This window comes from Lampetra planeri, chromosome 76 (assembly GCF_965212315.1).
Source record: "Lampetra planeri chromosome 76, kcLamPlan1.2.h2, whole genome shotgun sequence".
Lineage (NCBI taxonomy): Eukaryota > Metazoa > Chordata > Hyperoartia > Petromyzontiformes > Petromyzontidae > Lampetra > Lampetra planeri.
The window spans coordinates 173659-245747 of NC_136181.1; the positions used below are offsets into that span (position 1 = coordinate 173659).

Here is a 72089-nt window from a genome sequence, read left to right on the forward strand (position 1 = left end):
CGTAAACAGGGGGTCGTCTGCACTGCTGCCGTGGCCTCAGCTCCAGGCCCGGTGGTCGCCGAGCCCCAAGTCGTCTGCCCACGGGAGGAGGCGTTCACCGCTGGACGACTGGGGGACTGGAGGTCGGGGGCTTGTTCGCCTCTGCGATCGGCCCGCAAGCTGGAGCAACCGAGACCTCCGACGTCCCTCATCACGTGTTACAACTGCGGCCTCCGGGGCCACGTGGCGTCCGGGTGCCGCGCTCCACATCAGCGCACCATGGGACCTCGGCTGGACGACGACCAAGGCCCCAAGTCGTCCCTACTACCCCCGACAAGTCGCGGCACTTCAATGCTCGGCCTACATGCACGACACACATGGGCCGTCGCTTTGCGGCGGAGGAGGGGCGATTAGGGGTCAGGGATTCGGTTCGGAGAGGGGGGTTCGTGCGGGACCGGGGGGACATTAAATGGTCTGAGTTGGGTCACAGAATAGTGGCTGCGTCGGCCGGTTCATCGGTCGTTACGGGATTCATAGACGGGGTCGAGGTCAGGGTGTTAGTGGACACGGGGGCGTCGGCGACTATAATTTCCGACCTCATTTACAACATTCTCCCCGTCCAATGTCGACCTCTGCTTCCGGTGGACGTGCCATTTTACGCGGCAAATGGGGGCTCGTTGGGCATTGTCGGGCAGATTCGGGCGACCATTTGTATAGGGGATATTAAATTGTCGGGACCTGTTTTCGTCTCCTCTTCCTTAGCGGTTCCTTGGCTGTTGGGCACTGATTTTTTGGCTAAAATGCCCATTAAAATTCTCATCGATCAACGTTGCATTGAGTTACCATCGGGTCTCCGTATTTCATTTTTGACGAATCCTACGGAAATACGGACGGCGTGCGCTACGATACAAGCGCTGGCGACACAGACCGTGCACGTGCCCCTGGGTTCGCAGATGTTGATTCCCCTCCGGTTGCGGAAGCCATTGGGTGGGGAGACCTCGGAACAGGGCGTGCTTTTGGGTCCATCAAATAGGGCTGTCGGAGGTCTGGATTTGTCGGTGGCTCACACGTTGGTTCGGGCTGACAAGGACCCGTTCGTTATGGTTCTAAACGCTGGTTCGTGGCCGGCCGTTATTCAGCAGGGCACTGTGCTTGCTCACGCGGCACGGGTCCCTGTGGAAGAGCGCCTTGTTGCGCATGTTGATCCCATCCCGGCGCAGGAAATTCGATCGGGGGAGGACCTTGAATGGGTCGATTCGCTGTGTGCGGACTCAAAGGATTTGTCAAGGGTACAATTGGGTGCGCTGCGTGCTTTGCTGATTGAATTCTCGGATGTGTTCAGTAAGCACAAATATGACATTGGGTGCACGGACCTGTTGCACCACCATATTGAAACAGGCAATGCGGCACTGGTCAGGCAGAATCCCTTCCGGCTGAGTCCTGCTGAGAAGGAACACGTTCAGTCGGCCGTCAACGATATGCTGGCGGCCGACATCATTTCGCCTTCATCCAGTCCTTGGGGAGCACCTATCGTGCTGGTTAAAAAGTAAGACGGGTCCTTGCGGTTTTGTGTAGATTTCCGTCGCCTGAATAAAATCTCTGTGGCTGACGCGTATCCGCTCCCCAGAATGGACGAGTCCCTGGACGCATTGTCTGGTGCGCGATATTTTTCTACTCTTGATTTATTATCGGGATTCTGGCAGCTGCCACTCGACGACGAGTCTAAACCTAAGACAGCATATCGGACCCCAGGGGGCCTGTTCCAGTTTAACCGGTTGCCCATGGGACGGGTCTGCAATGGGATACTTGCTTAATTTACCTAGACGATGTCATTGTTTTCAGTAAAACGTTTGAGGAACACCTCCAGCGGCTGAGAGGGGTGTTCTTGCGGATGCGATCGGCTAAATTGAAGTTTAAACCGGCCAAATGCCACCTTCTTCGAAAGTCCGTGAGATACTTGGGCCACATTGTCGATTCTTCGGGGATCTCTACCGATCCCGCGAAGACGAACTGTGTCAGTTCATGGCCAACGCCCACGTCGGTTTCTGACGTACGCAGTTTCATTGGTTTTGCTTCCTACTACCACCGATTCGTTGAGCATTTCGCCACCATTGCAAAACCCTTGCACGCTCTAACGGCAAAAGGAGTCAAGTTTCGATGGGGGGCCGGAGGAGGAGGCCGCGTTCTGCTCCCTCGGGGACGCCTTGGTGGGTGCCCCGCCCTTACGTTACCCTGACTTTACAAGTCCCTTCTTGCTAGATACGGATGCTAGTAACACGGGCATTGGGGGGGTGCTCTCACAGGTCGTTGGGGGAGTCGAACGGGTGGTCGCCTATGGTAGCAGGGTTTTGTCGCCGGCGGAACTGCGCTACTGCGTCACCCGTCGCGAGTTGCTGGCTATTGTTTTTTTTGTACAACAATTTAGACCGTATCTCTATGGCCGTCATTTTACGGTCCGGACGGACCACTTGGCGCTTCAGTATTCATTGAGGGTCGCCCAACCCTCGGGCCAATTGTCACGGTGGTTGGAAGTCCTCCAGGACTATCAATTTACGACCACTTACCGTAAGGGGTTGCGCCACACTAACGTGGATGCCCTGTCGCGATTGTCGCCTTGTCCCAAATGTGCGTGCTTAATGGGGTCGGCGCGCTGTAAACCGCCAGGTGCTGTAAGCAGGGGTGCGTTGGCCGCGACCGCGAATGTGCCGATGGGTGACATTCCCGCTACCCCTGAGGGAGGGGACTCGCTGCTCTCACTGTCTCTGATTGGGTGGGGCCGTCTCCAAATGGCTGACAGCTCCCTGCTAGCGTTGCGTCGCAGGGCGGGGGGTCCCGAGGAGGGTCGGAAGCGAACTGGCTCCTGGCTGCTCAAGCAGGGCCTGCTAATGAGATGGGACAATTTGTCCCGACGGCACGCACTCGTTGTGCCTTCCGCTATGCGGGGAAAAGTTGTCCTGGCCGCACACGAACGCCTCTTGCATTTGGGAGTAAACAAAACGCTTGCTCTGCTTCAGCGTGACTATTATTGGCCGGGGATGGGGAGCGATGTGGTAAATATACTGAAGGGGTGTGTAGACTGCGCCAGACGGAAACCACCGCCCGTGGCGTCAAATCCACCGCTGCAGTCTATTCAGGTCTCGCGCACTAACGAGCTCGTTGCGCTCGATATTTTGGGGCCTTTTCCAGTCACGCCTAGGGGTAACAAGTACCTGTTGGTTGGTGTGGAATACTTTACCCGGTGGCCTATGGCGTGGCCACTCGCCAACCAGTCGGCGGCAGCTGTGATGGACGCCTTTGTCCAGGGCTACGTCCTGGACAAGGGGGCTCCTGAACGCTTGCTGACCGACCAGGGAAAGAATTTTTCGAGTAAATTGCTGCAGGAGGTGTGCGACCTTTTGGGTACTAAGAAGGTGCGTACCTCCCCGTACCACCCACAGACTGACGGGATGGTGGAGCGACTCCACAGGACTTTGACTTCTATGCTGTGCCAGCAGGTGTGCGAGGCACATGTTGACTGGGACTTGCAGGTCCCGGGGGTCCTCGCCGCGTATAGAATGGCCCCCCATGCAGCTACGGGATTTTCCCCATTTTATCTGATGTATGGTCGGGAGGCCGACCCGCCCATGGAAACTCAGCTGGGACTTTCCGCGCCACGAACAAATTCCAAATTGGCCGAACATTATTAAATTTAACATTGCTAAGCTGGCCGAGGCGCGGGAGGCCGCACGGCTTAATTCGAGGTCTCGGAAAATCGCCAACGAGCGCTTGCGTGCACGAAAGGTGTCCGTGCACGATTGGAAACCGGGCGATAGGGCCTGGCTGCACTGCCCTCAGGCACCTTTGGCTACGTCGCCTAAATTGTTGAGGCCATGGCGGGGACCCGTGGAGGTCGTGCGGGTTGCACGCCCCCAGTGTGTTCAGATAAAATGGGGAAAGCGCCGTTGGTACGTTCACCCCTCCCGGCTGAAACCGTTCTCGCCTCCATATGGCCTCCCTTTGTGTCGTAAGGACCGAGCATGTGACGTGACCGACGACCCGAGGAGGGAAATGTCTCCGCCTGATCCGCTCCCAGGTGTCTCGGAACTGACAGCTGCCGACCACCGGCGGCCGGATCCCCGCGACACAGCCGGTCCTTCCAGGCCCGAACCGTGCCTTCCGGGGCTGCCGGAGCCACCAGACGGTCGTCAGCGTCCCGTCCCGTACGATGGACCGGCCAGGCGGACTCGCGCTAAGTCGCGCAACTTTTCCTAACCAAATAAATGAGGGGCCGATGCGGCCGGAGCATCTCGTCACTGCGTTCCCCATCCGCTCGACTGCTCTATCACCCCGTTTGAGGAGCGAGCGGAGGGGGGATCGATAGTTACGGAGACACTGGACACGGTTTTTTCTCGGAATTACTTTTATTGTATTGTTCGTCGGTTTGTACATAGGTTGTTGTCTGGTGTTGTATGTTGTTGTTGACTTTTTATTGTATTGTTCGTCGGTTTGTACATAGGTTATTGTCTGGTGTTGTGTCGTTGTGTTGTTTGTTGTTGTGTTACGGGGCACACTGGGGGGTGGGGATTTTGTTGTTGTTATTGTTGTTGTTGTGTTGTTTAGCAGCCGGATCGGCTGCGAGCTATGTGGGAGGGGGTGATGTAGTGGTGATACGCGCTGGGGTAAGGATCGTGTGGCAGCGCGTGGTGATTGGCTGTGTGTGTTGGTGACGCGCGCTGACGGTGAAGGATCATAGGTCAGCGCGGGGTCATGGGTTATGAGGCGGTGATTGGCTGGGTATCGGTGACGCGCGCTGACAGCGAAGGGATCGTGTGGCAGCGCGTGGTGATTGGTCAACTAAGGGGGGTGCTCACGTCGCGGTCCGCATACGCTCCGTCTCCCGGGAGCGGAGGCTATATAAGGCGGTGCGCGCAGGCGCGCGGGGAGTTGGTGACCAGTGAAGACAGAAGACGGAGGAGGAAGAGATAGGGCCCTGAGACACCTAGTCCCGCTGTCCTTGTGAGGACCGGGGCCCTGTGTGGCTCAGAGGCGGGACCTTGGGACCCGGGGCCGGACGTCCATGTGAGGGCCAGGCCACGGGACCCAGAGGTCGTGACCCACGCCCAAGCTGGGGTGGGTCTGTAGGTTCCACGGACGCTACGGGGCTGGAGTGCCGTGAGCGTGTAGCGTGAGCTGTAGTGACCACACGTGTTGAGGGGAACGTGTAGCGTGAGTTGTAGTGACCACACGTGTCGAGTGGAACGTGTAGCGTGAGAAATAGTGACCACACGTGTTATTGTGGAAAGACAAGTGTTAATAAAGTGTGCTACCCGTCAAGTGGTTTCCCGCCGTCATTCAGAATACTTCACGTGACACTGTAACAATACTGAAAATAAAATAAAACATCAAGTAAAATAACATAAATATATTTTCACTAACCTTCAGTCTTGATACTAGCTTGCAGTTTGAAGGGGGGCAACGAGTCACCACGCACCCACGCTCCCACGCACCCACGCTCCCACGCACCCACGCTCCTCCGTGTAGCCTTAACAGCCAGTTGGGGCAAGTGCTGCTAGCGAGCAGCGCCTATGAAAGGCCGGCCCTAGTGAGGATATTTACGCTTGGCACCAGGTCCTCATTTGAGGCTGAGTCGACCTAGGAGAGGCCCTAGGTAAGTGGGGTCGGCCGTGAGCGGGAATCGAACTCGGGACGCCGGGTTCGGAGCGCAACGCACTACCGGCTACACCACAATGCTCCCCACACACTCTCTTTCACACATACACACACGTGTCCGTGCCTGTGAGCACACACATACGTCTCTCCAATCACTGATGTCATCTCATCGATGACATCAAGTTCCATCAATATGCTTCTGATACGCAAGTGTATTCAACAGTGAAGTTAGATATCGAAAGCCTCAATAACCTCTTAGATTGCACGCGAGCAGTGCACATGTGGTTAATACAAAACGAAATGTTGCTTAATGCAAAACATTCGCAGGTTCTGCGGGTTGGCATTTAGGCTCAGGCGAAATATTTTTTGAAAGACTAGGTGTGGCTGTCGCAGTCGCCAGGATTCAATTTTCTACTAATCTAAACAGCCACATACTCGATACAGAATGTCGTTTGACCTCCACGTACGAAATATATCCGGGTCCTGCAAGTTTAATTTTGGGGCTTTACGACACATTCGACCACCATTGAGTCATGGCATAGCCAACACAGTGGCGTGCATTATAGTAACGAAAAAAAATCGATAATTGCAACTCGCTACTATATGAGACGTCTGGCAAAAACATTATAAAGCTGCAGCGTATACAACATTCGTTGGTACGTGTCGTGATGGATAATTCAAGATCGAACCATGTCCGTCCAGTGCTCACTAAACTGCATTGACTTTCGGTTCCCAAACAAATACATTATAAAGTCGCATTCATTACACACAAAATGCTTGCCACAACTGAACCACAATACCTTGATGATCTCGTCAAGGATCATAAACCATCACGTGTACTCCGGTCATCCTTGCATGCAGTGGCTTTTGTCTGGCTATCGAATAAAGACGGTCACTGCATCACGCGCTTTAAGGTGCACTTCTTCGGCCATCTGGAATGCTCTTCCTTCTAACATTCTGAAGCAACTGGAACTATGCAATTTTCCATCAAGATTGGAAACGAATTTCTTTAGAACCGATTTCTGCTTAGTTTGGTGTCCTTCCCCCGAACCTCTGATGAGCATGGCTAGCTATGCACGGTGCTATATAAGTTTAACAATTCACAACTATAGACACAACAGCCTATTGATAATTATCTACATCTCCTGCCTTAAAGTTAATCCTCAAAGCTAAAATGTCGATGCCCTAGCGACGCACATGTTGGTGAGGCGAACTTTGGTGGGGGACTTGCGTCCTGGGGCGGCCGGCGGTGACGCTGGCACCCGTCTCTCCTCCACCTGTATCGTGAAGGACACAGTTGACTTTCTCTTGGCGGTTAGTAGGTTTTATACGGTTGGCCATCCACTTTGCCATTAATGCCCGCAATATAACTCATCATTGCAAACTCTATATCACCTATAATTTGACCACCCTTGACATTCGAAAACACCCACTGGGCACTCTTCATCATCAAAGTAAAAATAAATGTACTTTCACGATGCTGCCCCATATTCCTGGAATGACTTTGCTTCTTAGCTTATCATCCACTCCCCTCCCTCCACAGTTTCAAATCACTCCTAGCTCAGTATTTACAGTTCCGCTAACAAAAGGCATACATTAACAGTGTACACCTTGCTCATTATTTGCATATATTATTTACACAAACATACGTTCACAAAATGAAAGGGTGAAAAAGGTTGCTCAAGTTTGAAAGACAGTTAAAATCATAATGAGTTAAAGGAAGCTGGTGTGAGCAAAGTTTTCAGTCATTCACAATATGCTGTCATACAGTCGAATACGCACATCAGTGTATCTACAAAGAGTATTTGTCTCTAGTCAAACATTATACATTCAAATGAAGATACGTGCAAAGGTAAACGTTTTTTTTTTTATTAAGTCGTTTTATGCTTATACACCGACTCAAAAGGGTTTTACGATGAAATGTAACAATTAAATTAAATCAAATGTACAAAGCAAGTAATCACATACCCAAAAGAATATTGAAAAATTAGCAACTTATGCATACTTCTGTACGAGAGTTTACGATAAAATACACCTGACAGGAAATTACTATATTCTGAGAGACAGGATGCAAGGCACTTGCATGTTTAAGATTCTATGAAAGTCACAATGAAATGCTAACAAAAACGGGAAAATCAGGTTATTTGAGAATGCACACGTTGTGTCACAGCGGTCAGGGTAGAACATGTTGACACATGATTACAAGGAGGAATGTATTGTGAAGGCAAGACTGGAGGGGTGGAATCTTTTTGCGCAATATTAACAAAACAGCTTTGAAAAACTAAAATGGCATTGTCCATTATAAGCATGGCAAATTTCATGAACCAGGAACGAGACGACACGCACACATTGATCCATCCATTCCTTACTCCTTTTGCAAATGATGACAAAATAGGAAACAGTGTGCATGTATGATGTGAGTGCTGGCATCCATTAGAAACATTGAATAAAAGTAGGACTTATCTTTTTCAACACGTACACCAAGCTCTCAAAATTTATGAATATTCAGACTACACAATTCGTAAAGCTATCACCCCGACCGTTGGGAAAGAACCATCTGAGGACCCAATCAAAACCATCACCTTGCCATACATAGCAGGGGTCACCAAAAATATTTCCAAAATCATGAGCAAACACAAGATCCAGGTTCGATTGAACACAGTACATACAATTCGTGATCTGATCCCATCTGTGAAGGATGTGATCCCTGACATGCAATACCCTGGCGTCTGCAAACTAAGCAGTGTCTGTGGCAGTAGTTACATTGGGGAAACTAAGCGACATGTCTCGGAACGTGTCCGTGAACATAAGGTAGATCTGAAACACGGTCGGACCAATACCTCGGCCGTGGCTGATCATTGTGTAATAAACGACTTCCACGACAAGTTGAGACTTGCGTCCTTTCTTTATTAGTTATGACTGCTCGGCTTTGCACTCCCTTCCAGATGGTCTCTCTCTCTCTTTCACGCCGCATGCACGCTCACTGCTCCTCCATCCCCACGCAGCTTTCCTCGCTCTCGCCTCCCCCGCACACCGTTGGTTGACGGCGTGCCGGGAGTCGGGAGAACTTCAGCCCTCGAGGCTGCCACGTAGTCGGTGGCTGGACGAGATGGCAGAGATGCAGTCCGGACCCAGGCTTCCACACCGAACCCTGAGTCCACCTCTTGCCTCTCCTTATATCCTTCTCGGCGGAGCGAAACCCCGCCTCTAACCATGCCCCCCTCAGAACCTTCTCGATGGTTTCCGCATACACCCATGAGCTCCGCCCATGAACTTTGGCCCAGATCGAACCCTGATTGGCTATCACCGATGCAGCAATGCCTATGCAGCCCTCTGTCACCCGTCGGTGTGCTCTTTCATTACATAACCCCCCCCCCCCCCCCCCCCCGGGAGAAAAATACTAGCCGTCCCGGCTAGGAAGACGGTAAAACCAGATAATGGGAGAGCATTACCGAAGAATCTGACGAGCATAAGAACAACAACAGAATGCAACGAACGCAACCCAAGAACGGGCGTGAATTAGAGGAATTAACGCTAACGGCTGGACTTGGAACGGGTCCGCGACGCCGCACCGTCCCTAACATCGACGTGCGGCCTCGCTGGCTCTGACGCAGTGAGAGGTGGAAATGCCGACGGTGCAGCGGTGCATGCGGCCGATGTAGGGCCTGCTCGAGCGGAGTTGTCAGCAGCAGAAGTCCTCAGGCCCTGGGCGGCTGTGGGCGGCAACACAGAGTCCTTCGGGAGATCAACCGGCAACTGGGTTGGCACGTTGGACACATCAGACCCTGGCATGCCAATCTTTGGAGATGAGGAACCGACGCGTGGGGAAAAGAATAGTTTCAACCGGGACGTGTGGACGAACCAACGACGGGATCCCGCCCGGATGCGCACACACTGAGGATGCCGAATTTTCAATAACTCCACAGGCCCCTGCCACGGCCTGTGCAATTTGGGAGAGGTGCTCACAGGCACCTGAGGGCAATGAAGCCAGACCCAATCACCCACAGACCACGGTATTTCGCGGCCAGACCATCACGTGCAACGCTCGTTATGAGATTGAGTCTTGGCTGTGCTAATTCGCGCTGCCTCCCGCACCTCAGTAATGCGGCGTATAGAGTCGCAAACGTGTTTGGGGAGCGTTTGTTTGGGCCCTTTCATGGCCGTCCCCAATTGCGCCCTAATGGGCGGCACATTCTCCCGCCCATACATAAGAAAAAATGTCGAGTATCCGGTGGAAGCGTGTGGGGCCATCCGATAGGCGGAGGGCACGCCCGGGCATATTCAAGTCCCAATCGGTCAGCGATTTCGGCCGTCATGCCAGGCCAAAAGTAATCCCTTTGCAGCGTGAGCAGGGTTTTCTGCACGCACAGGTGCAACAACTTCTCAGCATGCAACACTCAAACCAATTCGTGCCGGAGTGCAACGGGAACTACCACACACCACCGGCCAACCAGATCCTCCCTCCACATCAAAAGGCCGTCCTGCAACGCCACTCGTCCTGCATCATCTGCCGCAGAGGAGTCCAACGCGCAATCAGCATGACGCCACAAGGAAACCAAGGAGTCATCCAGCAATTGCTCGCGCACCCATACAGAGCGCGGAAGATGCAAGACGCCGTCAGCCAGCCCTGGACTGACATGCACCACGGAATCAACCACCGTGGACATGACAGGACGAGGAGATGGAGGGAACCGTGTACACCGATTGGTGCCCGACGAACACGCACATAGGGAACTGTGTGACAATTTAGATAGTGCGTCCGGATTATGATGCCGAGAGCCCTTATGGTAAATGACATTGAAGGAGAACTCCTGTAAGGTCTCAAGCCAGCGGGACAGCTGACCAGATGGTTGCTCAATTTTCAAGGAGTATTGGAGAGCTGCATGGTCAGTATGCACGACGAATTTCCTGCCATACAGGTAAGGCCGATATTGACGCACAAAGTGGACGATTGCCAACAGTTCCCTTCTCGTCACACAGTAGTGGCTCTCAGCCGGCGACAGGACAAGTTGTTGCCATACGCAACAACTTTTTCTAAACCATCCTTAGAACGGGACAAGACGGCGCCAATTCCCTGTATCGCCGGCATCGGTGTCCAATATAAACGGCAATGAAAAATCAGGGTAATCGAGCATCGGTGCAGCCGCCAGGTGATCCTGAAGGGCCACGAACGCAGCCTCCTCCTCAGGTCCCCATTTAAATTTCTGATTTTTTGCAGTGAGCACATGCAGAGGTGTAGCGATCGAAGCAAAATGTGGAACCAACCCACAGCTGGAGCTGGAGCCGGAGCTGCAGGAGGGGTCGTGGGACGAGGCCGACTCCGGCAATTCCTGGCAAAGTGGCTCAAGTGGCCACAGTTGAAGCATGTGTAGTGACATAAGAAGGGAGGGGCTGCTGGGGGCTCTGGGTTCCCAGGTGGGTCCAGACGCTTAAGCCTCTGGGCGCCAGGCGTTGAGTTCCCAGGGGGTCCAGACGCTTAATCCCCTTGGCGCCGCCAAAGGGGGGGGCTGTGTGTGCTCTGTGGGATATCTGGGGGCGCACACGGCCCCACCCCTCGTTGTACCAGGCATAAAAGGAGAGCTCCCTGGACGATCGGGGCCCAGTTGTAACTCAAGACCCAAGACCCACGACCAGCCATCTGAAGACCCGGGGATGCTGTGAGAGCCAGCGCTGGGACTCTGGAACTCCCGACTCTACGACCTTGTGAGGGCGAGTTCCGGAGCGTAGCCAGAGTAGAGTATCTAGGCTGTGTAGCTAGGCTGTGTACCTAGGCTGTAACAGAGTATCAGGACTGTTGGACTGTTGGAGTGTTGTATTGTAATAAAGAAGTTACCTCTACAAGTGTCTCCGGAACCTGTTACACATGTAACAGCAGCCCACCGAGCAGCCCCCTCTTCACCCCCGCGCGAACCGTGACTCAGCCCCCCGTTGCGGGTCCCAACGAGGAACGGCGGCTGCCAGTTCCCTGTCACCCGCGTCGTCTGGGATGGGGATGACCTTCAATGGCGACCATCCCTTAGGCTCACCGTCACAAGCCAGGTCTCCCGTCCAAGCAGCCATCTGGACCCAAAGCTGTAAGTTGTCTTGCACGTTGAGGCATTTGGCAGCCCACTGGGACGTCAGCGGCTCATGGCCACCCACAGCAGCGAAACCCCCATATCATTTGCCAACTCCAGTATCTTACCTAAGATGAGAGGATCGAGCGTTTCAGGCTTGGCATCGGGATAAGCAGCCACCGCTAGCGCCAGCAAGGCACCGCGGTAGGCAAGGGGAGATTCGTTACTCCCATGCTTACAATGCATGAATTTCCACTGGGTATCCGAAGGCGGCTCTTAAACCTCAGCCATCTCGGCATACACGTCCTTCAAGGACTTCTTCTTGTCCGGAGGAATCGAGTGGAAGACCGCCAGTGTCTGGTAATCGAGCACGGTAGGCAAAGCACCCAAGGCCTCCTCTTCCGTCCATCGCACCAAACGGAATGCCGACTCAAACCGCCATGTGAAAGTGCTCCAGTCGCCGCCCACCGCGACGGATTCCTTTATGTGAGGAAGATGGTGGCTACGCCCCACTCCGCCGCCTTTGGCAGCGGCAACTCCGCATGGTGGCTCGCCACACGGCTGCACAGAAATGGCGGGCTCCAACCGCATCCCAACAGCCACACCTAAATGGCAGCCTCCTGCCGCGTGGCGTCCATCACGTGCGTAATGGCAGACAATCCTCCTGCGGCAGCAATGGCGGGGGGACCCTCCAAGATCCCTTGAAGAGGCCTCTGCTCGTTGCCCCTCGGCGACACATCCTGTGGCCGATCCGTCCCCGCAGACGACGCGACCAGCGTGACCAGCTGGAGATAAACAGTGCGGAGCGAGTCCAGCTGCTCCGCAACGCGCTGCCAGCCGTCGTCCGCATGCGGAGACGAGGATGGCGCCCCCGCGCCGTCTGTTTCTGGCACAATGACTGCACCCGCCGTGGTTCCAGTAAACGGGTCCACGGCACCCGGGGTCAGCAGGTCCTGGGTGACTGAGTTGTCGTCGTCGGAAGACACCACAGGTGGGTTTTTATTCTTGAGATGTTTGGACATCTTCGCCCACTGTAGTCCAGTTGTAATAAACGACTTCCACGACAAGTTGAGACTAGCGTTCTTTCTTTATTAGTTAATACTGCTCAGCTCCGCACTCCCTTCCAGATGGTCTATCTCTCTCTTTCACGCCGCATGCACGCGCTCACTGCTCTTCTGTCCCCGCGCGGCTTCCCTCGCTCTCACCTCCCCCGCACACCACTGGTTGACCATGCCGGGAGTGGGGGGGAGCTTCGGCCCTCGAGGCTGCCACGTGGTCGGTGGCTGAACGAGATGGCGGAGATGCAGTCCGGACCCAGGCTTTCACACCGAACCCCGAGTCCACCTCTTGCCTCTCCTTATATCCTTCTCGGCGGAGCGTGGTTGGAGTCCCGCCTCTGACCACGCCCCCCTCAGAATTTTCTCGATGGTTCCCTCATACACCCATGAGCTCTGCCCATGAACTTTGGCCCAGATCGAACCCGCAGCTTTGATTGGCTATCACCGATGCGGCAATGCCTATGCAGCCTTCTGTCACCCGTCGGTGTGCTCTCTCATTACAATTGTTTTAATGCGGTGGGCTCACACGAACTTGATTTCTCCAAGACGAAGGTACTTTGCAAACCAACTGGCGATCAACAAGATTTGTTCATGAAGCCATCCATATTTATAGACACAATTTCAACCGAGACGATGGGTACAAGCTGAGCAATCATTGGAAGGACGTTATTAACCAGTTTAAGTCATATCTGGCTGTGATGATTCCACCTTACCTTCCGATGTTGTTATTTTCGGCTCTGATTTTGCATTAACAGTTTAATTTCTCACACTAACACAGCCACCTCGTGCGCTGATGCGGCAGCGGCTCTGCGATCCTACATTAACATGCTAATTTCTCACATTAACATCACTAGCCCTGCTAACTTTGTTTATGACCCTTGGGCTACACTCATTATAAACCTTTAAAACAGTCTGCCTCAGCAGCTTTACTCTTATTTCCTCCTGATGACGATCGCTTGTGTTGTGATCGAACCGTAGTTTTTTGTTATTTTCTTTCAACCTATCTACGTGACTTTACCGAAAGACCCAAAGAATATTGCTATATTATCAAGTAAGGCCCACTGAGCTATATAGCTATGTTTCAGATGCGACCTGGCCACAAATGATAGCTCAAGTAAGTGGTTTATTACGTAGAAATTTATAGCAGCCACATAATCGAAGAGAATATTTCTAAATGTGGAGGGAAAGATCCGGAGGACACGGAGAAAATCCACCTTACCACGGGGAAAACATGCAAACTTCAAATATACAGACGTCAGGGTCAGGATCGAACCTACGACCAGACGAGGTAGTGAACATCTCACCACCGTGATGTAAAACTAGATTCCGGCATGCTAGTAATGCCTTTGCTATGAATGCCCCTTCATAAATCATCTTTAAAAATTACCTGGCCTCACTCCTGAAATAAATTCACGTGATTGTGTGCGTGCATGCGGTCTCACATAACCCGGTGTCACCCCTTCGCCCATAAGTCATTGTGACTTTAAAAATTCTGAAATGGACAGGTGCCTTGATGGCATTCGTTAGGAATGCAGTCAACAGTGTTTAGGGACCACACCTCTGATCTTGCCCGCCTCAAACTGTCAGACACTGTATTTTCAAGATGTTATCATTTAAACATTCACTCAAAAACCCACATTTTTAAAGTTGTAAATGACACTACATATATTTCTCACTTCAATGGCCTATAGACTAATGATTAAGGTGTTTGTTGTTTGTTCAGATAGCCCTTGTAAAGGCAATTTACAAATTGTCATTATTCTAGAATTATTTAGAGTTTTGAGATGATGGATTTGTGTAAACTTTAGTAGATGCAGTTGCAGTAGATCAGTCCAAATGTGATGACAACATGTGGGAGGGTCTTAATTTACATATCTGGTCAGGAATATTGGTGGAGATACAGGGCCCTGAAGAATTGAGATATGTGGGAAAAGTTTGTTCGAGGTTAATTATAATATGAAGATTTTGTACACTCTCTAGCAGTGCATTGTAAGACGTGAGCATTTTCACACTTGATCTCGAGTTTTGACTGAGTGTGATCTTTTTGGAGAAGTGGATTAGTTCAGTTTAACGTTTAACTTGAAAATGTCCGTACAAATCCAGTTGGTGCACTACAGGGCATACGTCTCTCTGTTCACCGATGTCATCTCATCGATGACATCAAGTTCCATCAATATGCTTATGATACGCAAGTGTATATCGCAGTGAAGTCAAAATTAGATATGGAGAGCCTCAATGACCTCAAAAATTGCACGCGAAGAGTGCACCTGTGGTTTATATCAAATCTAAATGTTTTGTATAAACCACAAAATCACAGATTCTGCTGGTTGGCATTTAGGCTCAGGCGAAACATTTTTGGGAGGACTAGGTGTGGCTGTTGCAGACGCCAGGTTTCCGTTTTCTTCTCATCTAAAGAGCCGTGGCACCATACTCGATATAGAATGTCGTTTTATCTTCACATACGAATATATTCTGGTCCTGCTATTTCCATTCCACGGATTTACGACACATTCGACCACTATTAAGTCATGCCATAGCCAACACGGTGTGTGTGTATTATTGTACCGACAAAAATCGATCATTGCAACTCGCTACTTTACGAGACGTCTGGCAAAAACATTATAAAGCTGCAGTGTGTACAAAATTTGATGGTACGTGTCGTGATGGGTCGTGCAAGATCGAACCATGTCCGTCCAGTGCCCACCGAGCTGCATTGGCTTTCGGTTGCCAAACTAATACATTATGAAGTCGCACTCATTACACACAAAATGCTCGCCAAAAATGAACGAGAATATTTTGCTGTTCTTGTGAAGCATTGTAAACCATCGCGTGTACTCTGGTCATCCTTGAAGTGGCTTTTGGCTGGCAATCGAATAAAGTCGGTCACTGCATTATGCACTTTCAGGTGCACTTCTTCGGCTATCTGGAATCCTTTCCCTCCAACATTAGCAAACTACTGGAGCTATGCAATTTTACATCGAGATTGTTTATTAATATCTTTAGAACGTATTTATGTTTAGTTTTTTATCCTTCCCCTGAACCTCTGATGAGCATGGTTGGCTACGTACGGTGCTAAATAAGTTTAACAATTTACAACTATAGGTACAACAGCCCATTGATAATCTACATCTTTTGCCTTAAAGTTAATCTTCAAAGCTAAAATGTCGGTGCCCTAGCGACGCACATGTTGGTAAGGCGAACTGTGGTGGTGCACTTGCGTCCTGGGGCGGCCGTGGTGCTGCTGGCACCCGTCCCTCCCCACCTCCATCGCGTAGGACACGGATGACTTTCTTTTGGCGGAACGACCCGTGCGCCAGGCATGGGTGAAGGTGGTTCGCAATGGTTTTTTTTGGGTTAGCCCTTCACTATAGAACTCATCATTGCAAACTCTATATCACCTACAATTTTACCACCACATCCGAAAACACCGCCACTGGTCTGTCTTCATCATGTAAGTAAAAGTAAATGTCCTTTCACGATGCTGCCCCATATTCCTGGAATTATTTTGCTTCTCAGCTTAGGATCGACTCCCTCCCCTCCCTCCATCCTTTCAAATCACTCCTAGCTCAAAAATGCACACTTCCGCTAATAAAATGCATACGTTAACAATATACACCTTGCTGATAATTTGCATATATATTTTACACAAACATACGTTCACAAAATGAAAGAGTGAACAAAAGTTGCTCAAGTTTGCAAGACAGTTAAATTATGTTGAGTTAAAGGAAGCTAGTGTGAGGAAAGTTTTCAGTCATTCACAATATGCTATCATGCAGCCGAATACGCACAGCAGAGAAACTGCAATGACTATTTTTCTCTAGTCAAACATTATACATCAAAATACAGATACGTGTGTAGTATCAACGATTTGGAGACAGAGTTCATAGGAGGCACCTTTTTTACTAAACATCTTCCATGGTCTCGTCCACACACTCTGCACAGTAGCTTAGCCTAGCCTGTAAATAACACTAGCCGTCTCACACTTATGGCGCTGACTGAGATAGTCAACCACTATCTTTTGTAGCGTAATATCTAGCGGAGACGGCAGCGACGACGGTGACGAGATGGCAGCAACGACGAGACGAGTCCACGCCCATTACCGGCAGCCTTGAGCTCCCTCTCTCAGCTCTTATTATGCTATTCACGCGGCCTGGCTCCGCTCTGACTGCACCTCCCTTCTCGAACCCATTAGCAGGTTCCAGGGGCCTCCAGATGGGGTCCTCCGTGACTCTTGCCCTAGTTCCTCTGCTCTGCCAACACACCCTCACCGGCGTGTGTATTCTGTCCACCACAGTTGCCGCTGCTGTCCACCAGCCGGCGCTATTACACTACACGTATAAACATATACGCTTTTTCAGTTTGAAATTATATATTTTTATGTTTATCCACCTACTCAAAAGGGTTTTACGATAAAATGTAACAATTTATATTAAATCAAATGTACAAATGCAAGTAATCACATACACAAATAAAACAACTTCAAAATGAGCAACTTTTGCATACTTCTGTACGAGAGTGTATTATAAAATACACCTGTCAGGCAAGGACTACATCATGTGAGACACTTGATGCAAGGCACTGGGCATATTTAATATTATATGGAAGTGACAAATAGAACAAAAACGTGAAAATCAGGTTATTCGAGAGTGCATGCACACATTGTTTCACAGCGATCAGGGTAGAACATGTTGACCCATGATTACAAAGAGGAATGTATTGTGAAGGCAAGACTGGAGTTGTGGAATCCCACTCGTACTAGGGGAGGAGGTACCACGAGACCCGGAGGTCATCCAACCAGGCATGAGCCGCAACCAGCCTCGTCACGCCAGCCGCCGCCGCCGCTCCCGCCAAAGCCACCAGGGCTAAACACCCAATGGGGAAAGCAGGTGGCAGGACTGGTGCGCGGGCTGGGGCCCGTTGAGAAATTCGTGGCCGAGGGAGGTGATTGGGAGGCATTCATCCGCCGATTCGAGGCTGCCTTCCACGCTCTCGAATGGGTGGATGAAGAGGCACTACGAGCGTTGCCATCCATTCTAGACGACGATGCGCTCGCCTCTTACACCTCCCTTCCCACGCACAGCAAGACCACGCTACAGGCGGCCTACGAGGCTTTGGGGGAGATCTACTGCCCAGCTCAGGGCGCCTTTAGACGGTTCCAGGACCGCCAGCAGGGGTCTAGAGAGTCCAGTCCCCTTTAGCTTACAGTGGTGAGCTGGTCGTGTTGGCGAGGAGGGCTTTCCCTCGCCTGGCTGACGAGGTACTCGAGAACCTCGTGGTCGAGCACCTCATCGCCTACGTTTGCTGCGCAGGCGATGTAATGCCAGTGGTGATGCTGGAAGAATGTACCTCGCTGTGGGCTACCCGAATCCTACAAGCCCATGAACAGGTCATGGGCCGGGCACTACCTATGGGCCAGGTGGGTGGTGCGGCGGGGGGAAGCAGCCGGGCTGTTACCGTGGAGCTACCGGGACCATCAACGCCAATCGCCGAACCTGCACCGTCGCCGCAGGCTGCCTACGTGGCAGCTGAGAACGAACCTCCAGCATCTGAGCCGGAGCCATCACTGTGGGAGGTTTACGCGGCCATCCGAGGGCTAGCCTACGAAACGCACCATTGCGGTCGAGAGGGGCATGTGACGAGGGGAGCCAGAGACAGCAAACTCCACCTGGAACCTGCTGCGGCCAAACACCGACAGGAACCAGGCGATTGACGCTGTCCCGTCCGGGCTCCATCGTCCTGGTCGGGGGCTAGGGATCGCGACGGGGCCGGGGACCGCGGTGGGGCCAGGGCCGGGGACCGCGGCAGGGCCGGGGCCGGGGATTGTGATGAGGCTGGGGACTGCGACAGGGCTCGGTACCGCGACGGGGCTGGGGACCGCGATGGGGACAGGGGCCGCGACGGGGAAGGGAATCGAGTCACGGGCGGACGTGACATTGTGGACCGAAGTGTAATCTCGGTCGGAAGTGGCGTCGCAGTCGAGGGTGATGTCACGGCCGGAAGTGGCCTTGCTGCAGGAAGTGACGGTCACGAACGGGGATGGAGTCACGGCCGGGGGTGACATCATGGCCGGGAGTGACGTCGCTGCGCGGGGTGATGTCGCTATTTACCTGCAAAACCAGCGAGTTGCCAGGGGCAACAGCCCTGGGGGTGAGGCAACACATGCAACAGCCGGTGCGCCGTGGAGCAGTCTCGCGCACTGCCTCACCCTCGCAATGCGGCGGAGTGAGACAGGACCGTAAGGGCCACATCATAAAATGGGCCCCATGCCACCACGACAAAGGAAGGGGAGGGGGGAGGGGAAGGTCTCACGGGAAGGCCCACCCCCAATCCTGCCCCACACCACAAGGCGGGCCCATCCCACGTCACAAAGGGGGGGCACTTCGCACCACACGGGGAGCCCAGCCCGCACCCCAGTGGGGATCCCACCCCACGTAACAAGGGTGTATTCACCCTGCTGCGATACACCCCAAAGGAGGGAACCCCATCTTCGGCCCGTTCACATCCATTCTCCATCACCTCGCCATATACCGCAGGATAGTGAGCCGCCGCCTGGTCAGTGGCCGGACACAATGGAGGAAGCTGGCAAGGTGGATAAAAGCGGCCACGTCGGGAACCTCGATCCCGGTCGGTGCAATAGCGGGAGTGTCGGCACACATCTTGGTTGACATGGGGGCATCGGCCACGATTATCTCGAGCACCATGGCGTTATTGTCTTCAGACGATCATTCGATGAACACATTGGCCGATTGTGTCAGATATTCCTGCGGTTCCTGAACGTGAACCTGAAGCTCAAGCCGTCGAAGTGCTACCTTATGTAGTCGTCGGTACGCTACCTGGGCCACGTCGTCAGTCAGTCTGGAGTGGCTACAGATCCGGAAAGACGGCCTGCGTGAGGGCCTGGGCTGTTCCCACGACGGTTCCAGAGGTACGCAGGTTTGTGGGATTCGTGTCCTACTACCGCCGGAGTGTATCCAACTTTGCAACCATTGTGAAGCCCTTGCACGTGTTGACAGCCAAGAACCAGAGGTTTTATTGGGAACCTCTTGAGGAGGAGGCATTCCAGCAGCTGCGCTCGCGTCTGACAGATGCACCACCATTGGCCGTTCCGGATTTTGGCCTCCCCTTTATTCTAGACACAGACGTTAGTGATGTGGGCATTGGCAGCGTCTTGTCACAAATCCAGCAGGGTCGGGAGGTGGTTATCGCCTATGGCAGTCGCGTGCTGTCATCAGCGGAGCAGCGCTATTGCGTCACATGTAGGGAGCTCTTGGCGGTTGTCCACTTCGTGCAGCAATTTCAACCCTACCTGTATGGTCGCAAATTTACAGTCCGCACTGACCACGCGGCCTTGCAGTATTCGCTCCGCATCGACCAGCCTTCGGGCCAGCTGGCCAGGTGGATAGAGTGCCTGCAAGAATACAGGTACCAAGTGGTACATCACAAGGGGACAAGACACGCCAACGCAGACGCATTGTCCCGGCTGGCGCCTCAGGGCCATTGTGCATGCAACACAGGCATGGCACGCTGCAAGGAGGCGAGGCCAGAGGGAACGGTCATCGCTCCCGTACACACGGCAGAGGGCGCACAGGGTGAGATCCAGCTGACTGATCAATACCTGGGGCTAACCTTGGAAGATTGGAGACGTCTATAGCAGGAGGAGGCCCCGCTGCGAGAGCTACGTGCCTCAGCGGAGGCAGGGAGGAGGAGTACGTCATATGGAAGGACTCCTCATGTGATGGGACCTGGCAGGACGCCAGCGATGCCTGGTGGTTTCAGAGTCACGCGTCGACAATTGGTCATGGACATGCACTGCCGCCAGCTGCTACATCTGGCGGGGTGGAAGACACTGTCCACATTACAGGGTCAATACTTCTGGCCAGGCATGACCGCTAATGTGCACCTGCGTCGAATGCACGCGGCGGAAGCCACCACCCCTGGTAACCCGGGCGCCCCTGCAGCCCATCACGGTGACCAGGGTCAACGAATTGGTCGTGTTGGACATCCTGGGACCACTGCCGGTCACGCCACGGGGAAATAGATACCTGTTGGTTGGAGTCGAGTACCGCACGAGGTGGCCGATGGCGTGGGCCCTCCCAGGCCAAATGGCACAGACCATTGCCGATGCTTTCGTTGGGGGCTATGTTCTTGATAAGGGGGCACCGGAGCGGTTGCTCACGAATCAAGGCAGGCCGTCTGCTCTATCCTGGGCACTAAAAATGTCTGAACATCTCCGTATCATCCCCAGACCGATGGGATGGTGGAGCGGCTTAACTGCACCATAGCAGCCATGCTGTCCCAAGTGGTGGACGAAAACCACTCCAACTGGGACCTCCACATCCCATCGGTCTTAGCGGCGTACAGGGTGGCCCTGCACGCAGCGACGGGGTTCTAGCCGTTTTTCCTGATGTAGGGACGAGATCCCGTCTGCCTATTGAGGTGCAGCTGACGGACATTCCCGCGAGAGCCGACGTGTGGTCAAAGGCACTAAAGGCCTCCCTCATTTACTTAAGGGAGGCCCGCCAAGCAGCCGAGGCTGCATCGTCCACCAGCCAAGGGAGCAATGTATGGCACCTGAGGACAGTGACAGCCAAGCCCTTTAAAGTCGGGGACCAGGCATAGCTACACTGTCCTCAGATGCCGGTCGGCCTCTCACCGAAACTGCGCCGACCCTGGAAAGGGCCGGTTAAGGTCGTTAAAGCACTCCGATCTCAGTGCGTCCAGGTCCAACTGGGTAAGCGACGATGGTTTGTGCACCCCACCCGCCTTAAGCCATACGTCTCTCCACCTCCATCACCGACATCGTCACCACCATCGTCACAGCCATCATCATCACCCCTACCCAGGCCAAGGTCGCCGGCCACCACTCGCCGACCTGCATGGGGTTCGGTGCCCTGTGTTCCCTTGTCACCTACAGCGCCCCATGTGAGGCCTGACAGAGAGGTGGCATGACCGGGGGTCGCAGGGGCTGGAGAGTCGGCAGCACCGGACAAGGCGACACCGACACCACCGAACTGGGGACTGCGACGAGAGGGCCTCCGGCGAAGGGAGCCGCCGCAGTCATCTGCGGCCTGTGGATGTCCAGGCTGTTACGGGGCTCTGGCTGGAGACCGTTTAATTTATGTTGTTGTTGTGTTATATTAAATTATATGGTTGCGGGGGGGGGGGTTAAGGCCTGTCATCACTCTAAGTGGGGGGGTGGGGGTGGTCATGGGGAGACTGAAATGACCGAGGGGGTAAGCAGAACCGATGACTTTTTTTCTCGGGGGGTGGGGGGGGGTGATGAAAGGGATGTCAGGGGAAGGATTCCCACCAAAAGTAAGGGGGAGTGGGACGGTGACAGTGGGAGGGGGAGGAGCAGGTGAGGAGATATGAGAGAACGGGCGGGAAAAAGGGGGAGAATTGGCGGAAACCGGGTCGAGAAGGCTGGGGACGAGTATGACAACGATCCTCAGCGTAGCTTTAAACAGGCTGTTGGGGCAAGTGCTGTTCGCGAGCAGTGCCCTGTGAAGGCCGGCACGGCACACGAGGGGGGTGGGGTGACAAGCACCACGCCCGGCCACCTTGGTTTCCCTAGTAGCGATATTTTTCGCAATGCACCAGGTAGTCATTTGAGGCTAAATCGACCTAGGGGAGGCCAAGAACCTGTTCAGATACTAGTCACTGGTGTCGGCCGTGAGCAGGAATCGAACTGGGGACGCCGGGTTTGTAGCGCAGCGCGCTAACCACTACACCACACCGCTCACCACACACATATAATAGACATGTCCGTGCGTGCGTGCACACAACGCAAGGCCCACTCATTACACCTCGACGAGGATCGCTCCTCTGAACAAAATCGCTCCACGGTTCAGTTTGCAATTGCGAGTTCGCGTTTTAAGTCAATGTAATTTTTTTTTATGTCATGAAAACTGAATTGGAAGTACGGGCATTTGTAAGTCGAGCGATCGTAAGGCGAGGACTGCCTCTATATGACTATTTTACCATCGATAAATGACCGTTTTCTATTGAGAAATTCTATTTAACCTCACATCGTACTCATAATACACACTGTGCATTTAACAACGACACGAGTATGTTTTGTTGAAGTTTTACAAAAGTAGCCTAATCATTGTAAATCTAAACCGAATATAACAAGAATATATATACCGTTCTTCCACGCTTTCAAGAAGCTTAACACAAACGTCAGAAGATTCACCGTGCATGATTGTTTCTCCCTCGTCAATTACTATATTCTGAGAGACACTAGATGCAAGGCACTGTCATATTTAAGATTCTATGAAAGTCACAATTAAATGCTAACAAAAACGGGAAAATCTGGTTATTTGAGAATGCACGCACACATTATTAGCGGTCAGGGTAGAACATGTTGACACATGATTACAAGGAGGAATGTATTGTGAAGGCAAGACTGGAGGGGTGGAATCTTTTTACGCAATATTAACAAAACAGCTTTGAAAAACTAAAATGGCATTGTCCATTATAAGCATGGCAAATTTCATGAACCAGGAACGAGACGACACGCACACATTGATCCATCCATTCCTTACTCCTTTTGCAAATGATGACAAAATAGAAAACTAGTGTGCATGTATGGTGTGAGTGGTGGCATCCATTTGCATCATCTTAACAAAAACAACATTGAACAAAAGTAGGACTGATCTTTTGCAATATTTTAAATCGAGGGTTCAGGAAAATTTGAAAATAAATACCCATGATTGCCTCTCCCTCGTCATCCTAAATCTCCACACAATATCTATATCATTGGTTCTTTCGGTAAAGTGACGTAGAAATAAAATAAAATAAATAATAGAATACGACGTTTCGATTGAAACATAAGCAATCGTCATCAGGTAAGAATTAATTTTACTAAGTTTGTTTTCTCAAACTTCCTATTTCTCTCTCTAAATTTTGCCAAGCTTGTTTGTCTATAGGTCCATTTTCTCTCCTCCGGCCGCCACGGGGAAGATTTCCACACAACTCTCTCATTGACATGCTCATTTCTCTACCCCCTCTCTCTCTGCTCCCCCTCTCTATTTAAGGCCTCTGTGTGTCTATTTGTGTGTCTCTCTCTGTGTGTCTCTGTGTGTGTCTCTCTCTGCTTGTGTGTCTGTCTATGTGTCTCCGTGTCTGTGTTTTGTCTCTTTCTCAAATTTTGCAATCTTTGGAAGAACGTAATCAACCAGGTAGGGTGTTGACTGTTGTGTTAGCCGACTCTCTGTGTTGTATTGCATTATGTTTCTAAGTTTACTAGGTTAGTTTTCTCATTCATTCTTACCTGATGACGATTGCTTGTGTTGCAATCAAAAACGTCGTTCTATTATTGAATTTATTTTCTTTCTACGTGACTTTACTGAAAGAACCAAAGAGTAATTCCAGCAGTCACGAAAGCTGCAAGTCAAGTTTGAATATCTATATCGACTCTGACTTTGGGGTTTGGCTGCCTTGCTTTCTTCAATTATGGTAGGATGCTTCCCAAGAAGGAAAAGCTCACATAAATGTAGATTTGAGGCAACAAACATCAGAAATGTTGGGTGTTATCATCACGTCGAGACCAGTATATAGTTTGACTGCTTACAAATACCGCTTGATGATTAATCTTGACCTGGAAAATAAACGGTCGATGGCCTAAAATATATGTTTTATTTATATGTGGAGATAGAATGGAGTTCTGCTTTAATGTCTTTTTTCCCATGATGTTCCACAGAAATGCGTAATAAGTTCGTGTATGATTTCACTTTACATGCAATGAGAGCCTTATTATAATCTGGAAAATAACATAATGGCTGGCTCCTCGAGAGACTCCTTCATACGATATGCTCACTGCCTAAGTAATATACAATGATTATACAATGATTACCAACCTAAAGCGCTTAAGCTCAAAATATTTATTTCATATCCATAATACACTTTGTGTCTCTCGCACACAAGCATACACGCATTCGTCATGAGCAAGCTACTGGGTGGAGTCTGGGAAGCTCCACCTTTTTGTGAATCTGATTATAAAGCCGGCTTGAATCCAAAGAGCAGAAGAGACAGAGCGAATGACATGCGCCCTACGGCTCTCCATCACCTGGACATTGTGAGTATTAGATAATAGGCTGAAACTATTGAACTCAGTTGTAGGTAAATGGTATGTACAGTGTACATGCATATGTTATAAGGTATATTGTATAGACTGTGTGTGGTTAATATAGGATGGATATTGTAAATACGATTATATGTTAACAGGCTATGTTTAAAAAATAATACCATATTAAACTGCATGTTAATGTCTAATGAGTTAGCAATGTTAAATATGTTGAAAAAACATATTTCACTAACCTTGCAGTCGGTAGGGGGGGGGGGGGAAATGAGTCACCACAATTACACGCAACCACACTATACAATCGGACTGCAAGCAAACATACTAGAATAGTAAAATATTCAATGTTATTACAGCTAAGGCAACAAAATAGTGTAGAATTATGTTTTGAAATGTATGTCAGACATGAATCTTGTCTCAATACTCGCACTTACACTAGACCTGTTGTTGGTGTATAATACATTAACCCTGTCGAACTGTCTGCGACACCCTTCATTTATCAAACGCACTATATATTAATATACCAATCATAGTGCATATGACCTTCTATGACATTGTTCAGAGATATGGTCATTAACGAAAAATATAGAATAAAAACGCAGGGATATACAAGAACAATGGAGACATGTATGCTTGTAATTATATTGAACACATGGATAATAGAACGTATACGGGTTAAATATATAATTCAAACTGTTACGAAAAGAAGTGGTATTGGGTGCAGTAAATGTAACTTTAATGAATAATGGTCGATGGTCAACAATAACGAAGGAGTGTCCGCTAAGGAAAGAAATGAGTCCGATAGGCCACCTACTGGGGAGATAGAGCAAATAAATCAGCTGCATTGCAAAATCATGAAAGTAACGTGGGTTTTGTAAGGTATCCACCCAGTATTGATTATGACTAAATTAAATGATGAGTTGCAAAAACATAGGAACCGAAATATCAAATAAACAACAATAAACTTTTTTTTCATCATAATCAGCCACGGTTAATCCACTGCTGTCACCACCAGGCATTTGCACATGAACCGATTTCATTGCTGCATCTCTACGGTCGAAGACAACGCAGATGTATTCCATTCCTTGGCTGTTACTCCGTTATTATTCTTGACCATCATTCATCATTCCGTATTGTGATGTGTCATGCTCAAGCCCACTTACTTTTCGTACTATATACATTTTTTATCATGAATATTCCCTAATTCGTATGCTCCTCATTTTATCTCTCAATGCAATTCTAAGCATTCGTATGTCCATGCTTCTTTGCACACTTTTTAAATATTTCGTTACAGTTTTTTACGTGTCAATGTGAAACATTTATACCATGATCAGGCAACGAAAACACCAAAATACATATCTATTCAATACCTTTACACCAGATCCGGGTCCTTCCCCTCCAATGTGATAATGGATGTTGTTATTGTGGTGAGTTATGTGGAGTTTAGGTTATTCATGGTTATTGGAATAATGATATTTATTGTTGTTGAGTCATATCACCTCCATCTAGCGTAGTTTGCTATGTACGGTGCAAAAGAAGTTCAACATACATACAGGAAATAGGGTACGCTGAGCAAAGAGCAGAGTTGAGCATCTGGTTCTGAAGGCCGAGTCCTTACTTTGGTTATTCCCATTGCATTATTTGTTTTGTGCATGAGTAAAAGCATCACCGATTTTTCTGCATGTGGTACGGTGAAAATAAGAAGCAGAACACAATTTAGAATAACAATATTTTAAGCTCTGAAGTGTATTTACAGACCCTATAGTTTCAGAGAGATCACTGCAAGGGAGCGAGACACAGTATATCTCTTCGTGTAAAACCTTTTCGAATTGTTCTTCTCCTTTCATATGACTGATGTAGAGGCAGAGCAACAACGGCAATTTCACATTCAGGTGGTGCAGCTAGGTTACCGCGTCAGGAACAGTGGAGTGTATCGCTGTAATGTCTCCTTCGAATTTGTGGGTGGGTTATTGCTTCGTTATATGTTGTATGGTCTGTTCTGGATGACCGCAATAGTACACTGGATAATTTTAAATGTTCCATTTGTGCATCAGGTATCTGCATCTGCCGTGGTTTGTGCGAATGCGAATTAGCAAGGACCATGAGCTTGGTGGAAGCTCAAACCGAGGGATCTTCTGCATTGGGCCTTTCACAAAGTGTTTGTTAGGGTTAGTGAGTTCTTTTGAACACTATTCAGCTCTACAAGCTTAATCGGGGTTGAATTTGCATTGTTTAAGGTTAAGCGTATGGGTCCATAAGAGCTTTCGTGATATCAAGTGATGATGAGGAGTGTTTTTGAGGTCCTGGTGAATGGTAAGGTGACTATCTTAATTTGGGAGCTTTCGTGACTGCAGGAATTATTCTTTGGTTCTTTTCGGTTAAGTCACGTCTAAAAATAAAATAATAAATCAAAATAAAACAACACATTACGACGTTTCGATTGCAACACAAGCAATCATCATCAGGCATAAAATAAATAGCAACAAAAATCTAACTAGAAAACTATAGACCGACATACAAGCAGACAGACATCACAACGGCACACATAGAGAGGAGTATACAGGCACACGAAAATTAAATAACCTAGTAAAATATTGAAATGTGATGTAATACAACACAGAGAGTCGGTTAACACACAATTAACGCATGGCCTGGTTGACTACGTGTTTCAAAATTTGCTAAGTTAGAATTTTAAGTGTGAGCAACAAATATTTAACTAGAAAACTATAGACAGACATACAAGCAGACAGACATCACAACGGCACACAGAGAGAGGACACAAATCGGCTGTGTGAGCAACAAAAATCTAACTAGAAAACTATAGACAGACATACAAGCAGACAGACATCACAACGGCACACAGAGAGAGGACACAAATCGGCACAAAGAGATGGTCGTTTCTGTGACGGTCCCTTAAATATAGAGAGGAGGGGGAGGGGACGGGGGGAGGGAGAGGGCGGGGAGATCAATGGGTGCACGCCAACGTACTCCTATTGTAAGTGAGATGATAGACGCGGCACGGGAGGAAAACCTGAAAATTAGGACAAACGCGGCACGGGAGGCAAGCCTGAAAATTAGGAGACAAGCACACGAAAATTAAATAACCTAGTAAATTATCGAAATGTGATGTAATACAACACAGAAAGTCGGTTAACACACAATTAACGCATAGCCTGGTTTATTACGTGTTTCAAAATTTGCTAAGTTAGAATTTTAAGTGTGAAATTTCAAGGAGAGGACACAGGCAGAGAGAACAAATAGCCAGAAAGAAAAAAGGATAAGTTTAAAACTTCCCCGTAGAAGTGGTTCAATCTTAATTTGGGAGCTTTCGTGACTGCAGGAATTATTCTTTGGTTCTTTTCGGTTAAGTCACGTCTAAAAATAAAATAATAAATCAAAATAAAACAACACATTACGACGTTTCGATTACAACACAAGCAATCATCATCAGGCATAAAAGAAATAGCAACAAAAATCTAACTAGAAAACTATAGACCGACATACAAGCAGACAGACATCACAACGGCACACATAGAGAGGAGTATACAGGCACACGAAAATTAAATAACCTAGTAAAATATTGAAATGTGATGTAATACAACACAGAGAGTCGGTTAACACACAATTAACGCATGGCCTGGTTGACTACGTGTTTCAAAATTTGCTAAGTTAGAATTTTAAGTGTGAGCAACAAATATCTAACTAGAAAACTATAGACAGACATACAAGCAGACAGACATCACAACGGCACACAGAGAGAGGACACAAATCGGCTGTGTGAGCAACAAAAATCTAACTAGAAAACTATAGACAGACATACAAGCAGACAGACATCACAACGGCACACAGAGAGAGGACACAAATCGGCACAAAGAGATGGTCGTTTCTGTGACGGTCCCTTAAATATAGAGAGGAGGGGGAGGGGACGGGGGGGAGGGAGAGGGCGGGGAGATTAATTTTCGTGTGCTTGTCTCCTAATTTTCAGGCTTGCCTCCCGTGCCGCGTTTGTCCTAATTTTCAGGTTTGCCTCCCGTGCCGCGTCTATCATCTCACTTACAATAGGAGTACGTTGGCGTGCACCCATTGATCTCCCCGCCCTCTCCCTCCCCCCGTCCCCTCCCCCTCCTCTCTATATTTAAGGGACCGTCACAGAAACGACCATCTCTTTGTGCCGATTTGTGTCCTCTCTCTGTGTGCCGTTGTGATGTCTGTCTGCTTGTATGTCTGTCTATAGTTTTCTAGTTAGATTTTTGTTGCTCACACAGCCGATTTGTGTCCTCTCTCTGTGTGCCGTTGTGATGGCTGTCTGCTTGTATGTCTGTCTATAGTTTTCTAGTTAGATATTTGTTGCTCACACTTAAAATTCTAACTTAGCAAATTTTGAAACACGTGAAGTATTGGAAAATGACGGCAGGAAACTCCTTGACGGGAACACACTTCTTTTATTAAATCTTGACTTGTAACAATACAACGCGTGGCCTCTCTTCTTCACAATGCGGTCACCATACAACGGTACAACTCGTGACCTCTTCTTCTTCACCCTACGCTTCTCTTGACTCTCTTAGATTCTGTGCTGCTGGCTCTCTGTGCCTCGTGTAGACTCCGCGCCTCGGCTACACTCTTCTCTCGCCTCGTGTAGACTCTGCGCCTCTGCTACACTCTCCACTCGCCTCGTGTAGACTTTGCATCTCTCTCTCTGGCTACACCGTATGCATACTCGGCTCGTGTAGACCTTCCTCTCTCTCTGGCTACACCGTATGCATACTCGGCTCGTGTAGACCTTTCTCTCTCTCTGGCTACACACTATACATCACTCAGCTCGTGCAGACCGTTCTCTCTCTCTGGCTACACACTATACATTACTCAGCTCGTGTAGACCGTTCTCTCTCTCTGGCTACACACTATACATTACTCAGCTCGTGTAGACCGTTCTCTCTTTCTGGCTACACACTATACAGTACTCAGCTCGTGTAGACCGTTCTCTCTCTCTGGCTACACACTTATACCTTACTCTCCTCTACTCTCCATTACTCTCCTCTCCGGGCTCTATCTCTGCACCTTCGTCTTCATTCTTAGATGGTTCCACTTCTGCCCCCTGCTCCTCTGTGCATCACCTTATATACCTCTTCTTCCCGGGAGACGGAGCGGATGCGGACCTCAACGTCGGCACCGCTCCTCAGTTACCCAATCCCCACGCGCTATCTCTACGATCCGGTTCCGCTCAGCGCGTGTTTCCACTCCCCGACCAATCACACCGCGCTGCTACCCGATCACTCCCTCTGGGCGCGTCACCGGCACACAGCCAATCAGCAGCACTACCCCCACCCGCGCACTGACGCCTGCTCCTCCCCGCCAGCGCGCGTCACCACACACACACCCGTACATACGCGCTGGCACACGACGTATACACCCAGCGCGTATCACCACTACATCACCCCCTCCCACATAGCTCGCAGCCGGCCCGGCTGCTAACAACAACCAACCGCGACGATAAAACGACAACCAACAAAAAAAAACCGTAACCCCCCGAGTGTGCCCCGTAACATAACAACAACAACAACAAGAATAACTATGTACAGATTGACAATGAACACGAAAAGTCAACAATAACACGATACGAGCAAATTCCAAAAAACGAACGCGCCCCACGTCCCTGCGACTACACGCAGTGACGAGGCGCTCCAACTGCCCCGACTCCTCACGAGGCAGGTCATGCAAAGTAGCATGACCTGGCGCGAGTCCGTCTGGCTGGTCCGTCGTATGGGGCGGGACACTGACGACCGTCCGGCGGTTCCGGCTGCTCCAGACGGCGCGGAACGGGCCTGAAAGGGCCGGCCCCGCCGCGGAGATCCGGCCGCCGGTGATCGGCAGCTGTCAGTTCCGAGACACCTGGGAGCAGATCAGGCGAAAATACGTGTGGATCAGGCAGAGACATTTCCCCCTCTGGGTCGCCGGTCACGTCACACGCCCGGCCATCACGACACAAGGGGAGGCCATATGGAGGCGAGAACGGTTTCAGTCGGGAGGGGTGAACGTACCAACGGCGCTTTCCCCACTTTATCTGAACGCACTGGGGCCGTGCAACGCGCACAACCTCCACGGGTCCCCTCCACGGTCTCAACAATTTAGGCGACGTAGCCAAGGGTGCCTGAGGGCAATGCAGCCAGGCCCTGTCACCTGGTTTCCATTCGTGCATGGACACCTTCCGTGCCCGCAACCGTTCATTAGCAATTTGGCGAGCCCGCGAATTAAGCCGTGCGGCCTCCCTCGCCTCTGTCAGCTTGTGAATATTAAACTTAATATGTTCTGCCAAATTAGAATTAGTTCGTGGAGCGGACAGGCCAAGTTGCGTTTCCATTGGCGGGTCAGCTTCCCGACCGTACATCAAATAGAATGGGGAAAACCCCGTAGCTGCATGGGGGGCCATTCTATACGCGGCAAGGACTCCCGGGACCTGCAGGTCCCAATCTACATGTGCCTCGCACACCTGCTGGCACAGCATGGAAGTCAAAGTTTTGTGGAGTCTCTCCACCATCCCGTCTGTCTGCGGGTGGTACGGGGAGGTACGCACCTTCTTGGTACCCAACAGATCGCACACCTCTTGCAACAATTTACTCGAAAAATTTTTACCTTGGTCGGTCAGCAGGCGTTCGGGAGCCCCCTTGTCCAGGACATAGCCCTGGACGAAGGCATCCGTCACAGCCGCTGCCGACTGGTTAGCGAGAGGCCACGCCATAGGCCATCGGGTAAAGTATTCGACCCCCACTAACAAATATTTATTCCCTCTCGGCGTGACTGGGAAGGGCCCCAAAATATCGAGTGCAACGAGCTCGTTGGTACGCGAGACCTGAATAGATTGCAGCGGTGGATTGGCTGCCACGGGCGGTGGTTTACGCCTGGCGCACTCAACGCACCCCTTCAGAATATGTACCACATCACTTCCCATTCCCGGCCAGTAATAGTCACGCTGAAGCAGGGCAAGCGTCTTGTTAACTCCCAAGTGCAAGAGGCGTTCGTGTGCCGCCAAGACAACCCTCCCCCTCACAGCGGAAGGCACCACGAGTGCGTTCCGCCGGGACAAACTGTCCCATCTCAATAACACGCCCTGCTCAAGTACATAGGAGCCGGTACGCTCCTGGTCCCCCTCGGGACCCCCAACCTTGCGGCACAATGCTAGCAGCGAGCTGTCCGCCATCTGGAGGCGGCCCCATTCGCTGAGCGACAGCGAGAGCAGCGAGTCCCGACCCTGAGAGGCAGTGGAATCATCCACGATCGGTGCGCCCGCTGTCGCAGCCAGTGCCCCCATCTCCCCCGCAAGCGTCGGTTTACAGCGCGCCGATCCCGACAAACACGCGCATTCATCACAAGGCAACAACCGCGACAAGCAATCGGCATTTGTGTGTCGCAACCCCTTACGGTACGTAGTCGTAAACTGATAGTCCTGGAGGACTTCCAACCAACGCGACAACTGGCCCGAGGGCTGGGCGACCCTCAATGAATACTGTAGCGCCGCGTGGTCCGTTCGGACTGTAAAGTGACGACCATAGAGATATGGCCTAAACTGCTGCACAAAAAAAACAATGGCAAGCAGCTCGCGACGGGTGACACAGTAGCGCTGCTCCGCCGGAGACAACACCCTACTACCGTAGGCGACAACTCTTTCGACACCCCCAACGACTTGGGATAGCACCCCCCCAATGCCCGTGTTGCTAGCATCCGTGTCCAGCAAAAAGGGACTGGCAAAATCGGGATAACACAAGGGTGGGGCACCCACCAAGGCGTCCCGGAGGGAGCGAAACGCGGCCTCCTCCTCCGGTCCCCATTTGAACTTCACTCCCTTCGCCGTTAGAGCGTGCAAGGGTTTTGCAATAGTGGCGAAGTGCTCAACGAACCGCCGATAATAAGAAGCAAACCCGATGAAACTACGCACGTCGGAAACGGACGTAGGTGTCGGCCACGAACCGACACAATCCGTCTTCGCGGGATCGGTGGAGATCCCCGAAGAATCGACAATGTGACCCAAGTATCTAACCGACCTACGAAGGAGGTGACATTTGGCCGGTTTAAATTTCAACTTAGCCGATCGCATTCGCAAGAACACCCCTCTCAATCGCCGGAGGTGTTCTTCAAACGTTTTACTGAAAACAATGACATCGTCCATATAAATCAAGCATGTATCCCACTGCAAGCCCGACAAAACCAGCTCCATAAGTCGCTGAAACGTCGCTGGAGAGGAGTGAAGTCCCATGGGTAACCGGTTAAACTGGAACAGCCCCCCTGGAGTCCGAAATGCTGTCTTAGGTTTCGACTCTTCGTCGAGCGGCAACTGCCAAAACCCCGATAACAAATCAAGAGTCGAAAAATATCGCGCACCAGACAATGCATCGAGGGACTCATCCATCCTGGGGAGCGGATACGCGTCAGCCACAGAGATCTTATTCAGGCGACGGAAATCAACGCAGAATCGCAGGGACCCGTCCTGCTTCTTAACCAGCACAATAGGCGCTCCCCACGGGCTAGAGGAGGGCGAAATAATATCGGCTTCTAGCATATCGTTAACAGCCGACTGAACATGTTCCTTCTCCACGGGACTCAGTCGGAAGGGATTTAGCCTGACCGGCGCCGCATCGCCCGTTTCAATGTGATGGTGCAACAAATCCGTGCACCCAATGTCATACTTATGTTTACTGAATACATCAGAGAATTCAATGAGCAACTCGCGCAGCGCACCCAACTGCGCCGCCGACAAATCGTCCGAGGCGGCACATAGCGAATGGACCCACTCAAGGTCTTCCCTTGGCTCAACGTTCCGCGCGGGGCTCGAGCCCACCTGCGCAACCAACCCATCATCCACAGGGACCTGCGCCGCGTGAGCCAGCACGGTGCCCTGCGGAATGACAGCTGGTCGCGACCCCGCGTTCAAAACCATCACAAACGGATCCCTGTCAGCCCGCACCAAAGTGTGAGCCACCGATAAATCAAGACCCCCGACAGCCTTGTTAGAAGGACCCAAAAGCATACTTTGTCCCGAAGCCTCCCTCACCCATGGTTTCCGCAACCGGAGGGGAATCAACATCTGTGAACCCGGGGGCACTTGCACTGTCTGCGTCGCCACCGCTTGTATCGTAGCGCACGCCGTCCGAATGTCAGTAGGGCCCGTCAAAAATGAAATCCGGCGACCCGATGGCAGTTCAATGCATCGTTGATCGATAAGAATTTTAATAGGCATTTTAGCCAAAAAATCAGTGCCCAAAAGACACGGAACTGCCAAAGAAGACGAAACGAAAACGGGTCCCGACAATTTGATATCTCCAATGCAAATGGACGCCCTAACCTGACCGATAATGCCCAACGATCCCCCATTAGCGGCGTAAAATGGCACATCCACTGGAAGCAGCGGACGACATTGGACTGGAAGAATATTATAAATGAGGTCCGATATAATAGTTGCCGATGCCCCCGAGTCCACTAACACCCTAATCTCAACCCCATCAATAGATCCCGTAACAACGGACGAACCCGCCGAAGCAGCCACAATTCTATGCCCCAATTCCGCCCATTCAATGTCTCCCTGGTCCCGGCCGAACCCCCCTCGCCGAACCGAATCCCCGAACCTTAACCGGCCCTCCTCCGCCGCAACGCGGCGTCCCATGTGTGCCGAATAAACAGGCCGAGCGTGTGAGGTGCCGCGACTTGCCGGGGATTGTAGAGATGACTTGGGCTCTCGGTCGTCGTCCAGCCGAGCTCCCATGGCGCGCTGCCGCGGAGCGCGGCACCCGGACGCCACGTGGCCCCGGAGGCCGCAGTTATAGCACGTGACGAGGGTCGGAGTAGATCTTGGTTGCTCCGACTTTCGGCCCGATCGCAGAGGCGACCGGGCCCCCGGCCTCCAGTCCCCTGGTCGTCCCGTGGCGAACGCCTCCTCTCGTGGGCTGACGACTTGGGGTTCGGCGACCACCAAACCCGGGGCTGCGACGACAGCAGCGTTGCAACCAACGCCTTGCTTCCGTTGTAGGGCCTCGTGCGCTTGAATACTCGTGGCGACTCTCAAAGAAGAAATATCAATCTCGTCAGCTGTGTTGATAGGGACCCCCAGGTCCTGCGCCAACTTGAGCAGCTGCTCCAAAACCATCGCGTCTTGGCCCTCCTCGTCCATCCGAGGGAACGCAGCATCAGCAAGAGCCAGCAACGCCGTGCGATAGGCCAGCGCGGTCTCCGTGGCCGCTTTCCGTCTTGCGTAGAACTGATGGCGGCACGTAGAGGGAGGTCCGTAGACCCTGGCCAACAAACCCAGCGCATCCTTCAGCGTGGAGCGGTCCGACTTCCGTGCAGCCCTGAAGGCCGCGAGCGCATCGTCGTCCAGCATGGCGGGCAATGCCCGCAGCGCCGTAGCATCTGACCACGCTGACATCTCTTGATGCGCCAAAAACCTTCGCTGAAATTGGCCCCAGTCTCCGCCTTCCGCCTTGAAGGCTGACAACGTGGGCAGGCGCTGCTGAAAAATGAAGTCATCCGCCTCGTGGTTCCTCTCCGCCTCTCCGCCGGTGTGTAAGATGGCGGCTCCAGCAGCAGACGTAAAATGGCGGACCCCCTCGCGCGCTGATGACGTCGATGCGCGCGCTTGGGAACCCACCAGCACGTGGCGCTCGCCGTTCCCGCCAAAAGTAGGCCCAGGCGCAATGGCGGGAATCCCCCATTCGTTTTGGCGGGAATCTGCGGGGCGACCTTGTAAAATGTCCCCCACCGTCCCCGCTCCTCCCGACGAGCTGATCTCCGCCAAGATGGACGCGGCGGCGAGCAGCAGCTCCGCCAGTCGGGAGTGCGCCTCACGAAGCCCGGCGTCGGTCCCCGGTCGCTCGGCCGGCGCCGTCGACGGATCCTGTAGCGTGGGCAAGTCCTCCTCCTCACCCCCCGCCACCAGCGGCCCCGAGTCGTCCAGGTTTTCCTCGCGGTCAATCCCGTGGGTCCTACGGGTCTTCCTTGTCTCCATGCTTGGAAGCCCGTTTCAGGGAGAGGGCGGGGAGATTAATTTTCGTGTGCTTGTCTCCTAATTTTCAGGCTTGCCTCCCGTGCCGCGTTTGTCCTAATTTTCAGGTTTGCCTCCCGTGCCGCGTCTATCATCTCACTTACAATAGGAGTACGTTGGCGTGCACCCATTGATCTCCCCGCCCTCTCCCTCCCCCCGTCCCCTCCCCCTCCTCTCTATATTTAAGGGACCGTCACAGAAACGACCATCTCTTTGTGCCGATTTGTGTCCTCTCTCTGTGTGCCGTTGTGATGTCTGTCTGCTTGTATGTCTGTCTATAGTTTTCTAGTTAGATTTTTGTTGCTCACACAGCCGATTTGTGTCCTCTCTCTGTGTGCCGTTGTGATGTCTGTCTGCTTGTATGTCTGTCTATAGTTTTCTAGTTAGATATTTGTTGCTCACACTTAAAATTCTAACTTAGCAAATTTTGAAACACGTGAAGTATTGGAAAATGACGGCAGGAAACTCCTTGACGGGAACACACTTCTTTTATTAAATCTTGACTTGTAACAATACAACGCGTGGCCTCTCTTCTTCACAATGCGGTCACCATACAACGGTACAACTCGTGACCTCTTCTTCTTCACCCTACGCTTCTCTTGACTCTCTTAGATTCTGTGCTGCTGGCTCTCTGTGCCTCGTGTAGACTCCGCGCCTCGGCTACACTCTTCTCTCGCCTCGTGTAGACTCTGCGCCTCTGCTACACTCTCCACTCGCCTCGTGTAGACTTTGCATCTCTCTCTCTGGCTACACCGTATGCATACTCGGCTCGTGTAGACCTTCCTCTCTCTCTGGCTACACCGTATGCATACTCGGCTCGTGTAGACCTTTCTCTCTCTCTGGCTACACACTATACATCACTCAGCTCGTGCAGACCGTTCTCTCTCTCTGGCTACACACTATACATTACTCAGCTCGTGTAGACCGTTCTCTCTCTCTGGCTACACACTATACATTACTCAGCTCGTGTAGACCGTTCTCTCTCTCTGGCTACACACTATACAGTACTCAGCTCGTGTAGACCGTTCTCTCTCTCTGGCTACACACTTATACCTTACTCTCCTCTACTCTCCATTACTCTCCTCTCCGGGCTCTATCTCTGCACCTTCGTCTTCATTCTTAGATGGTTCCACTTCTGCCCCCTGCTCCTCTGTGCATCACCTTATATACCTCTTCTTCCCGGGAGACGGAGCGGATGCGGACCTCAACGTCGGCACCGCTCCTCAGTTACCCAATCCCCACGCGCTATCTCTATGATCCGGTTCCGCTCAGCGCGTGTTTCCACTCCCCGACCAATCACACCGCGCTGCTACCCGATCACTCCCTCTGGGCGCGTCACCGGCACACAGCCAATCAGCAGCACTACCCCCACCCGCGCACTGACGCCTGCTCCTCCCCGTCAGCGCGCGTCACCACACACACACCCGTACATACGCGCTGGCACACGACGTATACACCCAGCGCGTATCACCACTACACACGTAGTCAACCAGGCCATGCGTTGTGTGTTAACCGACTCTCTGTGTTGTATTACATCACATTTCAATATTTTACTAGGTTATTTAATTTTCGTGTGCCTGTATACTCCTCTCTATGTGTGCCGTTGTGATGTCTGTCTGCTTGTATGTCGGTCTATAGTTTTCTAGTTAGATTTTTGTTGCTATTTCTTTTATGCCTGATGATGATTGCTTGTGTTGCAATCGAAACGTCGTAATGTGTTGTTTTATTTTGATTTATTATTTTATTTTTAGACGTGACTTAACCGAAAAAAACCAAAGGGTAAGGTGACTGTTTTCCTCTTTTGCAAGACTTCCCTGAGGTTTGCAGTGCTGTGGTGGATAGGTGGGGGAGAGATGTGCGACAGCCCGTCCAACCAGGATATGGGGGTCGACTTAAGGGTTCTAGTCATACACCGCATTTCAGTGTTCAGTTGGACATTGACATGTCGAATGTGACTACTTCTGGTCCATACCAGTACACAGTATTCAGCTACAGAGTACACAGAGGCTTTCGATGATTCTAGGTTTGAAGACGGAAGCTTGTGTTGCCTCCGAAACGTCGTGATTTAATTTATTTGTTTTCTTTTTTAACCTACGTATGCCTTCGTTGATGTCTGTAGTACTGGAGCTGATGCTCCCCAGCTTGCGCGTGCCAGTTTCTGGACCAGGTTTATCATTGTTATTGGTCTTAACAGCTACTTTTTTCAGGTGGTCAAGGAATGTTAGCGTAAGGACTAACTTCAATCCAAGATAGGTTGGAGTGGGGTCGTGTCACACAGTGTTGCCACAGAAGGTCACTTTCAGAGTGGGATTGGTGCTGCTATTATCAAGATGAAATGCAGTGACTTTTTTTTGGTGAGAATTGGGCTTGAGCCTCTATTTCTGGAAATATTTTCCCATGGTGATTAGGTCATTGTTCAGAGTGGATTTGATGTTTTTGAAAGTGACTGCTTGAGTTTTGGAACTTGGTTGGCAGCGTGTCACTGGTGTAGACATTGAAGAGCTTTGGCGCGACTAGTTAATCTTGTGGCAATACATTTGTGAAGAACCAGGATGAGATGACTTTGTCGCCCATATAGACACGCAGTGAGCTATTAATCAGCATCATCCATATTAGGAGGATTGTTTGAGTAAAGGAATGGTCCTTGTGAGCTTCAACATCAAGTCCTTAGTCTCGATTGTGTCGTAGGCCGATGGCAAGTCCACAAATCCCGCTTGTTCTTCAGGCATCACTGACTTAACGAGGGGGCTGATCTTTCGGAGGATGATGCGTTCCAGAAATGTATGGGTCGTGCACAGGAGCAATATTAACCTATAGCTTGAAGGGTCATCGGTTGGCAATTCCCGGTTTCGCTATTGCAGTGAAGATTGCCTCCTACTATGCTTGTGGGATGTGTCCAGTTTTCATGGATTTAATGTACAGGTTTGCCAGCCATTGGAATCCTCTAAGGCCTAAGTGATAGAGGAATTCTGGGGGGGGGGGGGGTACCATCTCTGCCAGTAGCCTAGCCTTTCTTTATTTCAGCCAAACGCCCCGCTCAATTCCTCTGTGCTGATGGTAGTGGAGTCTTGTGAAGAAATGGAGGCCATTGTCGAGTGTATTTGACGAGGGATCTCTCGCTTGGTGTTTTTGCTGAGCAGTAGTTTTTTGTTCTCCGCTAATTTAGAGGATATAGAGTTAGGCAGGACTCCTGCAGTCTGTTATTTTGTTGGGTTAGCAGCACCCAGACGTCGTAGTAGGGCCCAGGCACCGTGGCTGGAGGGTTTGAAGTCCAGGCTTTCAGTTTAAAGACTCTAGCAAGGCCATTTGTACCTGTGGGCTGCCCTTTCCACCCTGTGGACTAGTTGTACTGTCAGAGCAGGTCCTGGGTCTCTTTTATCCAGCAGGGAGTGTATTCTCTCCAGAAGCCTCGGAGGATGCTCTTCTTGGCAGCTGCAGTAAGGGGGCCAACACAACGGTGATAACATTCTAGTGTCACTGGAATTCGACTCACCACTCTTTCTACAGCCTCCATATAGTGGTCCCAGTCAGTTTTGACCATGTTCCCCCTTGGTAATCGTTTCGACATAATTTCGGAGATTTTGATGCCAATGTGGGTGATTATGGGTCTATGTTGACTTTTTGGGACGCTTGGGAGTATTTTATGAGATGTGTGAAGTGTGCTCCCAGTTTGATCTTTGGAAATTTCTGGTGAGGTCCGTGCTATAGTCGTATTGCAAATGAGCAGAATAAAAAATTGCTTGCTGCTTGGGATCGAAAACCAGGTGAAGATCTCCTTCGGATATCTGGTCGGTGAGGTCTTCACCATCAGCCTCATCTGCTACCATACATTACATTGTATGGTAGCTGTTATTGCCACCAACGTATATGGCTGCGATTGGTACACTTGGGAGAGCTGGCTTTGGCCATTTTGAATTAGGAGCTGTGTTCACGTTGGTGATTTTCAGCTCCCCTATCTTGATGCTGGTGCTGTAGATGGCTTCTTTTTCAGTTAGTGAGAAGGCATAGAACTCTGTGATGGTGTTCTTCACATATATGACCAAGCCATATTTCGTGTGGTAATGGCTTGTCGTGAGGTTGTATCTATGTATTATGTAGTGCCTGGCATGTAGAGCATCTAAGACGTGGGTTTCTTGGAGCCTCAGGACATCAATGTTATGGGTTGTCATTATGATCGCGAGATACAGTCTGTTTCTCCTATAACACTTTTTTCATAATGCGAATGGGATGTAATGCAATTGAGTGAACAAAACTAGGTCAAACAAATAGGAATAAGCAGTAGTATGGCTGCCTCGGCATAGCATCACACAAGGTGAGATGTTGCTGGATGCTTCGAGAAGCTACCCACATGCCTCCATTTTGTTTAGCCTGCATATGCATCTCACATGTTATCAAAAGCTGTGCTTTTCCCTAAATTATATATTATTTATTATAACACAATTTTACCATAGGAATGCAACTACCACATTATAGGATAAAATACTATTTTCACATCACGAAGAGAGTCAGTCAATATTCAGTTGGAAGATCCTTGTCCCAGGGACTATCTGGTGCTTTGTTTGGCCCTGAAGAGGGCCGTTGGCATGGCTTTTTTGTTGCTCTAGAGACCAGGAGATCGAAGATCGATGTTTGGTCACTGCATTAATGATATTCGTCGTGATTTCTGAATTAACAGAGTGTGCCACATGAAGGCTGCACTCTTCCTCTCAATTGATATATTCGTGTTACTTTCTTTTTGCAATCTCAGAACAGTAAATCAACTTTATAAACTATTTTGATAATGTATACGTATATTTAGGGCTTATATTCAACGCCTACATCAGTTGCAACTGAACAATTGTCTCCAGTAGCTTGTGGTATTATATATTTACTATTAATTTATGTTTTCTAGAATCCAATGGATTGTATGTGGTCAACGATAGAAACGCTTATCTAACACCATCTTGCTCTAATGATCGGCTTGGCTTCTAAATTGACTCTCATTTGGAGGCAGCTGTGTACTGCGATTGTCTCCTTTGTCTCCATTGTTCACCTCAAAAATGCGCCATCTGCCTTGTTCCCAACGTTCTCTCCCTCTTCAGTTTTCCATTTCCTCAAGAATTGTTCATCAACTCTGCATAGATGTTCATATTAACGTATACTTAGATGCTGTATACATGTATATGTTGTTGTAATAACCCTTAGATGAAACTCTGTAAGTCAGTAAACCCTTGCATAGTTCATTATTATCTGAAAATGTAGTTGCTTTGTAGAGTATGGTGAAAATTATTAATCGTGTATTTGGTTTGTTTATGTTTTCAAGCTGGACATAATGCAACTCCACCTCACCCTCACACTTGTCCGTCTGTAAAGAGTGACAGGAAGAAGGTTTCATCAGCCCTTGTGCTCTGAACACGTGAGAGGTGAGTCCATGAGATAGTCGATTCCTGGCACTAGCATCGTGCAGATTTAGAATTCTACTGGCATCACGATTGGAATTTCTCTTTAGTGTAAATGGCATGTTTATTCATACAATTGTAGCAGACACATAATTGAAAAGTGTAATAAATATTCATGAATTGATATTTATTTTGGATGTACAGCATTCTATGCATATCGAAATTGCTATGCACAGTTTCAAAGTGGACTAGGCTATGAAAAAAATACTATTCTTATCTTATATTTATATAGTGCTATTATCAAAGACGCTTTACAAGGGTTATGAGTGGTACAATTTAGGGGAACTAAAAGTGATATGGTGCACAGGGATGGGGTATAGGGAATGTAGTTAGCGGGTACCGGGATTACGGAGTGCCTAGGGATTAATACAGAATTAGGAAGCCTGCAGTAAAACATGTTTTCATATGATACTGTGGATATGATTATATTACAAGCAGACATACGCCTTTTTCATTCCAAGAAGAGTATACCATTCTGTGCTAGTGTAATGTAGTAACTCGGCGGGAGACGACTTCACGGGTAGCACACTCTTTATTTTACCAAACTCGTTCACAGGTGACTAACACCCACTTAGTATCTCGGGTGACAACCACCCACTTAGCTACCCTGGCGACTAACGCCCACTGAGCTACTCGGGTGACCAACACCCACTTAGCTACCCTGGCGACTAACGCCCACTGAGCTACTCGGGTAACCAACACCCACTTAGCTACTCGGCGACTAACGCCCACTGAGCTACTCGGGTGACCAACACCCACTTAGCTACTCGGCGACTAACGCCCACTGAGCTACTCGGGTGACCAACACCCACTTAGCTACCCTGGCGACTAACGCCCACTGAGCTACTCGGGTGACCAACACCCACTTAGCTACCCTGGCGACTAACGCCCACTGAGCTACTCGGGTGACCAACACCCACTTAGCTACTCGGCGACTAACGCCCACTGAGCTACTCTGGACACTCCCTGCCCGGGGTGTCCGTCTTGACTGTGGGTCCCCAGCCCGACCCACGTGGGCGTCGGACCCCGGGTCCCACAGTCTCGCCTCCGAGCCACACAGGGCCCCGGTCCCTACAAGGACGGCGGGACTAGGGGTCTCGGGGCACTAGGTCTTCAACTCCGTCTTCTGGTCTTCAACTGGGTAACTCTCCCCGAGTGCTCTCGCGCGTCCCCCTTTATACCCCACCTGCGGACGTCGCTGCGAGCACCCATCCTATTCGACCAATCACTGGGCGCTGGCTACGATCCTGTTTTCCCACATCTCAGCGTGCCTCACGACCCACGCCGCGCCGCCCCGTCATCTGTCACTCCCGGCGCGCGCGTCCATACCACGCCCACAACGCGTGCCCAACCCCGCACCCCGCGCCGCCCCGTGATCCATCACTGTCACAGTCGGCGCACGTCAACACCACCACTACACTAGCACGCGGATGGCACGTTCCAGAATAAATGGTGAAACCCTTGGTGCTGCCATCAACACCCTAAACATCGCCTCACCACCTGCATGAGGCAACGCGTAAAGGATCATGCTCTCATTTCCACCACCACAAGTGACGGCACATCGATATTAATCGTCATTGTTAATCATGTGATAGTAATCAATGTATACAAGCCGCCAAAAGGAATGGCAATCACCACCTCAGCAGCCACTGTCATGGATAATGTACACCATCATTTAGAGGTAATGTAATATACAATACATTATCCCTATGTGATCGACTGACCCCAATGTAATTGTATCTTGTGGATTGGAGCAGTGCCTAAGGCCATCCTACTGTAGCACTGGAGCGCACAGTGTATGCGTGTGTAATAATCCTTCCAGAGACGGTATTCGGAATCGGTCCTTTTATTTCCACTCCACAATACACTTTGCTCACTCACTCTCCGTTGCTGGCAGACAACGGAGAGAGGACAGACCACGCACTAAGTCCCCACCGCGCACGTGGCAATCCCAGCCCCCGTCCGCGCGTGACCCTGCTCCTGTCAGTTTCAGTCTGCTCTCGATCGTTCCCCTCCACTCGCTCTTAATACCTTCGTCACGTGGTTCCCCCAGCCAATCGTACATGGACAGCTTTGACCATTCTCGATGGTTCCCTGTCAATCCCGGGACCACGCCCCTCATCCGGCTCCCCATTGGCTGGGGCCCCGAATGGCTAGGCCAATCACTCCTGATGACCTGTCGTGATGACGCATGGGCCATGGTCCCTATCTCAACCCTTATTGGCTACAAGCAGGACCGGCAAGCCAATCCCCACGTGAACCCTCTATGGCTGTTATTACACGTGTGTGGCCTCACTCTAGCCAAATTAATCTGGTACCAATAACGTTAACTTCTAGATTATAATCAAACTTCTTAATGCCACCACACCTTAGTACCAACGCTTTTAACCTCTGCCAGATCCTGCAATTACACAGTAGTCACACCAGTGGCGGCTCCTGCAAAATCTCTCAGGGGGGGCAAATGTCTGGATGATTGATAAGGATAAGGTCCACCCATGCGATGGATAAATTAACAGCTTAGGCATTAAAAGGCAACTTCACTTCTTTAATATTAATGAAAAATAAAGTGACTCTTACAATACATCTTGTTAGTTTCTATCTCACTATTATTACAATCCACTTAGTTTCTTTTATTAAAGATTCCACTAGGTGGCGACAAATAACATTGTTGACTGAAACGTGCTTACGTATGATGACGTAAGCACGTTAGTGCGAGCCCTCCCGGAAGCCATAGAGAATCCATTGCAACGCCCGCCTTTAGAAAAAAAACATCTTTGAATGTAAGTCTATGGGACCACACGGGGCGATTCTCAGCCAGAGTGAAATCGCCCAAAAAGAGGCGGTACTCCACAGAACGTGACATGACACTGATTGGACTATATCCAGAGGCACAGTAACGGCTGAGATTGGTGGTGCGTCGCCCAATCGCCCTAATGAAGAAACCGCCCCTGAGTCACACGATCTCTAAGAGATGCCCTCATCGTTTCCCACCATCTTCCAACTACAAACTTCGCACCACTTTTTCCGTACATGACCTTGGCCCCACCCCAACACACCCCTTCCTACTTCCTCTAGTGGGCCAGTGAAGCATTGGCTAAAGACCGGCTTTTACCAACATGTGCATTTGGAAATGACATGCAGGCAAAAACTCTCAAATTTAAAGTTGATGTTGGGAGGAAATAAGTTGCACACCACAGGGAATGAAAACCGGGTATGGGGCTGGAGCTATGGTGCCATGGCTGAAGTGCTGCTTGTTATAGCACGGCAAGTTCAAACATTACCCATTAGTGTCATGAGAAAATCGGGGCCCGTTGAAGGAATGCATTTGGTGCTGTGATATGCTATATTTTAACATGCAATCACTTAATCAAATGTTTAAATATTAAAAATGTATACTTATCTAATTTTTAAGATTAGAAACGTAGACAAGCATGGTAGGTATTTGAAAATGCTTAATTTTGTATGTATCACATGTTTTACATTAAAATAGGTGATAAACTTTGGTTATTCATCTGAATATTTGTTACGCTCATATGAATAAAAACAACATTCAATATTCAACTAATTTAATAAATCTATTTGTATTATTGTTAAATATTGTGTTATTAATTTAGAACGGTATATGTGTGTATTCAAGGCTATGTCGGAAGAGGAGGAACACACCGTTAAAGCTCAGGATGAGCTTGCCAAAGTAATTACAGACTTAGGTCTTCATAAAAATTACTGGATTCCAAAACTGCGAGATATTTTACATATCACCAATGTACAAGCATTGCAATATATTGGCCCTGAAGAATTTGAAACAATAGAACCACATTTCCGGCATCCATGGGAGAAAAAGGCATTGTCTAAGTTAATGGAAATGTCAGGCAGAGAAGTTGTATTAAAACAATCACAAAAATGTGATCCAATTGGAAATAAACAGAAGCAAGATGCACCAACAAAGCAGCATCCAGAACAAATGGAGCAGATAAGGTCAACTCACATTGGTGAGACCAAAATAGAGGATGAGACAGAGAAGCGACCGGAATTGAAAGGAGCTAAAGAAAATGCATTGTATGACAAGAGCCATTCCAATGATATCGAAAATACTTTTCTGAAGCAGTTAGATTTAGCAAACATTTCTATTTTACATGGAACTGTATCACATCATTTTTTTTTACAAAATGCATCTAAAGGACTTGCTTTAGAGGGGGTTTATAAAACTGGTCAAATAAACGCTATGTTACAGAAAAGAGGCAAACTCGTAAACATCCCAATGTCGTTTAATCTTGCTGGCCCAGTACATCAGCCAATGATAAAACAAAAAGAGTTTTCATCCTCTGAAGAGGAATCAATATTTGAGACAGCAGTAGAAAAAATTGGATTCAATACCATAACCACAGGTTTCCTACAGACATTGAATGAAGAAACCACTTCACAGCATTGCAAGGCATTATACACTGAAGAAAAGCAACGCGAAAATCCCAATTATTCCAGAAGTCATTGCGCCAAATATCTGTACCTACCGCTCGCCTCAGGAAGTCTTGACTTTGATCAACTCAAGCTTTCTGATGAGGCGTTGGAGGAATTACAAAGCATTGAAAGCACTTTAAAAACCGTCAACGATTCTTTTAAAACACGTGTACTTAAAAGCAGGTTAGGGAGTTTTTTTGAGACCTTTGGCTCTCATGCCCACACAGGCCCTGTCCACTTTGGTGGGATATTTAAGTGGAAAGCATCAGCAGAGGACATCACCTCAAATCAGAAAAATGAACAAAGAAATATACTATCGGAGGCAGTGGAAAGATATTCGACTTCTGCCTACAACAGCAGTGGCTGTGCAGGTGGCGTGAGCATGATGGCATCCAACTTTATAACGGAATTTTCTGAAAAATACAACGCTACACTTCTGAGTAAGGTGACATTTTCCGTAGGTACAATAGGTGGGCCCCCTGGCATTTGTTCTCTTCAACAATGGAAAACTGACATTGTTTCCAATGCAAAAATGTGGTCTGTCATTGACCGAGGCACATCATTGGTACCAGTGTGGGACATTGTCACGTTTAACCACGAAAATGATTTTAAAAATACTTTGCTGGCAAACAGCCTCAAGGAGGCATACACGCTTTTGACAAACCCAATTCCCAATAATAGTCTTGAAGATATATTGGTCTCTGCCAAAGTTGAAGCCCAGTCAGTGATGCAAGATATTAAACATTGGCAAGAATCTGACGTAGAATATAATTTACAAAAGATAATTGATTTAAAACAAAAGTTACATGATGAAACAAAAAGCAATTTGATTTGGATAAACACCTGTTTGTCTCACCCAGCTCTCCAGTCATTTTTGTCAAATATTATTACAGCACCTGCCAATGCGGTGAAAATAAAAAAGCTTATGCGCTCTATTATGGAGCCAAAGTGTTGTGAGGTTGACAGTTTTCCACAACTCGCCTCCGTTATGCAGTGGCTTAATGAATCTAAAGGAGTCTCTGCTCAGGTATCTGACTTTAAAGATCTCGTGAACATCTTAACACAAGCAAAAGAACATTTAAAAGAAGTTGAGTTTTCAACAAAGTATTCAGAAATAAATGAAAAAAGAAACGAAGAAATCACGAGTTCATTTAATACATTCTGTCAATCACTGAGAACAGCAGAACTTATCGAACAGGAAATACTCATAATTTCAGTTGCTTCTGGTGTCGGATATTGTGTAAAAGAAAAAAGATTTCAGCGTCCCCTGCATTATGACAACATTGACCATCTTCAACTTACACTTGAGTCGGCTTGCGGAGAGTCCTCAAGTACATGCTGAGAGTACACGTTCTGGTTAGTGCATTGTCTTCGTACTGTTCGCTTTTTGGCATTCTCTTGTCTGACACTGGTGGGAGTAGGCCATAAAGAAGGCTGTCTGATGTAGGCCAATTAGTTTCAAAGACAATTAATATGTTATCAATATTGACAACACGTTCTACTTAATTAAAAATACTTTTTTAATAAATGTTTTATTCTACAACATCAGAGTGCAGCGCCACATTAAAAACGTACTACAATGACAATAGTTTAAATCGATTTGAAGCATGTTTTATTTGGGGGGGGGGCAGAGCTTTGTGACGTCATATTTGAGGGGGGGTCTGACTTTTTGTGACGCTGTGTGACGAGGGGGGGGGGGGTCAAAAATCGTCCAAAATCTCGCGACGTCATTTATGGACGGCCCCGAAGACTGTCACTGGTGTAGGCTAATCAGTTTCAAAGACTGCATATATTATCAGAATATAACGGTGTGTGTGGGTGAGCGCTGTCGCGCGAGGGTGAGCCGAGGTGACTGAGGTTACATGAGGTAAGGCTGGGGTGGTTTGGGGGAGAAATGTGTGAATTTGAATGAGCGTGGCGCGTGTATGAGCAGTGGCATGTTCAGTGTTCATCAGGGAGGGGGGCGGTCGGCGTTCGTTGGGGCTGGGGGCTTCCGCGGGGGCGGGGGGTGCAGAGGTTGTGGTTGCCGTTGGCCCGGGGGCCGATGTGTTTTTTGCATTGGTTGGGGCGGTCAGCGTTCACCCAGGGAAAGACGGATGATCGATGCTCGCCGCGACCAGGGGAACTCCTGGAGAGGACCAGCTGCTACTGCAGGGCATGCGGCTCAGTGACCAAGTCTGCGGCTGCGTTTTGTTGGTCGGGGCGTTGTTGAAGACGCCAACCAAGTCCTGAGACTGGAGCCATGTGGAGTCACTGCGTTGAGTTGTTCAACTTGCGGTTGGAGGCGCCAGCCAAGACCAGAGATTGTAGCCACGTGGAGTCTATCGAATACTATAGAGATAGAAAACTCCGTGACCAAAACAGCAGCCGTGTCAAGTTGTTCATTGTGTTGTTGGTGGCGCCAATCAAGTCCTGATACTGCAACTCCGTTGGTTGAGTTCTTTGGAGCGCTGTTGATGGCGCCAGCCAGGTTCTGAAACTGCAACTGCGTTAAGTTGTTCAAAGCGCTGTTGATAGCGCCAACCAGGTCCCAAGACTGCAACTGCGTTGAGATGCTCAGGGCACTGTTGAAGCCACCAGCAAAGTATTGAGACTGCCGTTATGTACCCTGGACTTCAGCTGCGTTGTTTCGTCACCCAAGAGTGGATCGTGCATAAGAATTGGTACGAACAGTCGTCGCATTTTTCTGTATGTTTAGTCCCTACGGTGTTATGTAATTGTCAACACGTGGGGGCGCTGTGAAGATATGTTTTCGAGAATTTGTAATAGTTGGTTGTACTCGGTGTTCTGTCTTTGTCGACGAGCGTGGGTGCTGTGTAGATGTTTAGAATTTTGAATAATTGGTTGTACTTGGTTGTTGATACATTATCCATCACTGTTTGATTCGCGTCCTTGGACAAAGTGTCTCAAGGCATAGTTAATACTTTCAAAATCTTGTTAAAAATATCTATATTCCGGATCGAGTTATTTGTACATTATTATTTGGTTATTTCGGTTAAGTCACGTCTAAAGATAAAATAATAAATTAAATTAAATAATAGAATACGACGTTTCGATTGCAACACAAGCAATCATCATCAGGTATAATGAAATAGCGACATAAAATCTAACCAGAAAACTATAGACAGACATATTAGCAGACAGATATCACCAAGATACATAGCGGGAGCAACACAGGTAACAGAGAGGGGTGATCGTCTCTGTGGGGTGGCCTTAAATAGACAGGGGGGAGGCGGAGGCAGAGAGAAGGAAGGGGGGTTAGAGAAAAAATTTGCATATCAATGAGTGGTCAACAGACGTGGTGCTGCACGGCAAGTAAGCCTGAAAATCAGGAGGACACACTAAAATTAAATAACCTAGTAAAATATCGAAATGTAATGTAATACAACACAGAGGGTCGGTCAACACACAATTAACGCATAGCCTGGTTGATTACGTATTTCAAAGATTGCTAAGTTAGAATTTAAGTGTGCACATTCTAAAGAGGACACAGGCAGAGAAAACAAGTCGCCAGAGAGAGAGAAAAAAAATAAGCTTAAAACTTCCCCGTAGAAGTGGTTCAATCTTAATTTTAGAACTTTCGTGACTGCAGGAATTATTATTTGGTTCTTTCGGTTAAGTCACGTCTAAATGATGATGATTGCTTGTGTTGCAATCGAAACGTCGTATTCTATTATTTAATTTAATTTATTATTTTATCTTTAGACGTGACTTAACCGAAAGAACCAAATAATAATTCCTGCAGTCACGAAAGTTCTAAAATTAAGATTGAACCACTTCTACGGGGAAGTTTTAAGCTTATTTTTTTTCTCTCTCTCTGGCGACTTGTTTTCTCTGCCTGTGTCCTCTTTAGAATGTGCACACTTAAATTCTAACTTAGCAATCTTTGAAATACGTAATCAACCAGGCTATGCGTTAATTGTGTGTTGACCGACCCTCTGTGTTGTATTACATTACATTTCGATATTTTACTAGGTTATTTAATTTTAGTGTGTCCTCCTGATTTTCAGGCTTACTTGCCGTGCAGCACCACGTCTGTTGACCACTCATTGATATGCAAATTTTTTCTCTAACCCCCCTTCCTTCTCTCTGCCTCCGCCTCCCCCCTGTCTATTTAAGGCCACCCCACAGAGACGATCACCCCTCTCTGTTACCTGTGTTGCTCCCGCCTATGTATCTTGGTGATATCTGTCTGCTAATATGTCTGTCTATAGTTTTCTGGTTAGATTTTATGTCGCTATTTCATTATACCTGATGATGATTGCTTGTGTTGCAATCGAAACGTCGTATTCTATTATTTAATTTAATTTATTATTTTATCTTTAGACGTGACTTAACCGAAAGAACCAAATAATAATTCCTGCAGTCACGAAAGTTCTAAAATTGAGATGTATTATTTGTACATCTTTATATTGCTGTAAGTCCGCATTCATTGCCAGAAAGGGTAAAACCGATTCTTATTTTTCATACTTTGATACTGGCACAAATTTTCCATGGTATAGCTGCTCACCCCGAGCTATACTTGCTCTGGTAGTGCATTGTCTTTGTACTGTTCACCTTTTGGTATATATTGATGGAATTGCTTGGTAGAGTAAATGGAGCCGAACTCCTAATTTATCCAGTTTGCCCTTCTGATTTTAGTTCAAAAGCCTTGTAGTTTAGAAATATAATTCCCTATTTGGTCATTAAGACAAATAAAACTAACTGGAATGCCGTGAAATATCTACGAAATTGACCGCAAAATAGCAATCCTTAAACTGTGCAATCAGTGATGCTGACACTCCGCTAGTGTGCTTCATAATATTCGGCCAATCTCCTGCATCGAAATCTCAGATGCTGAACTCTCTGCTTGGCAAGCAAAAGCATGGAGTTTTCTTTTATAGAGACTGCCGAGCCAGCAGCACGAATGGTCGACTAATGAAAGGAGTTCCAGAGATCGCCTGGTATTTTCCAGCTGGGATGGACGATGATGTATTTATTGACTGCATAACATTCACTAATCTCCACGGAGATGCAAGAGAACACAAACACAAGTACAGTTTTTACATAAGATATCGCCTATAAATGTGATATTACTGTTAGATTACCATTGCAATGAAGAAGGCAAACGCATTTTACAAGAATGTGTGTGTCCCCAAAGCCGTTGGTTTGCCTCTGTGCTGATATCTGGAATAAAAATGAAAATTGCTGTTGAAAATCGAAATGAGGCTGAGTTAATTGAAGAAATAAATGTAATCAATAAAATTATTTTGAGACTATTTTTTTTACATCGAAGCTTGCTCAGATATTGCAACACAGTATGGCTTCATTGTTGATTCAAGTTTTAACTGCTGTGATTTTCACTCACCCACCCGTGCTGTTTTCGTTTACTAATTCAAGCTCATTGACATGCTAATTTCTCCAGCGCCCACCCGTCCCTGCACGCCACAAACCCTCCCTTCTCTCCCCCCCCCCCCCGTGAAATCCTGTAGCCACGACTCTACAACCCCCTCCCCCCCTCCCGTGCCTATATAAAGCCACAACAGCAGATCATTCTTTCTCACCTGATGACGGACGCTTGTGTTGGGACCGAAACGTCGTGTTCTTTTATAATTTTTTCTATCTACGTGACTTCACCGAAGGAATCAGAGATGAAGGTGTACGTGTTCGTGGCGACCCGGTTTTTGGTGAGTGTAGTGGGTGCTCCTCCAAGCTTAGTGGTACATCCATGGTGGGATTTAGATGGGCGGGATGTACATACCGTCGCTGAAGTCCCAATTGGACACGTACATATTGAGGCCTAAGGATCTCTACAACTTTTACAGGGCCCTGCCATGGACGGAGCAGTTTAGGAGAGGTTCCCAAATGGGCAGTTTAGCCATGCACTATCTCCTACTTAGAAAGGCAGGGGCGTCACTCCATATAGCCAAACCTGTTCAATGGCGGAATGGGCGGAAGCCGCCACAGACTACGTTGTCTTGCTTGCCATTTCTCACTGCTGCATGACCTGCCGTATCGCTATCGGCCATTTCGGCCTTTAGCTGGGAGGTCAAACAGCTGTCACTCAATGGGAGGGTCTGGTTCCCTCCCATACATCTTGTAGAATAGAGAGTATCCTGTTGACGCATGCAGGGCCAACTGATATGCCGCAAGGGCCCTGCCTATGCTATAAGTCCGAGTCTGTCTGGGTGTCCTTGACCACATGATACTGCATGGATGTGATGGTGCAATTTAGATGTTCTACCATCCCATCGGTCTGTGGATGGTACGGGAAGTGCGTACCTTCTTAGTGCCTAGGATGTCGTAGACTTCCTGTGTTAGTTTTGAGGAAAACATCTTACCCTGGTCCATTAGAAGTTTTTCAGGGGCCCCTTTATCCACAACAAAACCCTGTACAAAAGCTTCTGCTACCGACTGAGCAGTTTTATCCACCAGGGGCCACGCCATTGGCCACCGCATGAAGTACTCGATCCCTACTAGCAGATATTTGTGACCCCTGTCGGTGCGAAGTAGGGGTCCTAGTATATCGAAGGCCACCAATTTGTTTACTTGCGAAACCTCCACTGATTTTAGGGGCACTTTGATGGGTATGCTGGTGGCTTTCGCCGTGCACATTCTACACATGAGGCTGTCTATACACGGATATCCGCCATCATGCTCAGTTGCGAAATCCTGCACGAATCGACGTATAAATATTCTGACATCTGGGACAGATTGGCCATTCTCTAACACATCGTGTCTTCGCTGGATCAGTTGACACCCAACTTCTCTCTCTTTGCTAGGGTCTCAGTCGGGGTCCTTTTGGTTACCGAGTCGAGGCATCTTCGCGATCCTACCACTGCCAACAGTTGTAATCAGTCCACCAGACGAGGGTTGAGATGATACACTTCTGTTTATTTTCTACACGAGCTCACACTGCATGCGACCACTCCACTTTAAATCCCACCAGGAAGCGCCCTGATCGCCCCGCCTGATCTGGTGACGTCACCACTCTCCTCCTGAGTGTTCTCTCACTCTCACGCCCAGCCTTCTCTTTCTATCGTAACGTCATCTTTAACAATAACCTGCGATCCTTTGGGTATTTCTACCCCCGGATCATGAAAATAGTAATGCTACACAAGTGTAATGTCATAGATGATGGCACTATAGTCTAGCGACAGTACCGTGTGACTGGTACTGTATGTGCGGAGCCTCTCCCTGGCACCTGAGTGAGCATACCAGGGAAGAGGTCGGGTGAGGTCATGACAGCCTGGGTGAACCCGAGGGGGGCACGTGACCGGATGAGGTGGTAACGAGGACCAGGAATGAAGTGAGAGGAACACGTCATGTGGGTCGTGAACCGTCGAGAAGGATCTGGAAAAGGGGCTTGGCCAAGGGCTGGGCCTGGCCACGCCGCAGCGGATAAAAGCCGATTTCTAGTGGGGATCGAAGTTGTTCATCTCTGGGAAAAAATCCTCCGTCTTCGTGGGTATTCGGTCTCCGGTCTTCGCGCACGTGGACTAGGCAGCGTGTTGGCTGTCCTGGTCCGATTTAGTAGTTGTCCCATCCAGTGTATTTAAATAGTCAACCCCCCCCCCCCCCCCAAGTGTATATAGTTAGTAGAGGAGCGGTGTTCACCACCCTATGCCATTATTCTGCTAGCGTTAAGAGTTACCGTGATGTTAGTTAATTAAACGTGTTGCCTCCAAGTTCAAGTGTGTGCCTCAATTGAACCCACTACACAAGCAAGACAAATAATTGACTCGCATTAAAGTAAAGGAGGACCAAAGTATTGAGGAATACAGAAGTAATATTTCAAGGGACAAAACATGCAAACGGAGAGAGCAGCTTACCAAAGCATTTCATATAAATGCATTTATGGTCATTGATTGAAATTTTGAAATATAAGGCAGAGATAGTAAGAAAATACTTCCTGCATTGGCTACACATGTACCTAGATAACCTGTCTGCAGATCCCTTATCACAACTTCATGAAATTTATCATCAAGCCTGGACTAGAATAATCGAGTCCTAACATGTGTCCTTTCTAGAAAACAGAGTTTGATAAAATATCACAAAAACTTGATTTGAAGCTTTAGTTTCCGGTAAAGTTATGTAGGTCGAAAAAGCAAGTAAGTAAATAAATAATATATCATCTTGGTTCTTTCGGTAAAGTCACGTAGAAGGGAAATAATAAACATAATAAAAAGTAAAACATAATAAAATACAATTCTCGCGACGTTTCGGCCACAAAGCAAGCAGCCGTCCTCAGGTGAAGAACAGGTCTGTCGGACGGACAGCGTCTGAATGAACACCAAGCTTGGCAACGTATATTTAAGCTGGGTTAGAGGACGAAGGGCGCCTTGACAAAGGAATTTGCATATCAACAGAGGAATTTAGCATATGTATGGGAAATGCAGATATGGAATTAGTCACTACTTGTGGAATGCGTAGGAGGTGGGGGGGGGGGTCTCAAAGTCATATTATGCCCGTGCATTATGTAGGATTAGCAGCAACAAAGGGGGGAAGTAGGGTTAGCAGTACTAAAGGGAAGGAATTTTAATAGTAAGGAGCTGCAGCCGCCAAACCACCAAGTAAAAGACTAAAATATAAACTACATCAATATCATCAATATACTAAATATACTCTCCAATAAGCTGAGCTACTAACAGTACTGTAAGTCATACATTACAATTATGGAACTTTGGAACTGGAACTGAATGGAACTTTCTACAAACAAACTGAGGCACCCCAATGGGCTCCCCCTCTCTCCGGGTGTAGCCAACGTTTTCATGGAGAAATTTGAGACTGACGCCATCCAGACTGCCACTCTACGCCCAACCTTATGGAAGAGGTACATAGATGACACTTTTGCCATCTGGCCACATGGCCGGCCTGCTCTAGACCAATTCCTCGACCACATCAATTCCATACACCCAGCCATCAGATTCACCATGGAAGTCGAAAAAGATGGCAAGCTACCTTTTTTGGATGTCCTAATTAAAAGGAGACCTGATGGTTCAATGAGCCACTCTGTCTACAGGAAAGCTACCCATACGGATGCTTACCTAAAACCGGATTCCCACCACCATCCATCCCAGAAGAAATCCCTCATCAAGACTCTACAGTCTACACCATAGAGCCCAATGCATCTCCGATCAGGAACACATTGCCAGTGAACTCAAGCACGTACGCCAAGCTCTTAAGGCTAATGGTTACTCCGACTACACAATCCGCAAAGCCATCACTCCAACCATCAAGAAGGATCCGGTTGAGGAGCCATTCAAAACCATCACCTTGTAGTGGGTTCGAATTAGGTGCACACACACGCAGCTTGGAGGCAACACTATTTATTAAACGGTAAGTAACAAAACGCTGTACATGAGGTGGTGACCACCTTCCGCAACTCACTAACACTCTGGAACGCGACACAGAATGGACCAGGCAGGCAACGGCCTGCCTGGCCCAGGACGACGACCCATGATGTCTTCACTTCGGAGTACAGTACAACAGCCTCGCTCTGCGTTCACACCATGCTTATATCTGCTTTGGCGTGGCTGGCTCCGCCCCGGCGTGGCTGGCTCTCTTCAGGCCACGCCTTCCTTCCCAGGACACGCCTCACTTCCCCCACCTCTGGGAAGGTCCGGATCCCTCCACCACGTGACCGCCTAGGCACCCCCTTGGGGCCCCCAGCCTTCGTACAGGCCGACACAGTAGTGACCGTTCTATGTCACTACATCACCCCCCCCTGTATAAACACACAGCCGTCCCCGGCTGTAACACAACTGTGAAACATCGGAAAGGTGTGCCTCCGAACCAGCAACATCAATAAATGACCGGCGACCGATAAGAAATACAATCACGTAATATATACAGAATCGACGAGGGTAAAAGGGAACCGCATAGAAAACGGGGAATTAACAACAAATATACATGAAAACTGGCTAACCCACTTACGCTCCAGCACAGCCCCCCCCCCTTGAGAATCACGCATGCACTGACATGTGAGTGTGGCCATTGGAACGACGGCGTAGGCAATGAGCAAGGAGTCTGAGAGGCATGTAGAGCAGCCAGTCTTCAACGAGTCCATGTGGCCGGGCCTGGGGAACCAGAAGCGGCCCAAAGGGCACGGCCCCTCCCCCCAGGAGTCAGAACAGGAGGAGCAGGAGTAGCTGACGCATGCTCCACTCCCCCCCCCAGTCCATAGCCGGTCGGCATAACCGGCGACTCCAAGGTGCCAGGTAGATACTGCCTCCTGTGACGAGAACCAAACCCTCCTGAGGCATCACTCAACGAACACTCGCCTCCGCTCTTTGGACATGACAGTCACCCGTTAGCACCCCCCCGCCTTTCCGACGTGGCGTCACAACCAGTAGCAAGCGTCGGCCATATCGGGGGGAAGAATTTCCATGTTACCACCCCACCGCCTTTCCGACGCGGCGTCACAACCAGTAGCACGCGTCGGCCATATCGGGGGGATTTTAACCCAGTCTCTCTCCAAGACTCGCATCGCAGCATATAGCTGTACCGACCGAGCTGAGACGACCCATCGTTCACTCACTGCACAACATGCACCCTAACAACTGAGGGATACAGTCCCAACGTAACAGGACAACTCCACCTGAACCTTACAAATCTCCAGCCCACTGTTTCAACGCACCTCGGAGTGTCTCACTCTCCGGGCCGTCAGGTCAAGCCATCAGACACAGCATGATGGGACCACACTCTCTGAGCCATGTGAGCACACAGCCCACTAGGCTAGACAAGCCACGGAGTGTCTCACTCTCCGGGCCGTCAGGTCAAGCCATCAGACACAGCATGATGGGACCACACTCTCTGAGCCATGTGAGCGCACAGCCCACTAGGCTAGACAAGCCACGGAGTGTCTCGATCTCCGGGCTGTCAGGTCAAGCTGTCAGACACAGCATGACGGGACCACACTCTCTGAGCCATGTGAGCGCACAGCCCACTAGGCTAGACAAACCACGGAGTGTCTCGATCTCCGGGCTGTCAGGTCAAGCCGTCAGATACAGCATGACGGGACCACAATGTTCGTGTTAGACACGCAACCCTCACTGGGCCATCCTGGTCAGGATCTGCGCCCCAAGATAAGTGACAGCCAGCACCACAATTCCAAATCCCTGGCAGCATGTCACCATCGCAATTTAACACCATCACAACACATACAATTTGAATTATGATCCCCCACAGAACTGATCCAATGCCGAACAGGTACGCACAATTTGTGACGATCCCGAATATTCAATGGTCACAACAATACACCTCACATCCCGTATCCGTACACATCATCTCCGAGACTCGCATTGCAGCATGCAGCTGTACCAACCGAGTGGAGAGAGCAACGCAATTTGACAGCAATTAACGGAAACGCACCCCCGATCGATGTAGAACACAAGGGGCATTCCCGCACAAAAGACATCATCTGTGCAACAACGGACAGGAGCCAACCAGTGAGGTTGAAACACACCGAACCTGTCATTTCAAAAACCCCTTCAAAATTAACCCTGGGACTCAGGGCATTCGAATTTTGAGAGCAAAAAAACTATACACAAACCCCAAGAATCGCCGAATTGATTAATACAGTATATGCAGTATATGACATTCGTACAGTCAATCATTTAGTACAATGTTCCATCCAGTCCCCACATGGCAACACACACAATCAATACTCCAGACAATCCGTACATAGTAAATAATCACAAGCAAGTACCCAACAGTCCATACACTGTTAACAATTCCAAGCAAAGCTCCATACGGTCTGTACCTTGGCAACAATGACGATCAAAGTTTCTTACAGTTACACGTGACAATCACGAGCGAAACTCCATACAGTATACACAATAACAATGGCGATTTCGCAACAAAACGATGTAACAACACGAGTCATTAACACGGCAACCTACAGGATATCAACAGAGCTCGGGACACCCAACAACAAATTAATCATTAACTACACCCAGAAGATACCGATCTCGACGCCGTAATTAACAACAGCACTTGTTACAAGCAGACACCCGCATGGAAGCCACGTCAATTTATCACGCACACAACCGGACGAACACGCTCCGCAAACCAGCGAGTAAAAAAAAAACACCCGCGATCGCACGCAAGATGGGTGAAGTTATTATTATTTTTCTTGGGGACGGGTGCTTGTCATGTCACGACTCGCCTGGCAAACTGTGAATAGCGGAGGGCGGCAAGGTGGAGCACTGGGACGGCCCGAAGAATCTTGCATGGTGAATTTGGCCTGCTCTTGCGAACCCATCCACCCTCTCGCGCTCGAGCAGAAGACGGGGGCGCCACCCGAACGTGTGGAACTCCCCCTCCGCAGGCGTTGATGTCGGCGGGAGCGGCATTTCGGCAGCAGGAGCGGCGTTTTGGCGGGAACAGCGCCCTGACCAGCCGCCGAAATGGCGGGAGCGGCGCTTTGGCGGGAACCGCGCCCCGACCCGCCGCCGAAATGGCGGGAGCGGCGCTTTGGCGGGAACTGTGCCCCAACCAGCCGCCGAAATGGCAGGCCCACCGCGTGGCCCGCATGCCCGGGCCTCCCCCGCCAGCCCCCGCAGCGACGATGGTGTCCTCTCCCCACGGCTCCGTCGCTCCGTTCCCGATGGCGGCGAAGCAGCAGTGCGATGCCAGTCCCGCCGCTCTGCGTGCAGCGCCATCTCTCTCTCTCACCGGGGCTGCCATCCCCGGGGCTGTCCGAAGGATAGTCGTCACACCGTCCCCGTCGTACGAAGACGTCCAGATAAGTTTCATATTTGTTTTTCGTGTGCCCATTTTACTTCCCTAGGATAACACCTAGCAATATTTATTTTTCCACCTTCTGACGCCAAATGTAGTGGGTTCAAATTAGGTGCACACACACGCAGCTTGGAGGCAACACTATTTATTAAACGGTAACATAACGCTGTACATGAGGTGGTGACCACCTTCCTCAACTCACTAACACTCTGGAACGCGACACAGACTGGACCAGGCAGGCAACGGCCTGCCTGGCCCAGGACGACGACCCATGATGTCTTCACTTCGGAGTACAGTACAACAGCCTCGCTCTGCGTTCACACCACGCTTATATCTGCTTTGGTGTGGCTGGCTCCGCCCCGGCGTGGCTGGCTCTCTTCAGGCCACGCCTCCCTTCCCAGGACACGCCTCACTTCCCCCACCTCTGGGAAGGTCCGGATCCCTCCACCACGTGACCCCCCAGGCACCCCCTTGGGGCCCCCAGCCTTCGTACAGGCCGACACAGTAGTGACCGTTCTATGTCACTACAACCTTACCCTACATTGCGGGGGTCACAAAAAAGATCTCCAAAATCCTGAATAAACACAAGATCCAGGTCCGATTCAACACAGTACATAAAATCCGTGATCTGGTCCCGTCTGTAAAAGATGTGGTTCCAGACATACAGTACCCTGGCATCTACAAACTAAGTTGCCTCTGTGGTAGCAGTTACATTGAAGAAAGCAAACGACATGTCTCGGACTGCATCCGTGAACATAAAGCAGACCTGAAACACGGTAGGACAAACACCTCAGCCGTGGCAGATCACTGTTACAATTCAGTGGGCTCACATGACATTGACTTCTCCAAGACAGAGGTTCTCTGCAAGCCATCTGGCTACCATGAGAGATTCGTTCATGAGGCGATCCACATATACAAACACAGAGACAATTTCAACCGAGAAGATGGATTCTGGCTCAGCAATCATTGGAAGGACGTAATAAACCATTTCGGATCTTAACTGATTTTGTTCACGTTTACGGTGACTTTCAGACCGCAGTCCACTCACTGGCATGACTATATATCTTGTATTCTCCACAGGGAATGGAATCTTTGCTCCGCTGCAAGTCTCCTACTACTACTCTTCCATTGACATATTTCGTTGCTTTCCTCTTAGTATAATACATAGTGTAATATTACACTATGTATACATAGTATAATATTACACTATGTATTATTCTAAGGTATAGGGTGGTGTATAGTAATACAGTATATAATTTAATGCTGGGTTTGTCTATGGCAGCATATAGTACGGGGTAGACCCATGTGATGTAAGGGAAAAAAAGTTTAGCTGGAAGCATATTATATTTTTTGCGACATAGAATTGTAATGTATTACTTACTGTTAGTAGTTCAGCTTAGTGGAGAGTATATTTAGTATACTGATGATACTATGTAGTTTATACTTTAGTTTTTTACTTGGTTGTTTAGTTACTGCAGCTACATACTATTAACATTCCTTCCCTTTATTAATGCTACCCCTATCCCCTCCCTTTGATGCTGCTAATCCTGCATAATGCACGGGCATAATGTGACTTTGAAAACCCCCCGCTCACCTCCTACGCATTTCACAAATAGTACTAATCACATTCCTGCATTTCCCATAAATATGCTAAATTCCTCTTGATATGCAAATTATTTTGTCAAGGCGCCCTTCCCCCCTTCCAACTCAGACGCTGTCTCCCCGACAGACCTGGTCTTCACCTGAGGACGGCTGCTTGCGTTGTGGCCGAAATGTCGTGAGAATTATTTTATTATGTTTTATTTTTATTATTTTATTACTTCCCTTCTATGTGACTTTACCGAAAGAACCAAGAAGATGAATCCCTGCATTCACGACAGCTTTAAATCGAAATTTAATTCAATATAACCACGCCCTCTCCCCTTCACCCCTCCCTCAACTCCATTCCCTTCAGCCCTCCGACCACCCCTCCCCCTACTCTACCCCCCTCCAACCCTCACTCCTCCTCCCGCCCCTCCCCCCTACTCCACCCCCCAACCCTCTCGACCCCTCCACCCAACAACCTTGTCAACCCCTCCCCTCCACCACCTTCAACGCCTTCACACTCTACTCTTTGGTTATTTCGGTAAAGTCACGTATAAAGATAAAATAATAAATTAAATAATAGCATACGACGTTTCGATTGCAACACAAGCAATCATCATCGGGTATAAATGAAATAGCAACAAAAATCTAACCAGAAAACTATAGACAGACATATAAGCAGACAGATATCACCAAGATACATAGAGAGAGAGTAACACAGGCACAGAGAGGGAGATCGTCTCTGTGGCGAGGCCTTAAATAGACAGAGGGGGGCGGGAGCGGAGAGAGGGAGGGGTTCGAGAAAAAATGTACATGTCAATGAGTGCGGTGACGCGTGGTCAATTACACAAGCTTGAACATTGGGAAAGAGGGAGAAAGAACACACTAAATTAAATAACCTAGCAAAATATTGAAATGGTATGTAATACAACACAGAGAGTCGGTCAACACACAATTAACGCATAGCCTGGTCGATTACGTATTTCAAAGATTGCTAAGTTAGAATTTAAGTGTGAACATTCCAAAGAGAGACAAAACATAAAACAAGAGGAACGGAGACACACAGACAGAGCAGAACATAAGAACGACAAAAAACGAGTGGAGACAGAAAACAGTACACTAAATACACAGGCAGAGAGAGAAAACAAAAAACCCAGAGAGAGAGAAAAAGATAAACTTGAAACTTCCCCGTAGAAGTGGTTCGATCTTAAATTTGGAGCTTTCGTGACTGCAGGAATTACTCTTTGGTTCTTTCGGTAAAGTCACGTATAAAGATAAAATAATAAATTAAATAATAGCATACGACGTTTCGATTGCAACACAAGCAATCATCATCAGATATAAAATAAATAGCAACAAAAATCTAACCAGAAAACTATAGACAGACATATAAGCAGACAGATATCACAAAGATACACAGAGAGAGAACACGTATCGGCACAAAGAGAGAGGGATCGTCTCTGTGACGAGGCCTTAAATATAGAGAGGGGGCGGGGGCGGAGAGAGGGAGGGGGCAGAGAAAAAATTAGCATGTCAATGAGTGGACAACGACGTGGTACGGTATGCAAGCTTGAAAATTAGGAGAAAGACACACTAAAATTAAATAACCTAGCAAAATATCGAAATGTAATGTATATTTTGCTAGCGACATAACATAGACACACAGGCAGACACAAGCAGAGAGAAAGACATAACATAGACACACAGGCAGACACAAGCAGAGAGAGAGACGTAACATAGACACAGGCAGACACAAGCAAAGAGAGAGACATAATTATTTGGTTCTTTCGGTAAAGTCACGTATAAAGATAAAATAATAAATTAAATAATAGCATACGACGTTTCGATTGCAACACAAGCAATCATCATCAGGTATAAATGAAATAGCAACAAAAATCTAACCAGAAAACTATAGACAGACATATAGTATTTAGTGTACTTTTTTCTGTCTCCACTCGTTTTTTGTCGTTCTCATGTTCTGCTCTGCCTGTGTGTCTCCGTTCCTCTTGTTTTATGTTTTGTTTCTCTTTGGAATTTTCACACTTAAATTCTAACTTAGCAATCTTTGAAATACGTAATCGACCAGGCTATGCGTTAATTGTGTGTTGACCGACTCTCTGTGTTGTATTACATAACATTTCGATATTTTGCTAGGTTATTTAATTTAGTGTGTTCTTTCTCCCTCTCTCCTAATGTTCAAGCTTGCGTAATTGACCACGCGTCGCCGCACTCATTGACATGTTAATTTTTTCTCTAACCCCTCCCTCTCTCCGCCCCCGCCCCCCTCTGTCTATTTAAGGCCTCGCCACAGAGACGATCTCCCTCTCTGTGCCTGTGTTACTCTCTCTCTATGTATCTTGGTGATATCTGTCTGCTTATATGTCTGTCTATAGTTTTCTGGTTAGATTTTTGTTGCTATTTCATTTATACCCGATGATGATTGCTTGTGTTGCAATCGAAACGTCGTATGCTATTATTTAATTTATTATTTTATCTTTATACGTGACTTTACCGAAAGAACCAAAGAGTAATTCCTGCAGTCACGAAAGCTCCAAATTTAAGATCGCCTCCACACTCCCCTCTGACCCCCACCTCCCCCTTTCTGCCGGGTGACGTCACCCCGAATGGTTTAATAACGGGAACGTCACGGCCGCTGATGACGTCATTTGTGATGTTTACGGATTTACGGATGTGATGTCAGGAAAGTGTTTTAAATTATTTGAGGTGTTGTTATATTTGATGAAGGTGTCGTAAAACTCGAGCAACGTTGCGTTAAAACAGCCATAACTTGATGATTAATTTAATGTATCAGTGCACCAAAAATATATTAAAAGTTCACATTCGGTCGGTGACGGCACATCCGGATAAGGATTTTAAAGATGACGGATGTGACGTTTACTGCTTTTAAGTTTTACATTTTAAATGTGTTTAAGTTTTCCTAATTTAAAATTACTATTTTATGCATTGTAAAAACAGATAGTATATTAACTAACATTAACGAACATGCCGGCGAGTCACATCTTTAGCCAGAAACAACGCTTGACGACCATGACGTCACGATCTCTCCGCATTATTCTAAAACATGTTTTTACCCAATTATTACCGATTTCCCTTTAACCTTTGATATATCGAACCTGTATATTTATCAAGAGCTTAAAAAGTAAGAGTTTTTCAAAAACATAAACTTTAACTTCCGGGTTAGTGAAGTTTTCCAGAGCAATGTTCCGAGCCGAAATTAACGGATGGGACGTCACTAAACATTGCAAATAATTATTCGATAACAATTAGTTTAGTGTAAGTAATTTATTAGTACTGCTCTATCGTTCATTCGTGTTTGAGAAAAACAGACATTTGAATACGAGTTACATTTGGTTGTGTTTAAATGTTAAAAAATCCAGTACAGTCCTGAACTCGAGCGCCTGATAGTGTGACGTCACATCCGTCTATGCCCACGCCCGCATCACGTGACTCCCACCCCCCCTCCTGAGGAGGAGGAGGCCAAATTCAGAGGAATTCTCAACGCGACAGTCCGGCCGCGCTGCTTCGTGTGACGAGCAAAGTCCCCGCACCGCTGAGGGAAGCTCGAGCCTCGGGCATCGCACGAAGTCGCTTTCCTCGCAGTTTGGGTGAATTTGTTTATGTTGCTGTTTTAAAAAATCGCGGGAAAAAAGTTCACCGCGTGTGTTGCGTGGGGAGCGGTGGCGCAGTAGTTAGCGCGCCGTGTGTGTTGCGTCGGGAGCGGTGGCGCAGTGGTTAGCGCGCCGTGTGTTGCGTGGGGAGCGGTGGAGCAGTGGTTAGCGCGCCGTGTGTTGCGTGGGGAGCGGTGGCGTAGTGGTTAGCGCACCTCCCCGAGGTCGACTGCCTCAAGTGAGTACCGAGTGTGTAAACTTCGCCACTGGGGAGACGAGGGCAGCTGGGCGGGGTGGTGGTGGCCACCCATCGCTCGTCACAGTGTCTCCCTGTATCTCCTTGCATTGCTTAGGGTCTCAGCGCCTTCCAATGTCTCCCAGTATCTTCCTGTGTCTCAGTGTCTCTAAATACTATCCTGGGGTGTAACTACACCACAGTGACTGAGTGGGAGATTGATGGAGGGGATTGGGTGGGTGAGTAAATGGTGACATCACAACGGCGCTTGTGCCAGGCTAGGTGCCGTGCGGACCTTCATAGATGCTGTTACTCGCTAACAGCACTTGTCCCACCAGTGGGGCTATACGGGGAATTTTTTTTTTCTGTGCTGGACTAAGACTCCGAATTTTCGCATCTCTCCGTGGAAGGGAATGGAGCTGTGGTGACCTCGGCTCACTCACCGCCTCCTCCCCCGCGATGTCACAACACGGCGATTACAACGAGGTGAGGCCACGCAGCCAGGGTCTGTCCACTGCTGGATGAGTTGTTGCTGATGGCATGAAACCATACGACTAGCCTCACGGTGCACCGATCCTGGTACAAGCGCCGTTGTGACATCACCCACTCAAACTCCCTCACCCAATTCCCGTTTTCGCTCACCTACTCATACCTACTCACCCACCCACTCACCTACTCACCCATCCACTCACCCACTCAGTCACTAGGGTGTAGTTACACACCAGGAGTGTAAGTGTTTGGAGACACTGAGCGATACACGAAGATACTGGGAGACACTGACATACATTAGACGATGCTGAGAGACACGGAGACACTGGGAGACAATTTAAGATACTGCGGCAATGATAGATGGAAGGCGATACAGGGAGACACTGGCACAGGAAGAGACAGGTAGATTCTGGGAGACACTGAGAAACGCAACATCATACAGAGGGATACATTGAGGGGCCATGGAGGATACAAGAAGACACTGGGAGACAATGGAATTAAAGGGGGAGACATGTTTACAGGCAGTATCGTACCAGGCAGATATCTGTGAACAGGTTGTAACATATCAGGCAGTTAGGTATTTAGCTTGAAGTCTAAAGATCTTTCATGTTACGAGTTATTCATTGTGTGACAGATAATCACATGAGTGGGTGCAGTTTTTACCATATTAACTCATACTGAGTCGTGACTGTCATTCAATTTGAATAGTCAATGACAAAGATTTTTTTTCTCGTTCTGACCACTGAAGAGTAACTTTTCTATATTGATGGACACCTTGTCCATGTATTTTTCCTTGAGGAGTCAGGACTAAAACTAAACTTTTTGTTTATTTTACCAGGTAAGGTCCACTTCGCTAAATAGCTATTTTTTTCAAAGCGACCTGGCCACAAATGATAGCTCTACGACGTGGCTTATCACGTGGACATTTATAGAAGCCAAATACTCTAAATGCAAGTTGTTTCTAAATACTAAGGAAAAGAATTGAGGATCTGTAGAAAAATACACGGAACCTCAGGGAAAGAGACACACAAACTCCAAATATGCAGGCATCAGGGTTGGGATCAAACCCACAACCTGCATACCAGGCGAGGTAGTGAACATCTCGCTACCAAGGTGCCCCAGAATGTAGTGCAATACACAGACAAGCTGCACCTTACATCAGAAACCTCATACAGTTCAAGCAAAACAACGGATCGCTTCGTTCCACACCCCAAAAACACTCCTCCAACCACCAACTACCAAACAAAACCACGTGCTTGGACAGATCTTTGTCATCTGCAGCACCAAACCTCTTAAACAACTTAACGGCTGCGTAACGCTGTGTGGAAGCTACCTGGTCTGGTTCCCCACACAAAACTTTTGGTGTTCTTGGCCAGTTATGCCTTGCCTTCTATATGCTTGCGATAAATGTCGACCCCCCTAATGGAACATCTTTGCCGGTTAGAAACATTTAGGCTGGCCTGCCAATGATCCCTTCTGGGTTTAACCAGGCTGTATTGTATGAGGAGCTCACAAATCCTTGAAAGATCTGGACACAGTCTTATCGGTGAGCTCCGCAGCCACCTCATGCCCAAACACTTTTGCGTGGCTGGATTAAGGTGGCTAAACGGGCATGGCACGGGCTAGAGAAGAGATGTAAACACGTTCCTTCGGAGGGGGCAGGTAGGAACTTGGTTGGACAGCGCATTTGTGCACGACAGACAGACAAATAATCCCTGGTGGGCAGTGTGGAACCTGTTGTTCCTACCTGTAATATGCATTGTCATATAATACTCCGTAAAGTATTTTTTTATTGGGGGGGAGGGGGTTAATTTATATGCTTCATGTTAACCTAGAAATGGATTAATTTGTTTTGTCTTTTACAAGGAATACATTTGCTTTTTTGGACAAACTGAATCACCCTACGGCTGGGAATGTTGAAAGAAACACGAGGCAAAAAGATCCGCTTTTTTCTTTTCAAGGCTTCCATTTTATGAATGGAGCCACCCTCCCCCAGTTCAATTTTGTGAATGAAACATCGCCCCTCTCATTGGCCCGAGTCGCGGCGGTGCCCCCCCCACCACTAACTCCCCCTCTACCAACCCCAACCCACCACTCCCATTGGTCGGCGAAACCCCGCGAGCTCGATTAATGAAATAATTGTATTCGGCGCCCCCGAGCCAATGGGAGGGCTCTGGTGGGGCGGGGCCTGGTCGGGCGGGGCCGTGGTATGCACGACAGACAAATAATCCCTGGTGGGCAGTATGGAACCTGTTGTTCCTACCTGTATGATCATGGGACCTCTCCAGTATCAACAAATAAGAATGGGTTTTACTCTTTCTGGCAATTAAACAGGTGTTAAGATGTTTAAACACCAACTGAAACCTTTTGCAAGGAATCATGTCTGCATTAACCACATATGCATTGTCTTTTAAACTGATTGGTCCACACCAGAGACAACTTTCTTTAGAGACTAGTCTCAAACAGTGTTAGACTAGAGGATGCCAAAATACGAACAGTACAAAGACTGCACTATAAGGACATTGAGAGCTTGGGGTGAGCAACTACATCATGGGACCGTTGAATGCATATCCTACCAGAGTATGTTTTTTGTTTTCATGTTCACCACACGTATGTGTGGTTATTGCAGACATGATTCTTTGCAAAAGGTTTCAGTTTGGTGTTTTAACATCTTTACACCTGTTTTATTACCAAAAAGGGTAAAACATATTCATATATATGGAATGATGTTATAAAGAGGATATAGAGCTGAGAGGACTTGCTGATGACCGGTACCAATAGTGTCAAGATTGGCCTCTGGAGGAGGCTCATGAAGGATCCTGCTGGTCAGTTGGAGGCAGTTGCCCTCCATTAACAGAGGAGGGCAGAGGAGCAACACTCACAACAACAAGCAGAGCGCCGGGTGGCTAAAAGACAGCAAGTTGGCACAGTAGGGGACACAGTTGTTGCATCTTCTAGTTATCTCAGTCAACCCATGGCACCCCTGGATTTGTTGCATGATCTCCTACCAGTGAGCGGTCGACACTTCACGTGGCCTTAAAGTGCATATATCCTTGCACAGGCACCGCGGTGACGCCACCACCACTTAGTGGCGAATGGCGGTTGTCTCTGGGAGTCTGTGTGGGGAGAGGTGGTGCAGGGGATAGCGCTGCACTGCGCTGCAGTTACCGCTCTCGAGCAACAGTGCCAGCAGATATCCGAACCAGTTCTGGGGCTTCCCTAGGTCTACAACCTCACATGAGTGCCTGGTGCAGTGTGTAAACATCACCACTTGGGATACTAAGGCAGGCGGGATGAGTGCTCAGCCACTACTTCGTGTGCGGTGCCAGCCTACATCAGTGCTCCATAACTGCACTTACCCCAACATCGTCTTTCAGGCTACATGGGGAAGTGTTGTGTGTGTTTGTGCGAATCTCATTTGGGTCGCCAGGTTCGTAGTGCAGTCAGCTGTGCCACCGCTCTCAACTCACCCACTCACAAAAGTCACTTTTGCACTCATGTTCATTTAATTCACCTTACACTGTACTATGAAGAAGGGCCAAGGGTCATTGCCTGAAACGTCGCTTGTTATACATTTGTTAATTTCAAGGCCACGAATGTATTACAGTTTTGTTTGTTGTGTTTGTGCACCACTGGCAACGCATCAAGTAATTAGTTTTGAGGCTACCTGGGTGATATTTGTTTTGTGATAGGAGGAGGAGGAGCTGGTGACTCGGAGACCAGAGACAACATCAATCAAGTCTCATTATACAGTCTTCGTCACAACGGTTATACACGTGAGTGTCTGTGCGCACGTCTACATGTGCAACGGTTGTCTCTCTCCCCGTCTCTTGCCGTGTCTCTGGCTTTCCTGTGTCTCTCGCTCTCCTGTGCCTTTCTCCCCTGTCTCACTCTCTCCCCGTGTCTCTCTTGCTCTCCTCGTGTCTCGCTATCCCCGTGTATCTCTCCCCATGTGTTCCCATATCTCTCTCTCCATGTCTCTCGCTCTACCTGTGTATCGCTCTCCCCATGGCTCTCCCCGTGTCTCTCGCTCTCTTTCCATGTCTCTCTCCCCATGTCTCTTGCTCCCCATGTCTCACTCTCCCCATGTCTCACTCTCTCCCCGTGTCTCTCTTTCTCCCCGTGTCTATCACTCCCTGCCATTGCTCCTGAGTTGACGGGGGCCATGGTTTAAGTGTTCACCTTTTGTGATCAAACCCCCACTGGAAGTGCAGCGCTCACCACTTGCTTTAGCCACATCTCCTCCGCCTCGTCTGTGCCTATGCCAGGCTGTGGCACAGACGCGGGTATCTCTCCCTTATCCTCTGTCATCGGCCATCGTCGCTTGCGCACCACCTATAGACGCTAGCGCGGAGCAGGGAGAATGGATTCATGGCTCTGCTGCGCCTTCCGTCTCAGCCGGATTCACTGTACGTTTCCGCGATGGCGCCAGGCGATGTGAACGCTGTTTCGGGCGGTGGACGCTCCGGCTCTGAGTCTCTCGTCGGCCCCTTTGGTGCCATCGTGCCGAGCGTGAAAATCCCGCTTCTCTCGAACTGCGTTGATGGGGCCTGTCTGCCACGGGCTCTTTCCCACGTCTTGGACGTTCACCATCGGACCCGAATATCGAACGTCGATGTCCACCGTCGAAGAAAGGGACCACGTTTCTCTCACCCAGTGATGAAAAACGCTGTCTCGCAGCACCAGGAAATACCGATCGCCGCTAGCAGAGCAAAAAAACTTGACACCTTCGTCAATCACAGCACTGCGTCCTTTAGAGGACTTGTAAACAACAGGTGACGTTTTGGGCAGTGGGACCACCTTCATAGCTGATCACCAGTTGCGCTCATACCTCAGATCGCATGACATCTCCCTACTATGCGATGGAACCTGCTATCTCAAGACGATACGTCTGTACAGACAGGATCCTGAGCGGTTGAGAACCATTTGGGTTCTGTTCTTGCACCTGGCTGTACGTTCAAAAGCTGGATGCCAATGATGGGCTCTGCTAGCTGATCCTCCTCCGTTTAGTACAGGTGACCCCCGACTTACGACGGCTCGACTTGCAACCCTCTGCTTTAACGACCTTTCTTATAGTAAGTAAGACACCCACAGTAACAACTACAAATCATATCTATGACCGCCTAATGACTGCTACCGATGGCGAGTCGATTTGCTACTTGGCTGTTCTGCCGTATGGGTATGTACAGTATAGTCCGACAGTCTGCTACTGTGCATAGAGCAAACGCATCTCCTACGCAACGCTCTTTACTTTTTAGTAATTTTTCTTAAAATGTAAAAAAATTGCCTTTCGCTATGTCTGAGAAGAGGATATCTGATGGACATGCAGATTTTTCTTTTTTAATTTTACTTAATAAATGTTTGGAAAAGGTATGTTCAGTTACAATAAAGGAGTTATTTATCTTGGTAAATTTTTATGGTATGTAATGGGTTCCTAAGAATGGAACCCAATTTACAACAATGCACCTATGGGAAATATGGGTTCGACTTACGACGGGTTCGACTTGTGACCATCGTCCAGGAACCAATTAGATCGTAGGGGTTGCCTGTAGTGCAGACTACAGTCGGTTTACTTATCTGGTCCATAGTTTGGGTTGCATGGCCACAACCACACTACTGTGGCTTGTCTCTGATTTTCCTGTTGATTTTCAGATGCAGTTGATGGTTGCGCCAGTGTCTTTTGAGGATTGTCAGAGCCAGGTGATCCTATTTTTTTTCCCAGACAACAGAGGAGGAAACGTGGATTATCATCAGGAAGCTGGCCAGACGTGCAGCCAATGGAGACAAGGAGGTCACCTCGGCTGTTGATGTCATCAGGCAAAGAGTCTGGTGCTCACTGTTGTGTGTGCGACATGGCAGAATGTCGAGTGTTGACAAATCTGAGCGAAAGCCAGGGCCGATCATGAAACGTTCTCTCTGATGAAGCTGAAGAAGACCAAGCAGCACAACAACCACTACTCCTCCTTCAAAGCCACTTCAGCTTCCTGCAGAATAAATGTGGTCCATCCACTGTCATGGTGGTCAAGGAAGACGGCTCCCCCTGCAGCTGTTCTGAAGAGCTTTGGGAAAGAGATGGACGGAGGGTTTGTTACCTTGCCCTTGAGAATTATTGAACGGATCCATGTGTGGAGCTTCCGTAATGTGGCAGTCCGTGTGTCCCAGTCCCTGGGACAGAGACTAACCGAACTGCCGGGTCACATCTCGCAAGAACCAGAGATGAGACGCTGGCCAACCGCGACTTACAGCTCTGTGTCTGGGCCAGGTGCCATCCATGGCGTCGCCATAGTCCACTCACCCTGGTGGACACAATGGTCAACATCCGATGATTGACTCTCTCTTCATGTCTCTCTCTCTGTATCTCCAGCTGGCCGCTGTCTGTCTCCTTCTCTGGGCGTCTCTGTCTCCGTTGGCCTCCGAGCTCCGAGTCACTCGCTGGATCGCGTTTGGGCGGATCGCTCTCTATCTGATCCACTCCGTCTCTGCGTGGAACGTCCATTGCTCACTCAGCTGGGCACGCGCTCAAGGGCACTTGAGATGGGAGAGGAAGACACGGAGACACAGAGACACGGCCATGATGATCTTCAACATAGGTGAGACACAGAGACATGGGGAGATAGACACTGCCTTTACGATCCTCAACGCGGGTGGGATTCCATGTCTCTCCCCATGTCTTGCTTTATCTATATCTCTATCGTTCTCCCTGTGTGTTTCTCTCTTTCACTCTGTGTTGTAACTTACTGACCTGCCCCTACTGGAAATATATGAAAAAGGGCTTTTTAGCACATTGCATTCCTCCAATCTAAGTAAGGTTCTGATCCTGTCTCTCTCCAGTTGTCTCTATTTCTCTCCCTGGGTCTGTCACCCTATGTACATCTCTCCCTTTCATGGGAAGAGTAAAGATGGAGTGGAACAATTTTTATGGAGATATTGCCTGATGTTTAAGGGAATTGAGGGGCTAGACAGTAAAAGGATATGGCGCCACAACAGGCAACTACAGGGATGAGACTCCCGACTCGTAAAGCTGAATTGGAATGCTCACAGCACCACTGAGTGGACAGGTTCCTGAACTTCTGCAGCTCATGCGTGTGACTAGTTGTTAACTACCTCGCTTGATATACAGCAGGTCGTGGGTTCCATCCCGACCCTGACACCTGTATATTTAGAGTTTGCATGTTCTCCTCCTGGTCGTGTGAAATTTTATCCGGGTCCTCTGGCTTTTCCCTCCACATTTAGAAACACTATAATTTTGGCGGCCTATGGCCGCCTTATTCTACCTCCTACGGAGGTTGTGTGGGTATATACGCCTCAAAAATATATTTTGGGGGGTGGGGGGGTGAAACTTTTTTTTGGAGGGGGGTCGACAATTTTTGTAAACCTGTTGAATCAATCTTGATTTGGATCCACTTTTTACTCCCATATCTGGGGGGGAAGTCTACTTTCTGTAACTTTTTGGTTGAGGCCATCTGAAAGGCTCTGCAATTTAGTTGATGGACAATAAATTAGGCTGCTATCAATTTCCATGTAATAAGCCACTTCATTGAGCTATCATTTGTAGCCAGTTTGATTCTGATAAAGGGCTAAATAGCTCAGTGAGCCTTACCTGGTAAAATAAAAATAGTTTTTAGACGGTGTGATCAAGAGAAGGGAGTTGAATGGACGTTTTAAGGGAGTTAATGGAGGTGAAGG

General features: G+C 48.8%; 2 protein-coding genes and 1 pseudogene across 5 annotated transcripts in view; all 3 read left to right on the top strand.

Annotated features, from left to right (window-relative positions):
- Positions 1-24703: 24703 nt before the first annotated feature.
- Positions 24704-47284, top strand: LOC144737944 (interferon-induced very large GTPase 1-like). 2 transcript variants are annotated; one of them, XM_078620846.1, is made up of 3 exons: positions 24704-24821; positions 41153-41252; positions 44926-47284. In XM_078620846.1, exon 3 carries the CDS (start codon positions 44929-44931, stop codon positions 47083-47085), a length of 2157 nt encoding a protein of 718 aa, XP_078476972.1. In that variant the 5' UTR covers positions 24704-24821; positions 41153-41252; positions 44926-44928; the 3' UTR covers positions 47086-47284. The 2 variants fall into 2 exon arrangements, with proteins under 2 accessions (XP_078476972.1, XP_078476973.1); XM_078620847.1 differs by lacking the exons at positions 24704-24821; positions 41153-41252 and adding an exon at positions 42295-42429.
- A 3075-nt stretch (positions 47285-50359) lies between these two features.
- LOC144737968 (interferon-induced very large GTPase 1-like) lies at positions 50360-52479 on the top strand (annotated as a pseudogene).
- An 11020-nt stretch (positions 52480-63499) lies between these two features.
- TMEM192 (transmembrane protein 192) overlaps positions 63500-72089 on the top strand; it is an 18426-nt gene continuing 9836 nt past the window's right edge. Inside the window, exons 1-4 of one of the 3 annotated variants that reach the window (XM_078620908.1) lie at positions 63500-63676; positions 64325-64400; positions 68096-68179; positions 70768-70993. In XM_078620908.1, the coding sequence (XP_078477034.1) occupies positions 64374-64400; positions 68096-68179; positions 70768-70993 (337 nt within the window). In that variant the 5' untranslated portion in view covers positions 63500-63676; positions 64325-64373. Of the gene's footprint in view, positions 63677-64286; positions 64401-68095; positions 68180-70767; positions 70994-72089 lie in introns of all 3 variants that reach the window. The other 2 variants (XM_078620906.1, XM_078620907.1) reach the window with 2 other exon arrangements.

Bases quoted from the DNA above. Each gene is read 5' to 3' on its own strand.
- LOC144737944 (XM_078620846.1), top strand. From the start codon at position 44,929: ATGTCGGAAGAGGAGGAACACACCGTTAAAGCTCAGGATGAGCTTGCC.